General features: G+C 40.9%; 1 protein-coding gene across 1 annotated transcript; it reads right to left on the bottom strand.

The window, feature by feature from the left end:
- Positions 1 to 36,591: 36,591 nt before the first annotated feature.
- Positions 36,592 to 64,347, bottom strand: depdc1b.L (DEP domain containing 1B L homeolog). The gene is made up of 11 exons (XM_018265912.2): positions 64,103 to 64,347; positions 55,264 to 55,529; positions 53,517 to 53,652; positions 49,536 to 49,663; positions 47,005 to 47,135; positions 45,287 to 45,334; positions 44,489 to 44,629; positions 42,857 to 43,023; positions 40,566 to 40,742; positions 40,156 to 40,341; positions 36,592 to 37,812 (listed from the first exon to the last, which is right to left on the bottom strand). The coding sequence occupies exons 1-11, from the start codon at positions 64,148 to 64,150 to the stop codon at positions 37,651 to 37,653; spliced, it is 1,590 nt and encodes a 529-aa protein (XP_018121401.1). The 5' UTR covers positions 64,151 to 64,347; the 3' UTR covers positions 36,592 to 37,650.
- Between the last annotated feature and the right edge of the window lie 7,742 nt (positions 64,348 to 72,089).

The raw sequence follows: 72,089 nt of genomic DNA, 5'->3' as shown, positions 1-72,089 counted from the left end.
TCTTAACAAAAGCTTCATTTTGATATATTTTTTTATAGAATGTATTTCCATTCTATATATATATATATTGTGAGGAATTATCACTATTGCATGGTATACCTTGGACTTATATCCAAAATAAAAACTTAAATCTCATACAATTGGTTGCCATCCTGTATATATTTTTTGTGATGTATCCACTATTGCATGGTATAGGTTGGACTTTTTTTTATGCACGAAACGTGTAAGGCTTTCTGTCCTAATAAAACCTTAATTTTTATATAATTGGTGTGTGTGTGTATATATATATATATATATATATATATATATATATATATATATATATATATATATATATATATATATATATATAATGATCTATCTTCAGTATCCGCACTCCAATCAAGCGATTTCAGGGGTGCACGGCCAATTCCAATTCATATATTCACAATTTGGAATAAAATATTCCCAGGCCAGCACTTCCCTTGTGAAATAAGTGTCTTTTTTATTATTATACACACATTTCAGTGCTCCAATGTTTCGGTCCCCTTGAAAAAGGTCCCGAGAGAGACCGAAACGTTGGAGCACTGTAATGTGTGTATAATAATAATAAAAAAGACACTTATTTCACAAGGGAAGTGCTGGCCTAGGAATATTTTATTCCAAATTGTTAGTATATATATATATATATATATATATATATATATATATATATATATATATATATATATATATATATATATATATATATATATATATATATATATATAGTCCATCAAATAGAAACCGCACTCACAGGTCTTAAGTATTTTTTTAAGAAATTTAATTTATTATTACATTGGCGGCTGACGTTTCGGCCTAGTCCTAGGCTTTTCTCAAAGAGAAAGACCTAGGACTAGGCCGAAACGTCAGCCTCTAATGCGATGATAATAAATTACATTTATTAAAAAAATACTTAAGACCTGTGAGTGTGGTTTCTATTCGATGGACTATTACCGGTACTTTGATTTTTGATACTGCACCCAGGCAAGTTATTTCTATTTTTCGAGAGTGCCGACTTTGGATGGATTATATATATATATATTTTTTTTTTTGTATCACCACATAAAGCTTTTTTATGTCCTAATAAAACCTTAAGTTTTATATAATTGGTGATCCTGTGCAGTATAACGACTATAGCATGGTATATGTTGGACTTGTTATTATGCACAAAATGTGTAAGGCTTTTTCATGTCCCAATAAAACCTTAATTTTTAAATAATCAGTTGACGTTTTGGAAATATTTTTATGACCTGCCTTTTGGCAGGAAACGCATAAGGTTTTTTTTATATAATTGCTTGCCAACCTTTATATATTTGTGTGAGGTATCACCATTATTTTATGTACAGGTTGGACAAAAGCATAAAGCTGTTTATGTCCTAATAAAAGCTTTTTTCCTGTATATACTTTTTGTGCGATATCACCTTTTTTTCATCGTTGTCCAATGATTGAGGGCTTTAGGAGATGATATACTTACATACCCTGAGAGTATATCACCTGATCATTGTCGATTTTAGTTCAACTTTACCTTAACTTTCAGGATGTGATATAATGCTCACTCTGATGCTATAATTTTGTTTATACCTTTTATTACTTAGCTTTCTATTTATGTCTCTGATTCAAATCCTCTACCTGGTTCCTAGAATAAATAAGACCCTAGCAACCAAAGTCACATGACTTTTCTCATGTCTTACCTAAAGAGGGCAACATCAGAACAGTTCTTTTTCTTTCTTCTTTGTTGCCTTGAACAGTTTACAGCCAGAAAACTGTTCAGCAGTTGTCACAAAATGCATTAAATTCTTGAAAATGAAAAAGAATAGCATTCTAATTAATTTTTCAGTTATTTAGAGGTTTACATTTTCTTTAAGTCCATGAAGCTATTCTCAATAGCAGCTCTGTGCAGAGGTAACATATGGTATTCTGTTGACAGCACTTATTTTGGTCCAAGACTGTCTACTGTACATTATTTCACCTTCTGGGGATTAATCAGATTTGCAGCTAATTGCAATGTCGCTGCATTGACAATGTAATGGCACGTGGGGGGGTTTATGTGGGATTCAGAGCGTTGGTAAATCATTAATAAGGATTTTACAAGTGAACAGATGGCCCGTTAAGATTAGATGTTCATATGACAACTTCCCAAACCTTAATGACTACATGTACATTCTGTGTTCACAACTGAAACTACTGAAAGCAGTATTTTTTTTCTGTTACACTGCACTGCCCGTTCTGACTCTTGAAACAACATAACAGAAGTCAGCTGGTTTAAAAACTTGTGAAGGAGCATGGAGGGTGTTACAGTCTTGGCTTGAGGAGTGCTAGCTTTAGAGCCACCGGAGCAGAAAGGGGCAGATATTGTTTTCAGTTACGCTTAAAAATAACTTTGCATTTTAAAGGAAAACGAAACCCTAAAAATGAATATGACCAAAATTGCCATGTTTTATTTACTGAACATATTGCATTAGCCTAAAGTTTGAGCTTGTCAATAGCAGCAATGATCCAGGACTTGTCACAGGGGGTCACCATCTTGGAAAGTGTCTGTGACACTCACATGCTCAGTGGGCTCTGAGCAGCTGTTGAGAAGCTAAGCTTAGGGGTCGTCACTAATTATCAAGCAGAAAATGAGGTTTGTCTGTAATATAAGCTGATGCTACAGGACTGATTATTAAATTCTGATGCTAATTGCACTGGTTTCTGTTCTGCCATGTAGTAATTATCTGTATTAATTACTAATCAGCCTTATATTGTGACATTTCTATTCTATATGTACTGTATATTGTGAGTGGGTCCCTAAGCTCAGTAAGTGACAGCAGCACAGAGCATGTGCAGTGAATCAGCAGAAAAGAAGTTGGGGAGCTACAGGGGCATCTTTGGAGACACAGATCTTTCTGCTAAAGGGCTGTGGTTGCTTTGGACTGGTACAGAAGCCCAAAACATAATGTACAACATTTATAGACTACTTCTTTATTTAAGCTTTAGTTCTCTTTTAAATGAATGTATATTGGAAAGTTGTTTAGAATTATTTTTTTGTTTTGTCAAAACAATTTGGGGTGGAATTCTACTTATTCAAGTGTTTGTATATTTAAATGTGCTAGTAATATACAGACAGCTGTCTGTGGTGATTCCCCTTTCATGCGCTCACCCCCAAAGCTATTGACTTGTGTGTGCTACATGGAGCAAATATTGTAGCGGGAACACAAAAGTATGCATTTTTGCCCTGTATAGTGGTGTGGGATTATGGGAAGTGTAGTTAACAGGGTAAAGGAGGGAGGAGAAACAGAGGATATAAGAAGGTTGGGCCAAAAAGAAGGGGCAGCTTCCCCCCCCTCCCAGTCTGGGGTCATGGGCAAAAAGGGGAGGGAAGGAATACCGATGGTTGTGTTGTTGAGCACAACAGGGGGTGTGGTGGGCTGCACTATGGGCAACCGAAAAGGGAAAAGAAAATGGAAGGGAGTAGTTCAAGCAGGAGAGGGGGGCTAGGTCTGGTTTTGTGCCACAGTAAGTGGATGTGTTGGGAACTGGCCTCAGGTTTGGTAATTGTCAGGTTGTTACATCATATGTGGTTATATACAGCAATTATTTATGTATTTGTTTATGTATTGGTTTATGGATATCATTATGGGTGGTTAATCATTTGTATGCTGAGGGGTTATTTACTGTAACGTGTATAATAAATTAAGCTGCGGTCTTTCCACCCAGATATTGGTGTCAGTTATTGGGGAAGAGGAAGGGCTGGGTATTGAGGATCCACAAGTCATGGTCTGAAAGGCTAAAGAACGCAATTCTAGCAGAACAAGGTTTTCCATTGAACAGATGCACATTTAAAATAAAAATATAAAGGGTGTGGCCTACCCCTTAACTACACCTGGACAGGCTGGCATGGGAACTGTAAGTCAGTGTCTCTCTGCCCATTACTCAGGAGAAGAATAGGTCATGAACAAAAGGTAATTGGGCCCTTTATTGAATGGTTACCAAACTGATGGTTTCTATGGGGAAGGAATGATCATTAAATAAATACTTATATTTATCATTCCCGTGTGCCTGAGGAGGGAAACAACATTCAGGGTCCGAAAGAGTTAACAGATTAACATATTCTCATACAAAGAAAGGTTCCAATTGTCATTTAATTTAGATTATAGAAAATATGGCTTAATGGGAACACTTTCCTTATTTATAAGAACTTGACAGTCTCACACAACTGAATGTGCCCAAATTAAGCGGCCAGTTTTCTACCCAAGTAAAATTGTATTTCTCTAATTCTACTGAGAATGTTGTGTGAACCTACCTGCTACATAGAACAATATTAAATGATTTATAGATTGATACCTATCTCTTAAAAGAAGTTAAAGGTGAACTAAAACTTTAAAGGGGTTGTTCCCTTTTGAGTTAACTTTTAGTATGACGTAGAGAGTGATATTCTGAGACAATTTGCAATTGGTTTTCATTTTTTATTTGTGGTTTTTGAGTTATTTAGCTTTTTATTCAGAAGCTCCCCCATGTGCTCCTCATTCAGCAATCTAGTTGCTTTGGTTCAAATTACCCTAGCAACCATGCACTTAATTCAATAAGAGACTGAAATGTGAATAGGAGAGGATGTAAATAGAAAGACAGTAATAAAAAGTAGCTGTAACAATAAATTTGTAGCCTTACAGAGCATTTGTTTTCAGTAGTTCGTGGTCAGGATTCAGGCTAGGGTCAACGATCAGGAATTCAATCAGTAAACACACAGGAACTCTAAGTAGTAGAACCTATAATCGGGCACTGAATGGATCTTCTCGCATCCTTAAATAGGCAGAACTTCGCGCCAAAAACATGCCCGATGATGTCATGCAAATAGACACACCAGCATCATCACACTGCGCGGAACGTCATACTGGCGTCTGACGACCGCATGGCCTCCTCTGGGCACCGCCATCTTGGATGCAACGCCGACCCCCCAGAGGGTAAGGGCAGATAGTGTTCCTTACAGTACCCCCTCCTCCACGGGGCTCCTCCGGACCACCATGACTGGGTTTAAGAGGGAATCTTCTGTGAAACCTCCGAAGCAGAAGTGGAGTGTGGATGTCCAAATGTTTAACCCAGGAACATTCTTCAGGGCCAAACCCTCTCCAATCCACTAAATACTGTAGAGAACCCCTGGACACCAGAGAATCCAAAATCTTCTCTACTTTGAACTCTTGATGGCCGTCAATAGATACAGGAGCAGGAAGAGAAGAAGTATGACCAACCACAGTCGGTTTAAGAAGGGATAAGTGAAAAACATTTGGGATCTTCATCTCTGGGGATAACTGAAGATGAACGGCTACAGGATTAATGAGTTCAATTATGGGAAAAGGCCCAATAAATTTGTGGCCAAACTTAGCAGATGGAACCTTGAGGTGAATGTTTTTAGTAGAGAGCCATACTTTATCACCAAGAGCATACTAAGGAGGAAGCGAACGCTTCTTGTCAGCATAGAACTTCTGACCAGAGGAACTCTTCTCCAGATTGACCTTCGTGGCTTGTCAAATGGTGGACATTTGATCGTTGGCAGCTGGTACATTGGAGAGGAGCAAATCCTAAGGAAATGCCAAAGGGTGTTGCCCATAAACACCAAAAAAAGGAGATCTGTCAGAAGAAGCATGAAGAGAATTATTGTGAGCAAATTCGGCCCGAGGAAGTAAATCAGCCTAATCATCCTGGCACAGAGAAACATGGCATCTTAGGAACTGTTCAAGAGCTTGATTGACATGTTCCGAGGCTCCATTGGACTGAGGATGATAGGCAGAGGAAACATTTAATGAAATATTGAGTGATTTACATAAAGATCTCCAAAACTTGGAAATAAACTGTGAACCTCTGTCTGACACAATTTCCAGAGGAAAACCATGAAGACGAAAAATGTGTTGAATGAATAACTTAGAAAGTTCCATAGCAGAGGGTAATTTACGGAGATTTACTACCCAGATGACCGTAAAATCACGGGAAGAAGGAAGTTCAACGATAAAGTCCATGGCTAAATGTGTCCAAGGCTGAGAGGGAATGGGTAGTGGTAATAGTAATCCCTTGGGGGAGGTGTGACAGGATTTAGAGGCGGCACAAATGGAGCAAGAAGAAACAAAGTCTTTAACATCCTTCCGAAGGGAGGGCCACCAAACTCAATTGTCTTCCCAGGATGACCAGCCTGCTTGGAACTGTGTGACTGATGAAGAATAGACAGACGAAGATCCGGGGGTACAAAGGTCACTCCAAGAGGTGTATCAGCAGGTGTAGAAGCTTGAGCCGACAAGGAGGAAACAAAGCAGCAACAATCTTTGTGGACGGGACAATCGGTTCATCATCCTTCAAAGACGAATCCACTGGAGTGAAACTTCTGGATAAGGCATCCGCCTTCTTGTTTCTGGAGCCAGGTCGGAAGGTGATGACAAAGTTAAAACGAGAAAAGAACAAGGACCAGCGAGCCTGTCTGGGGTTCAGACGTTTTCGATTTTGAATATATTCCAAGTTCTTTTGGTCAGTAAAAATGGTCACAGGAACTGTAGAGCCTTCAAGGAGATGCCTCCATTCTTCTAACGCCAACTTGCCTGCCAAAAGTTCACAATAATTTTGTTTTGGCGGTTAAAATTTCTGACAGAAGAAGGCACATGGATGAAGTTTCCCATCATTGAGTTGCCTTTGGGAAAGCACTGCTCCTGCACCCACATCGGAGGCATCAACTTCTATGAAGAAAGGGAGAAGAGGGTCTGGATGTTTTAGGACAGAGGCTGAAGAAAATGACTTTTTCAACGATTCAAAGGCTTCTTTGGCTTGTGAAGTCCATTCATCAGGCCTTCCACATTTACAAATGAGAGCCAAAATTGGAGAGATTCTAGACGAAAATCCTTTGATGAATTGCCTATAGTAATGAACCTCTGTATAGCCTTGGTACTAGTAGGCAAAGGCCACTCCTGAATGGTGGAAACCTTGGCTGGATCCATCTCAAAGCCCTGAGAGGAAATAATATAACCCAAAAACGGAATCTTAGGAGTCTCAAAAGAGCATTTTTCCAGCTTGGTAAAGAGAGCATTCTTCCTTAAGCGAGAAAGAGCCTCCCGAACATGGGCTCTGTGTTCATCTAGATGTTTCGAGAAAATGAGTATATTGTCTAGATAAACGACCACACACAGTCTCAGTAGATCTCTAAATATATTGTTGATGAACTCCTGGAAGACTGTGGGCACGTTGCAGAGCCCAAAAGCCATGAGAAGGTACTCGTAATGACCATCCCGATTGTTGAACGCAGTCTTCCACTCATCACTCGGATCAAGTTGTATGCCCCTCTGAGATCCAATTTGGTGAAAATGCAAGCCCCTTTGAGTTGATCAAAAAGTTTAGATATAAGGGGTAAAGGGTAACGATTTTTGGCAGTAATTTTATTAAGGCCCTGGTAGTCGATACAAGGTCTAAGGCTGCCATCCTTTTTCTTCACAAAGAAAAAACCAGCCCCAGCAGGAGAAGGAGGACGGATGAAGCCACCCTGGAGATTCTCTTGTATGTAGTCCTTTATAGCCTTAGTTTCAGAAGGAGATAGAGGGTATGTCCAAACACGAGGCGGCATGGTACCGGGGAGCAAATCTGGCTTCCAGACCAATCGATGATGAGATTGTGGAGTTGGAGCCAGGGCAACCCCAGGACTACAGGAGTGGAAGGGCAATTAATAATAAGAAAAGAAAGTCTCTCCACATGCAGTGCCCATTCTGGTGTCAATCTTAATGGCCAGAGCAATCAGTGTCGGACTGGGGCACTGGGGGCCCACCAGAGAAACTGATCTGAAGGGCCCCCCAATTAACTCACGAAAGCCGACAAGGTAAAATAAACAAAATGCATAACAAAGTGAACATTTTTTTATTTGTATACTATTAAATAACATTAAATTGCCACTATTAATAACCTTATTAATAAGTATAATTTTTAATCACCTATAAAAAAAACACACAAACCAGTATACCTGCATAATAAACCAGCGACGTAAGCTCGGGATAGACAGAAAAACGATAATATATAGTATAGTATTTCTTACTTAATTAATTGTTACACCTGTAGTGATATTGGGGTTAATTATCATTAGGCAAAGTGTCTATTTCCCTTCCCCTGTGGGATTAGCTTGCCCTTTAACCAAAATAACACCTAAATGGCACCATCTGTGTTTCCAGATTTTGTACTTGCAGACGTTTAAAGGTATTGCTTGCGTAGTAAATAGTTGTTGCCCCTTGTTTTTAAGCACTGTTAGCATCCATCGGTTTCTAAAAAGATGTGCTCAACATCATGTAAAAAACCTTTAATAAATAAATTTAAAAGAGAAAATTGCACTCACATAAATATGCTTGGAATTAGCGGATAAAAGTCAGTCCATGGGTATTTCCAGCTCCAATATGTTTGCTCCGCTGGCGGAGGACTGATGGGAATGTAATAGGGACCTTAGATTGTAAACTCACTTGTCAAGGACTGATGGGATTGTGATAGGGATCTTATATTGTAAAATCACTAGGACAGGAACTGATATAATTGTGATAGGGACCTTATAGTGTAAGCTCACTGGGCAAGAACTGATGGAAATGTGAAATATATATATAAAAATAGAGAGAGGGGTACACAGTTTATTCACATCAGTACACCATCAGCTTTATGAATCACATTTCATCAACTTGTAATTGATTAAAAATTAATGTTACACTCAATCAATAAAAAAAGTAAAAATTCAGTGCATATTTAATTTTTAAATCAATTTTTAATTCATTGTAAGCACTTGAGTCCCACCCCAGTCCCAGTAAAAATGGATTATGGAAATGGATAATAACAGAAAGTGGGTAAGCAAACTTAAAGGGGCAAACAAATGGTTAAATGTAAAATGAAATTAAAGGGGTGGTTAGCCTTTAATTTAACTTTTAGTATGTTATAGAATGGCTCATTCTAAGCAACATTTCAATTGGCCTTCATTATTTGTTTTCTATAGTTTTTAATAATTTGCCTTCTTCTGACTTTTTCCAGATTACAAATGGGGGTCACTGACCCAATCTAAAAAACAAATGCTCTGTAAGGCTACACATGTATTGTTTTTGCTACTTTTTTTATTACTCATCTTTCTATTCAGGCCTCTCCTATTCCAGTCTCTTATTCAAATGAGTGCATGGTTGCTAGGGGAATTTGGACCCTAGCAACCAAGTGGCTGAAATTGCAAACTGGAGAGCTGCTGAATAAAATGCTAAATAACACAAAAAAAAATAATAAAAAATGAAAACCAATTGCAAATTGTCTCAGAATATCACTCTACATCACACCAACAATTAACTCAAACATGACTATAGGGGTACTTAAGCCCTACATTCACTGGCAGCTTGGTTCCTCCTCGACACCCCAGACAGGCAAATTCCATCACTGACTCTGCTGCCCCATCCTCCCCCATATTCTCTCTCCCCCCCCAGATTGTTTGCTCACCAGAAAAGTACTGTATTCAAGCTGGTCTCTAGCTAGAGGAGAAGCCAAGAACGTAGCAATAGGCTGCAGAGAACAAACGATGCCATGAGGGCACAGGTAGCAGGTCAATCGCAACCCAGGAACCACACCAGTACGCCCTCCCTGACGCGCTCTTTCTCTCTGATTCCCCCACCACGTGAGGGCGCAGACACAGGCAAGTGACGTCATCAGGGCTCAAATCGGAAAATAGGCGCACAGCTGAAGCGCAGCCACCAGGTGGAGAAGAGGCAGGAGGCGGGCCATAGCTGCATGATACAAGCTCACGAGCTGAGCACCAGCAGCAATATAGATTTTATAGTAGTGAGCGCTGTCGTCTAGTGGCCACAGGGGCCCACAAGGACTGGGGCCCATCGGGATTTTTCCCGGTGTCCCGGTGGGCCAGTCCGACGCTGAGAGCAATGAGATCTGCCAATTGCTCCGGGAGCTCACGGGATACCAGATCGTCTTTAAGGCGAGTGAAAAGCCCCTGATAGGCTTCGTTATTCCAGTTCGTCTCAGCCGCTAACGTACGGAAGTCTATGGCATACTCGCTGACACTGCGACTCCCTTGGCGAATTTGCAGCAGACGAGAGGCAGCAGTGGTGAAGCGGCCAGGAGCATCAAAGACATTGCGGAAGGACTGGAGAAACAAATAAATGTCATGGGTAAGGGGAGAATTCTTCTCCCACAAGGGGGACGCCCACTCCAAAGCTTTCCCTTGAAGACGAGTTAGTTTTTTTTTTTTTGCAAACATACGTGCATAATACCCTATAAATGAGTACAACCTACTCCTCACAATCATTTACTGCAATGAAATATAACATTATTCAGATTTAGTTCCAATTTAATAGATTTGTCTTCTGGGTCTGAGCCTGCTCATGGTACTTCTTATGAAACTACTCATTCCTACCCACACTCTTTACAGAGAGAAACAGCTGAAATCATTCTGCACTTTGCAAGTAATGAGCCAAGAATGGGCAGTTTGAGACAATAATTCCCTTGGCACAAGAGGGCACATAATAAAGAAAAAAATATTTAAAAAAAATTTGTTTGTACCCAACGAAAAAAAAACACCAAGATACATTTAAGTTTAAATTCGCAAAGTCTTTATTAAGAAATAACTTACCGATATTCCGCTTCCACTCCTCTTCAGAAAAGGCGACATGGCGACGATCCATTGTGCGGTGCTTGATTTCTCCTACCTGCCTTCTATAGGAGATAGCCAGAGCGGAGAAATCGAGCGTTGCACAATGAAGAAGAGGAGCGGAAGCAGAGTAACGGTAAGTTATTTCTTAATAAAGACTTTGTGAATTTAAACTTTAAACTTGTTACTGGTCCGATAAGGTACAATTGAGACATTTGGATTAGTGATGGGTGAATTGTCGTTCGCGTCTAAAATTGTACGCACGACTATTTGGTCCAAATGCATTTAAGTCAATGGGCATCTGAATAATTTTGACGCAGCGGATTTTGCACTCCGAATTGGCGCAGATGTTTCGCTAATTAATTCGCTTGCAGCGAAACGCAGAAATTTGCCCACAGATTCGTGTCTGCCGATTTTATTCGCCCATCACTAATTAGGATTTTAGAAACAATTTTGTGATTAATGTTACAGCAATGATTGATTAATTAAGGTACATTGAATAAGCTTCTTTAAACAGGTGGGTCTTTAAGGAGCGTTTGAAAGTTTGGAAAGAAGAAGAGAGTCTGGGCAGATGTGATAAGAGAGAGAGAAGCGAGGCGAAGGTCAGAAGCAGAGCGAAGGTTGCGTGAAGGAGAGTATTTGGAGATCAAAGATGAAATATAGGGAGGGACTTCATTGTTTGAAGATGGATATCTTTTTCATGCTGATTAAAACAAATGGTGAATTTTCTCTCTTCTGCTGCTGTAGAATTCCAGACCAAACATGTTTTTGGTTCAGAACCAGTGTGGAATACTTACATCTGTAGCACATAAAGCAACTATTCTGCGAATTATTAATTTAATTTCTGGGTTGGCATTTCCCTCTTGCCATTACGAACACAGCTTTGATTTTATTGTTTGTATTATCATCCCTTTTGTATTTCCTCTCAAACAATAAAATCCAATCCGGGTTTTTTCTCGGTGTCCCGTCAGGCCAGTCCGAACCTGATGGCAGGTGTCGAGCAATTCGGGCGCCTTTTCCCAACCCGGCTTTTTCAATTTATTTTATTGATAAATAATGTAAAATCGTGGATAGGAATTTGGTTGAGCTTGATTTCATAAAAATAAGAGATAATTCAGAGTTTTAAAATTTAAATAATCCTCTTAAATTAAGTGGACAAGAACATCAAGTTCTTAAGGAAACATGAATGGTTGGAGTATGTGATATACCAAAGGGGGGGGGGTAAACTTAATATTGAAATATACAAGAAACCCACTCTTACTGATCAGTATTTGTTGTTTGATTCCCACCACCCTCTGCAACAAAAACTGGGGGTTATCAGAACTCTACACTGCCAGGCTGAAACTGTGACACTCAATGCTGAGCTTAAGGACAGGGAATATAAGAATATCCAGGGCCGGATTTACATAGTGGGCACCCCTAGGCTCAATGGCATTCGTCGCCCCTGTCCCCTCCCCTTAATACATGCAAATTTTCATCATCGAGACTGGAGCAATGGGGATCCCCAGTGTTTTTGACCAAATGTGGGTGTGGTTGGGCAGGATGCCGCGCCTAAAATTGCCACCCTAGGCCCGGGCCTTGGTGGCCTTTCCACAAATCCGGGCCTGAGAATATCTGGGCCTTTGTCAAGACCACATCAAGGTCAAGTAGAAACACCAATAAAAGAAGAGAGAGTGAGACCTGCAGAAACTCTTCTATCTGCAGGGCAGGGCTGAAAAATTATGGTGGCTTGTGCCTTTGTTCTTGGCCAGATAAGAGAGGCTGTTTCTCTATAATCTTATTAATCTTGAATAAAATCCAAAAAAACAACAGCAAGTGCACTCTTTGCACCTGCAAATCCCTTTGCACCTTTGCATAATGGGAAAGCAAAGCCCATTGTTGGCAAAGAAACATGGCAATCTGCTCCAGAATTTTAAATGATATTAAATGAGCCCTATGTAACAAATAACATTAATTCTAACAAACACAAATAAAAAAAATAATGCCCCCACCGCATTATAAAACGTGTTCCTTCCCCTGTAGTTTCCCACTTGACTGATCGGGATTTAGGGGCAATTTGAAACTTGTGTTAAGCATTTGATAAACAATTGTGCTTTCTTTGAGATCAGTTCAAACAAGAAAATAGCCTGAGTAAGCAGCAGGCTGTTTAAGCAGCGAGAGAGAGAAAAAAAGCCTTAATCTTCTTCTGCTTGCTGTAAGTAACAAATAATCCCCAAAAAATGCAGGCTAATGCAGATATAATTAAGTTGATCTGTTTGGGCACACGCTGCCATTTCTGGCTTCGTCAAAGAAGCAGAACAGGCCAGTATAATTCAATAGTGGAGGAACCATGTGTGTCTTGTTAATCTGTTTTATCTGGAGTAGAGGGTGGTCCTCTCCCCTCTGGACAAAGATTAAAATGATCCATAGAAGTACGCAGGCAAAGACTATGCTCTTTATTAAATATCTTTAATAAATAATGCCTACAACTAGGGTCGAATGAAAAGAACAGGCGCATCATTACATTGTAATTAGTAAATCTGCACTACATGAATGTCTATACATGGCACGAGTTCTGCTACATCTCAAAATGAGCATAATCAAATCACCAAATGTATTATGTAAACGAACGGGAACTTGTTAACCCTAGCATGCGTCCTTCAATCAATATCTAGCACACTCTATCCCCATTCCTCATGCTCTCCGGGCATTTAATATAGGTTTTTCAATCAGGCCAACTCTCTTCCAGTGAAGCACAATTACCAGAGAGAGGATGCCATGTATGCATGGTCATTAGGCATTTTCATACGTAAATAGGTAAAACTGTCAGAAGTGAATGAGGTGGAATTAGATTTAAATTTGCTGCTGCTGCTGCAGAACCTCTTGGGATGTCGAGTGGCTAATTTCTAACTGGGTTGTGTCATTGATTCTATCTGCATATATTGATGTATTCCAAGATTGATGTATTTGGCCGTCAGTAAGGTATGGATCTTTGCTATTTGTTCTAGAAGTTTCTTTAATTAACTCTATTTCATCATGTTGCAGGACTTAGCTCCATTTAAAGCAATCAAAGCTGAAATACAAATTTCACAGAGCAATACCCTCAGCAAACATGTATACATATATGTCAGTAGCCAGCAACAGACACCTCCTCCTGATGGATCTCCAGGCATTTCTGCAAGATATATTGGGTCACTCCTCCTCCCACCCAGCTGGTAACATCTCTAACTGAAGGTGACTATGGTGCTAATTTACTAACATGAGAGAGTGCAAAAACGAACAGTTTGCCATTTTTTTTTAACATACTATGCAACTTCATCTCCCAGAACGTAAGCATACCTGAACTACTTTCTTCATTATAGAAAGATTTAGTGTATTTGTACATTTAAATATTTATTGTAAATATTGATGGAAGTGCTTCTCTATTCTCCTGTTCCTGTAGCACATCTGGCCATTAGAAAAAACCAAATCAAGCCCTGAAGCTCCACAATCTAATGTTAAACATGTTTTGATAGAGGTTAGATGAGGTAGTGGGCAAAGGAGGGGAAAATGGGGAGGAGATTTGGGTGTGAGTACCGTTAAGGATAGGGAGGACCACCAGGGCTGGATTTCCATATAGGGCGGCCCTAGGCCAGGCGCCTCCTGCGCCCCGACCCCAAGCTACCACCAATGAACGTGCCCCTGACCCTAAGTTCACATTCAGGGGCATGTTTACTAACATTGGAGATAAATATCTGGAGAGATTTCTGGAGATGTTGCCCATAGCAACCAATCAGATCTTTGCTTTTGTTTTCTAACTTGGCTGTGGCTGTTTAAATCTAATTGCTGATTGGTTGCCATGGGCAACATCGCCAGAAATCTCTCCAGATATTTATCTCCAATGTTAGTAAACATGCCCCTCAAACTCAACTCGCTGCTCACACTATACAGGAAATTCTGCTCCGGGTTTCCTGTAGGAACCGGAAATATGGATGCAGCTGGGCGACATGTCACCCCTACAAATGTCCTGCCATACACCCAGGCCTTTGTGGCTTTGCCACAAATCCGGGCCAGAGGGCCACATGTTATATGTTCATTATGGTACCAGTATTAAATGTATGTTTGCAAATGCAAAGAGTCTGACTGATAAAATGGGAGAGCTGGAGGTCCTGGTGCTGGAGGGAAAATATGATGTGATTGGTGTGGCTGAAACATGGCTGAGTAAGTCACATTTAATATCAGTGGCTATACTTTGTTTCGGAGGGACAGAGGCAATAGAAAAGGAGGAGGGGTGTGTCTGTTAGGCAGGATTTAAAAGCTTATATAAAGGAGGAGGTGATGTGAAAAAATGAGGGGATGGAAGCAGGGCAGCCATCAGAACTCACGAGCCCCATACAACAAAATTTTCCAGGCCCCCAGGCTCTGCCAACCACGATGCCCATCCCCATTCCCAACCCCACACCACAGTAAAAAGGCCACTAAACATTAACGCCATGAGTGGGCCAGGCCTCCCCACAAGTTTATAATTCACCGGGTCTGGCACGATTGTCCCCCCCTGGATGGAAGTCGTATGGGTTTAGCGATTGCAAAGAGTCCAGCAAATGTATTGTAGGTTTATGCTATAGACCCCCTAATGTAAGTGAGGAGGAGGAGGAGGCTAAGCTCCTGATGAAAATAGAAAAGGCTGCTAGTTTTGGGAAAGTAATGATAATGGGGGATTTTAATTACCCAAATATTGACTGGAGCAACAGTACTCCCAGATCAGTTAATGGGAACACGTTTATAAACTTGTTGCATGACAATTTTATGGCACAGGTTGTTGAGGAGCCTACCAGAAAAATTTTTTTATTCTGGATCTAATGATCTCTAATGACCCAGAACTTATAGCAATTGTACAAGTAATTAAACCCCTGGGTAATAGTGACCATAATGTGATCTCATTTAATGTCTGGTGCAAAAAACAAATATACACTGGGGGAACAAAAACAATGAATTTGAGAAAAGCTAATTTTAGTGCCTTGAGGGCTGCCCTTCAGAGCATAGATTGGGCATTATGTGTTCTGCTAAAAACACAGAACAAAAATAGTTGTTATTTAAAATGATATTAAATCATTACTGTTCTCAATTTATTCCCTTAATGAGTAAATGTAGAAGCACTGAGGATCACGCTATGTTGCTTAATATACAGTAGAAGTAAAGAAGTTAATAGAAAAGAAGAGAAAGCATTCAAAAACTATTGGGACAGAAGCTGCATTTAATTAATATAAACACTATAATAAATGTTGTAAAACAGCAATCTGGAAGACAAAGAGAGGAAATAAGGAGTACATTGTGGCTGAGGCTTAGATAAACCCCAAAAAGTTTTTTAAGTATATTATTAGTAAAAAGATGCGGGTTGAGAGTGTTGCTCCTTTAAATAATGGTACCAGTATGGTGGTAACAGATACAAAAAAAGGCAAATGTGCTAAATCAGTTCATTTCCTCAATGTATACAATAGAGGAGTCTGAGTTCCCAGGCTCACTTCATAGCTGCACTGATAGCTCAGCTCAAACTAGTCAGTGGCTGACTCAGGATCTGATTCATAAAGCTTTAATAAAAATTTATGTAAACAAGATAACAGGGTAAAATGGAATACACCCCCGGGTTCTAAGAGAACTTAGTTCAGTTTTAGACCGCCCCCTATTTCTGATTTTCTCAGATTCGCTTTCATCTGGTATGGTATGTATGGATTGGAGAAAAGCTGATGTCATTCCAATATTTAAAAAGGGATTACGATCTCAGCCTGGCAATTATTGGCCAGTAAGTTTGACATCTGTGGTGGGCAAATTATTTGAAGGCTTGTTAAGGGATCACTTTCAAAATGTTCTCCTAGTGAAAGGCACTATGAGCAGCAATCAGCATGGCTTTATGAAGGATAGGTCATGTCAAACAAATTTGATTGCTTTTTACGATGAGGTAAGTAAGATGCTGGACAGTGAGGGAGCAGTAGATGAGATCTATTTGGATTTTTCCAAAGCACTTGATACTGTTTCCCACAAACGACTGCTTTCTAAACAAAGGTATGTTGGGCTTAATGAAGTTGTTTGCACATGGAAACTGGCTACAAGATTGGGTACAGAGGGTGGTTGTCAATGGGACATTCTCTACTTGGAGTAAGGTTCTTAGTGGGGTCCCCCCAGGGCTTAGTATTGGGTCCACTTTTATTTAACTTGTTGATTAATGACTTAGGGGAGGGTATTGTAAGTAATGTATCAGTTTTTGCAGATGACACAAAACTATCCAGCCCAATTCATTCCATCCGGGATGTGGCATCCTTGCAACAGGATCTTGACAAACTGGCAATCTGGGCAGCTAAGTGGCAAATGAGATTCAATGTTGATAAACGTAAAGTCATGCACCTGGGATATAACAATATCCACATATACCCTTAATGGGACTGCACTAGGCAAATCCATAATGGAAAAGGACATTGGAGTCCATGTAGATGATAAACTTGGCTGTAGAAAGCAATGCCAGTCAGCAGCATCAAGGGCAAGTAAAGTTTTGAGCTGTATTAAAAGGGGCATTGATTAACAGCAGGAAGGGGTCATTGTTCCACTGTATAGAGCACTGATAAGGCCTCATATAGAATATGCTGTACAGTTTTGGTCTCCAGTGCTTGTATGAGACAGGGGCGATCCTGCCAGGCCCGGACTGGCAATCTGTGGGTTCTGGCAAATGCCAGAGGGGCTGCTATAAGGTCCCATTGAAAGTCAGTATTTAGTGGGCTGGTGGGGGCTGTTTGGGCCTCTGTGTAGGCTGAGTGGGCCTCTGTGTACCTGAAATGCCAGGGCCTAATTTAATTCTCAGTCCGGACCTGGATCCTGCCCAATTTGCCGCCCGGTGCGGCCTTCATTTTTGCCGTACCCCGCCTCCCCACGGCACTCACCTACAGCGCTGGACGGGGGTCGGGGGGGGGTCCACTTCACTAGTGCAGAGAGTGCAATTGTGCTCTCTGCACTAAAAGAGCTGAATTTCCGAAATTCAGCTTTTAGTTACCAGGAGCGCCATTTTTGCCACCCCTGGCAACCAGGGGGGCGCTGCCGCCTGAGGCGAGTGCCTCAACTCGCCTCATTGGTGGAGAGCCCCTGATTAGAGAGGGTGCAGAGAAGGGCAACTAAGCTGGTAAAAGGTATGTAAAATCTTAGCTATGAGCAACGACTGGGCAAATTGGGGTTGTCCATGCTAAAAAAAATGGTGCTTAAAGTGATACTGACACTAAAAAAACACTTTTTAAAATATGAATGTGCATTAAAAGTTACCTATAGGTCATGTTGATGTTTTTTTGCTGAGATGTTTTTTTAAGCAATTGTTAGTTGAAGTTCCTAAACTTGACTGTCCCATCTCAGCCTTTCAGTTAAAGTTTCTAATGCTAACGGACTCCTGCTGCACAAATATGGCAGCTCCCTCATACAGGAACATGCGGCATCAGGGAGGTAATGTCAAAGCATTGTACAAATACTTTGTGGCAAAGTAGCTTTCAAAGGCAATATTATGATTGATGTAAAAATGTTTAATTTCTGGTGTCAGTATCTCTTTAAGGGGTGATATGATAACTATGTATAAATATATAAGGGGGTCATATAATAATCTCTCTAATGTTTTATTTACCAGTAGGTCTTTCCAGCTGACACAAGGTCACCCATTGCGATTAGAAGAAAAGAGGTTCCAATTAAATATTGGGAAGGGGTTTTTACAGTGAGAGCTGTGAAGATGTGGAATTCTCTCCCTGAATCAGTGGTACAGGCTGATACATTAGATGGCTTTAAGAAGGGGGTTGGATAACTGAGGGAATACAGGGTTATGGGAGATAACTCATTGTACAAGTTGATCCAGGGACAGGTACGATTGCCATTTTGGAGTCAGGAAGGAATTTTTTCCCCTCTGAGGCAAATTGAAGAGGCTTCAAATTGAGGTGTTTTTTTTGCCTTCCTCTGGATCAACTGGCAGTTAGGCAGGTTGAAATAGAGTTAACAGCTTGAACTTGATGGATGTGAGTCTTTTTTCTACCTAACTTACTATGTTATAAACAGTGTCTTGTGTTTTAAAGTAATGAAAATACCATGTACTGTTGCCCTGCACTGGCTGCAGATAGCTGAATATAAACAAGTTGCTGTGCAGCAATGGAGGAAATTGAAAAAAGTCTATATGGTACAGGTTAACAAGTGGATAACAGATAACACCATTATGTTCTACAGTGCTTATCTGCTATCTGCTGTGTAACCTGAGCCTTTTCTTAGGGTTACCACCTGTACCTGGTTTTTTTGAAACCACCTCTGACAGTCCAGCCTCCATGCCATCATGGGCCCCCCCTGCAACTTCATTGCCCCGCCCCCACTGTCTCATGGCCATGCCTCCCCTGGAGTTCATCTTTTCTCCTTTGAATGCCCCCATTGCTACACAGCAGCTTATTTATATAAACTATAGTAGTGTTTCTGAAGCAAACACATCGGTTTTACTAGTGCAGGGCAACACTGCTTTATAATTTTTATTACTTTAAAACACTTTTTGATGTTACTGTTCCTTTAAGTGTGACCTGCAAAGTGCAATGCTCCATGTTACCCAGATAAATACCATGTTTATAATCAACAATTCAGAGTAATAGTGCCCACAAAATAGGGTGCACGACAACTTGCTTTGGATTTGTAAATCAGGATCCAATGTTAGCGTGGGAGCCAGATGAGGTTGCCCATAGTAGTTAGCAAAGGAACTTTGGTATGACAACATTTCAACACATTAATTTTGATTAAACTCAGTTTCAATTGTATTCAGCTAAGAGACCCTGAGGGTTAGACACTTCTCAGGCAGTTTCCCCTTCTGTATTTTGTACGCCTAAAGTGGTCCTTTAAATTCACCCAGGCAGCTATGTCTCCCTTCCTGAAAGCAGGTAATTTGGTTTAGTGTGGTTTGCCCACTAGGTAGCAGCGTTTAAAAGTATAAATGGGTATAGTCCCATGTGCTCATGGTCTTTCCTGGGACCTCATCTCTCGGAGAGGTTGTTACAGGCCCAGGGTCACCGTGGCGGTCAAGATTTAGAAAAGTTTATTTAGAGATAGTAATGTAGGGACCCGTAGGGTTAATTCCCCTATGGTCTGAACCACATGGTGTGGAAATCACTTGATGTGAGCTACAGGGTCTCGGGAGGGGCTGAGCCTTGTTTGTGTGCCTGCCACATGGGAGCCAATATCTTGTCCAGTCGGAAAGGTATTTGGGGCAGGTAGCACTACCTGGGGACAAATGTGCTCTTTGGGGAAAAGGGACTGAGACTCTTTGTCTGCCAAAGGAGTTGGGGGACTTTGCCTAGTAAGGAGGGCCAGGAATGGACAGCCACAGGTTCCCAGGGGAGTGGGTCATTTATGTATGATATAAATGCAGATTTACTTTCCCTTTAAATTTTTATAAAGTTAAATTTGTTACACAATAAAGTGTGTGTTGAATGTTTTCATAATGGGGCCACCCACATGTAAATTCCCAGATCCCATTAGGTGGAGGCACTGCCAGGAGAAGAATTTCCCAGTACCCTTTCACCTTGCAAATAGGAATCAGGATCTGCACTGGTGTTTGGTAACCATGTACAACCTTGGCACCAGGGGGGTCGCCAAGAGGGTGTGACAGTAAGTCATAGTTGCTCTAGGAGCAAGAGGAAGGCTCAGGGAAGATAGTGAGCAGCTTACGCTCCAACAAGGAGGAATAGTGGGGTTAGGACCCTGTAGTATGTGAACCACTAGTGCAGGGATTTCAGTGGGTGAGTTGAGGACCAGGTAGGGTGCCAAGATACAAGACCCCAGGCTTAGGACCCCTGAGCACAGTGCTCTACTCTCTGGGAGGAGTTGTCTCAGGAGTAACCTATATATTGCTTATTTCACCTCTGGCAGGGTTTCTGCTATTATATTGAATTACATCAAAGTGCCTAAAAATCCTTTCATTTGAACTGTTCACTGTTAATAAACCTGTTATTGCTGCAAAGAAACCTCTCTGAGATTTGAATCTTTTGATGCAAATCGGAGTCTACAAAGTACTGGGAGTTGTTCAGGTAAAAGAGGGTCAGAGGCACAATACACATAGAAATAGTCCTGGTCACACACTATAATTAACACAGCTAAAGTGCACTCAAGGGTGTGCTTCATGAGTTTAATATTTCCTGACTGATACATTAAAGGGAACCTGTCACCTACACATAAAAAGCTGAGTGATAAAAGCCATTTGCAAATTAAACATGGAACCCAAATTCTTTTTTTCATTACAGCATCCATACCTGTTATAAAGGTGTTTAAATATCTTAGCTGTCAATTAAATATTACCTGCCCCGCCTCTATGCCTGAGGCATAGAGGCGGGGCAGTTAATTTCTTTCACTTTCCATTCAGCACTTCCTAGATGTCACTGCTCTCCACACATTCCCCCTACCGCCTAACACTTTTTAATTGTGTTGGGCGCTGTGTATGGGCATTAAGTCACCCATTCTGGTGTATACACAAGATTTTGAGGTGATACACAACTTGTCTTAATAACAGTGTCCACAAAATGGCTCCTGCCTGTGTACTGTGATTGTGTAATTCCAAGGCTGAAGATGAAAATGTAAATAATAAATGTAATGTAAGTAAATTTTATTTGGCTCAACTAAGATGATAGAAACTGATTTGGAACTATTTCTCAGAGTGACAGGTCCCTTTTAACATTAGATCTTAGTCCTAGTTCCTTCTCGTTCATCCAGTGAAAGAAGTATTGTGTCATAACGCACTGGTGTCTCAAGGTATGTCTATAGAGATGTGAAGTTCAGCACAATAGCTAAACACCAGGAATCCCTAGTTAGCCATAGACGTAGAGATCCGCTAGTTTTGGTGATGTCGCCAAACGAGTGGATCTCTGCCCAATATGCCCACATTGAAGTAGCTGATATCGGCTGATCCGATCATGGGCGGATCACGGGGCCGCATACATGCAGAGATGTGGCTGCAATTTTTAACCCGCCAGATTGAGAAAGTAGGACAGATATCGATAAGGAAAGCCCGTCGGGAGGCTCATCACACGGGCCGATAAGATGCCGACTCGGTCTATCGGCACGTGTATGGGGGCCATTAGACTCTCTATAGAGATTACCACTGATCCCAAGGTATTTGTGTCCACTATGACCATATGAGTCTATCCCTGCTCAGTGTGTACAGAGAAGCTCCCAGCAAGGACATTTAGTTACTATATGCGTGTGTTCAGGCCTGGCCCTGTGTCTTTGTGCAACATAATGTAAATCATCAGCAATAAAGCACAGCTCTGAGGAATACACTCTGTACTCTGTCTTAATTACATAGGCATTGATTTGCTTGTGTGTGATCTGCTCATATTGATAGGGAGAAACACTGGTGGAAGATAAATTCAATACGGCAAAAGCTCTAGCGAGAATGATTAGCTACAGTACATACACTGCCTGCTCTTACTGACAAGATAGATTTGCTTTCATTTGAAGCTTTCGCGACCTCAGTACTGGAAGCACATGGTCTATTTCAAAGTCTTAAAAGATATAAAGTTACTTTTAAAGGACAAGGAAAGTTAAACATACAGAGGATCTGGACTGTATTTATAGGGATGCACCAAAGCCACTATTTTGGATTCGGCCGAACCCCTGAATCTTTCACAAAAGATTCGGCTGAATCCCGAACCGAATCATGGATTCAGTGCATCCCTAATATATATATATATATATATATATATAAAACATAGCTTTTATTAGCTTGTTAAAATTTATCAAAAAATGGCATTCTTCACAACATAGTAGCAGCGTCATTTGTATCAAGACACTTATCTGTTAAAAGTCCAGCATAAACGCTATATTCATCCACACTCACGCGACGTTTCGGGACACATCCGTTCCCTTTCTCAAGCGTATGTATCGTGTAGTAGCGTGTAGGACTCCATTGCACACACTTTCTGCTTCCTCGTTAGGCGGGGCATACGTGGTAAGGCGGGGCATACGTGGTAAGTTACTTACCACGTATGCCCCGCCTAACGAGGAAGCAGAAAGTGTGTGCAATGGAGTCCTACACGCTACTACACGATACATACGCTTGAGAAAGGGAACGGATGTGTCCCGAAACGTCGCGTGAGTGTGGATGAATATAGCGTTTATGCTGGACTTTTAACAGATAAGTGTCTTGATACAAATGACGCTGCTACTATGTTGTGAAGAATGCCATTTTTTGATAAATTTTAACAAGCTAATAAAAGCTATGTTTTAAATATGGAGTGCGATCTGGTTGGACCAATATAACTAAGAAGCGGAATTACTCACTGCTATTGGGATCAGCACCCTTGACTCTGATATACATTGGGATTAGTGCATCATAAACGTTGGAATTGTGTATATATATATATATATATATATATATATATATATATATATATATATATATATATATATATATATATATATACCGTATAGGCACCCGATGGTCTGTTCCTAGACAGCAGCTATAGGGGGAGTGGCTGTCGGGTGCCTATATAGTAGAATATTACTATAAAAACTATCCCCAGGGTTGGGGGGGTATCATGCACATTGTAGTGTGGAGCAGAGGAAGTGACATCACATATAACTGGAAGTTACATCACTTCTGCAACTTGGGGTGCACTTAGGTGCCATTGGGTAGCACCAGACATAAATGCAACACTAGTGAGGAGTGTAAATCTGTTAAAGGAACAGTAACACCAAAAAAATTAAATGTTTTAAGTAATTAAAATATAATGCACTTTTGCTCTACACTGGTAAAACTGATGTGTTTGATTCAGAAACACTATTATAGTTTATATAAACAAGCTGCTGTGTAGCCATGGGGGAAGCCATTCAAAGCTGGAAAAGGAGAAAAGGCACAGGATAAAGAGCCAATAACGGATAAACTCATTAGTATACAATGGGATTCTTTAGAACTCATCTGTTATCTACTGTGTATCATGTGCTTGAATAGCTGCCCCCATGGCTACACAGCAACTTGTGTTATAAACTATAGTGGTCTTTCTGAAGCAAACACACCAGATTTACCAGTGCAGGGCATTTATTTTAAAAACTTAAATTTTTTGGTGTTACTGTTCCTTTAAAGGACATGTAAACCCCCCCCCTACAAATATGTAATCAGTGAACAGCCTCTTTGAAATCTTTAGTTACCTGCCACTAGGGATGCACTGAATCCAGGATTCGGTTCGGGATTTGGCCTTTTTCAGCAGGATTCGGAATCGGCCGAATCTTTCTGCCCGGCCGAACCGAAATTCTAATTTGCATATGCAAATTAGGGGCGGGAGGGAAATTGCGTGACTTTTTGTTACAAAACAAGGAAGTAAAAAAGTTTTCCCCTTCCCACCCCTAATTTGCATATAAAAATTCGGTATTCGCCCGAATCTCTCGCGAAGGATTCGGGGGTTCGGCCGATTCCAAAATAGTCGATTCGGTGCATCCCTACCTGCCACTGTGGTTATTAAAAGGTTAACAGTAAGGCTGCAGCATCCCCTTAATCACTCCTTCTCCTAAACTAACCCACTCTGCCCCTCCCTCAGGAATTTCCTCTGGCAGCTGACTTATGAGCATGCTCAGTTCTTCTCAGCTCAGATTACTAACAGCCAATGAATGGTTGGTCTAACAGCCAATGAAGAGATAGCATTGCTGGTTCCCATAGAAACTCTAGCTGTCTGATCCTATTTTTTTCTCCTAACCACCTCTACTGAGCTCAGCTTAACCATTACAGTGCTCAACCCCAGCAGAACTTTTTATCAAAATACGCTGTGCCTATCTAAACCTGCATTGCATGAACTTTACAGTATACATGTCCTGTTTGCAGATGTCAATGTTACTGATGATGTGTTGCGAGTGAAAATGGCCGCCAGGTGAATGCTGCTATTTGTTACAGGAAAATGTGATGGTGCGGTCAAATGGAGGGGGTATATGTAGTACAAATGATGTGGCTTGGGTGACTTAAAGGGGCTGTTCACCTTTGAGTTAACTTTTAGTTATAGTTTTTTGTATTATATTTCTTCTGACTCTTTCCAGCTTTCAAATGGGGGTCACTAACCCAATCTAAAAACATTTAAGGCTAAACATTTATAGTTATTGCTACTTTTTCTTACTCGCCTTTCTTTTCAGCCCCCTCTCCTATTCATATTCCGGTCTCTTATTCAAATCAGTGCATAGTTACTAGGGTCATTTGGACCCTAGCAACCATATACAGTAGCTGAAATGGTAAACTGGAGAGCTGCTGAATAAAAAGCTAAATAACTCAAAAACCACAAATAATAAAAAATGTAAACCAATTTCTAATTGTCTCAGAATATCCCTTTCTACATCATACTAAAAGTTAACTCAACCCCTTTTATACTAGTAATAATAATATATAATAGGGGAAACAATTCTAACACTTGTATTGATTTTGATTGGCAGCCAACTAATAGGACCCTCCAATGACGGACCCTTCTGTACCCACCTAGAGCCTAAGTAACAGACCAATGGCAAACTGTCAGAATACCATGCTTACATCCTATTAGAAGTTCAGGCAGCTGGGAAGATTCCCATTATCACCTTACACCCAATATCAAGCTGATTGTGTAAAATATATTCCCCATATCCCATGCTATGATAAGCCCATATTGGCAAATTCCCTGATTTATACTTTGCTATATAATTAAGTTAGAGTTAATGAATTATTTTTAATTGTCATCCAGGTTTTTGAGCTGTAATGATCTCCTGCCAAATGAATACTCGTTTACAAGTTAACGAAAGCAAAAATCTGAATGGGTGCTGTGCCCCTGTGGGTAATTCATATTTGATTGTGCGTCCAGCTCATTTATCAAACCCTGTTATTTCCTCTTACTACAGTATCTCACACTGAAAATTCTGTTGCCAGAAATAAAATAAAAAAAAGACTAAAAATAGTAATAGGGATCTATCTATCCCCCCACTCAATGCAAGTCTGGCAATTACCATTCATCCGCACAGTTATTGAAGCAGAGAGATTCCCTGTGTCAGAATAAGAACTACAGAACTATAAACAGTCGCTCAGCCAGTCAAAGGGATAATGAAACACATGTATTTTGTGATGAATATTGCCAGCCCGTGGCACAAGGGATAACACATTTAGTTTCGCTAATAACTTGCTCATTTCATCTGTCATTCCCAAGAGATTTCCTGCCCAGCTTTATATACCAACTGTACAACAGTGAATAAGCTGCCTGAAGCAGGGGCGTAACTACAGAGAAGACAGACCCTTGCTGGGAGGCCCAGGAGATATAGGGGGGCCCATGAGGCCCTAATAAATAAGCATTTTCAATATTTATTGGTAAAACAGGACAACTTCTGGATATGTTGGGGGCCCTAAAATGAATTTGCTGTGGGGCCCAGCAACATCTAGTTATGCCACTGGCCTGAAGTCATAGCAGAGACCCCCCAACTGAAACCCACCTGGTCAGAGCTGGGCAACCAGAGTTCCAAACCAAAACATTCCTGTCACATACGGCTCCCTAAATTCAGAACAAGTGCTAGGCTCCATGGTCTCGGCTCAATCTTATGCCTTTGCAGCCGCCTTTGGCTTTTGGTGGAGCCCTCAGCTACTCAGATGCCACCAGGCAAAGGGGACCATGTGTTAACAAGGTTGGACGGAAGGCAACAACAGCTCAAGGAGTAAACGAGAAGCATAGTCAGTCAGCCAGGGTCGGTACAGGTGGAGTTCAGCAAGGTAAGACATGCCGGGGTCGGTACGGGCGACGTTCAAGTAAGGTCAGACAGGCCGGGGTCGGTACAGGCGGAGTTTAAGCAAGGTCAGACAGGCCGGGGTCGGTACAGGCAGAGTTCAAGCAGGGTCAGACAGGTCGGGGTTGGTACAGGCAGTGTTCAAGAATGATCAGGCAGACAAGGGTCAATATCGGCAGAGTTCAGAGTAGTCAGGCAGGCAAAAGGTCCGAATTGGCAGAGTTCAGAATAGTCAGAAAGGTAGGGATCAAGACCAGGATATTCACAGACAAAAATGCACCCAGGAAACGAATTAGATTAGACCGAACAATAGGCAATGATTTCTAAACAGAAGCCCCTTTAAAAACTTTTGAATTTGGCGCCACATCGTGATGATGTCACGCCTGCCGGCATAAACCTGGAATCGAGTGGCCGTGCACCATAGGCGCAGCATCACTTAGAGGGACCGGATCGGCCCGGCGGGCGTCCCCCCTAGACAACCAGGTAACGTTACAATTCCATTCCAATAAATACTGGTTAAACACAGGGTGAACTATGAAACCATGCATAATGCCTTCTGGGGATCGCTATACTGATACCCTCAGCTTTCTTAAAATAGAACTATTTAGTATGATATCCAAAAGTTGGGGTGACATTTGGGGTGATTATGTATCTGCTGTCCTAGATACTTTTGGAACTATGGCTGAATGACTGATACAGGTATGGGACCTGTTATCCAGAATTCTCTGGAGCTGGGTTTTTCAGACAATTGATGTTTCTGTATTTTGGACCTTCATAACTTAAGCCTACTAGAAAATAATGTAAACATTAAATAAACCAAATAGGCTGGGTTTCCTTCCAATAAGGATTAATTATATCTAAGTTTGGATCAAGTACAAGAAACTGTTTTATTATTACAAGGAAAAAGGAATAAAATTAAGTCTATGTGCCATAATTCGGAGCTTGGATAACAGGTTTCAGGATAACGGATCCCATACTTGTACCCAGGTCCGGACTGAGAATTAAAATAGGCCCTGGCATTTCAGGTACACAGAGGCCCAATCAGCCCACACAGAGGCCCAAACAGCCCAAACCAGCAGATTGCCAGTCCGGGCCTGCCTATACCTGTACTGTATATTTTTCTGTAACATTTGTTGAGCTAAACTGGGTCCTGGCTAAAGACTGGACTCTCAAGTGACCTGAAAAAAAGACAACCACCATCTCAGTGTGTTGCATCTACACACACACACAACTACAGTCACTTACAAGTTAATACAAAAAAATACACTGCATTAAAATAGTTAATTTAATTTGGGTTGAAGGAAGAAAATACATCATCAAGTTCAACACTTATTTCTTGCACTCGCTTTGTAAAATGAGCCCTTGTATCTTGCATTAAAGAGAAAAGCTGCATTCATTTGTGGGTTATAAATCTATTGATATTATGTCACACTCTTCTGAAATGTAAGAATATTCCCCCTGTCTTCTGCCAAGGGAATCATAACAATAACAAAAAAAGGTCATGCTCAGCACTAATTTTGAAACCATGAGGTGGGGGTGCAATGAGGCTGTGACCACAACATTCATACAGACAAATACAAGAGTTCCTCTGCACTCAACCCATTTCCAATATATTAAAGGGAAACTAAAGTCTAAACTAGAATAATGCTAGAAATGCTGCATTTTGTTTACTAAATATAAACATGAACTTACTGCACCAGAAGCCTAATTAAACAAATAATTTATGTTTTCAAAGTTGGCGGCAGGGGGCTGTCATCTTGTAACTTTGTTATACATCTCTGCAAGACCAAGACCAATGCACATGCTCAGTGTGGTCTGGGCTTCAGTTGGGAGGTTAAGCTCAAGTCAAATAATATCTGACATAGAAGCCAATACAGCAAGATTGATTAATAATCAGAATATGCAGACTGCACTGGGTCTGCGGATACAAACCTCTACACAGTTGCCGGCTGCTTTACAGGGAAACAAACAAAGCTGCTCGAGTTCTGGGAAGTAAGGTGAGGAGCTCCCCCTGCTGTTTGAAAGTATGATCAGTTTCCCTGCAGAGCAGTTAGGGACCGTCTGAAGTTTCCTATCTGCAGCTGTCAGAGCAAGTAAAATGAAGGGGGATATTCACGCAATACAATCAGGTTTATTATTTTCTTTTGCCTTTACATCCCCTTTAAGGACACAAACTTTTTGTGCCTTAAGCTACTAAAAATGCCTTCCCCTTTAAACAAAACAGGGATGGTTTGTCCATATATTGCAATATATTTAAGCTGGCCAACTACATTAACATCATCCAGTCTTGCTGTCCTTAATACATTGATAAAGGGTTGAGTGCATGGGAATCATAACAAAATAAGAGGCCTGTGGAAAAAACGGAAGGAACTTCTCATACACGGAGCCTTTTCTCTCTAGAACAGTCAAAAAGCACCAGAAACTAACTACGTTGATGCTCTCTTTCTTCTTGGTAATAACACAATAAAATTTCCTATCCCCAACCTAATATTTTTTATAGCGATACAAAAAGGGATTTAGGTATTTAAACCCCTTTGCTCCATAGATTGAACAATGTCCGAGTCAGCATTCCCTGTTTACAGGGTCAGACAAGCCTACCCCAATCTGTGAAAATTAACATTAGCCCTTTCTTATTTCCACCCTATTTCCATATTGAACAATCCATATAGTACTATCTTCATCTAATCTTAGGTGAGAGTGGACCCTGGAAATCCCATTCTATGGGGGGCCAGAATGCTCTGGACCTTGGGTTAACAGATCTGTCTGTAACTTGGATCTTCATACCTTAAAGGGATCCTGTCATCAGAAAACATGTTTTTTTTTTAAAACACATCAGTTAATAGTGTTACTCCAGCAGTCTTCTGCACTGAAATCCATTTCAGTGCAAACAGATTTTTTTATATTCAATTTTGAAATCTGATATGGGGCTAGACATTTTGTAAATTTCCCAGCTGCCCCATGTCATGTGACTTGTGCCTACACGTTAGGAGAGAAATACTTTCTGGCAGGCTGCTGTTTTTCCGTCTCAGTGTAACTGAATGTGTCTCAGTGGGACATGGGTTTTTACTATTGAGTGTTGTTCTTAGATCTACCAGGCAGCTGTTATGTTGTGTTAGGGAGCTGTTATCTGGTTACCTTCCCATTGTTCTTTTGTTTGGCTGCTGGTGGGGGAAAGGGAGGGGGGTGATATCACTCCAATTTGCACTACAGCAGTAAAGAGTGATTGAAGTTTATCAGAGCACAAGTCACATGACTTGAGGCAGCTGGGAAATTGACAATATGTCTAGCCCCATGTCAGATTTCAAAATTGAATATAAAAAAATCTGTTTGCTCTTTTGAGAAATGCATTTCAGTGCAGAATTTTGCTGCAGCAGCACTATTAACTGATTCATTTCGAAAAAAAGTTTTTTCCCATGACAGTATCCCTTTAAGTCTACTAGAAAATCGTCTCAACATGGAATATAACCGTTAGGCTGGTTTTCCTTCGAAAAAGGATTAATTATATCTTAGTTTGGATCAAGTTCAAGCTACTGTTTTATTATTACAGAGAAAAAGAAAATCATTTTTAAAAATTTGGATTATTTGGATAAAATGGAGTCTATGGGAGATGGCCTTTCCATAAATCTGAGCTTTCTGGATAAGGAGTTTCCGGATAATGGATCCCATACCTGTATAAATACACCATGCTGAATAACAATATGCTCCATCAGGGTGTATTATTGTGTGAAGCCCAGGAGGGGTTATTAAGAAAGAAATTGCAGTCGTTACCCATTAAAGTTACCGCAGAGTTTAATGTTCTTGTGATTTATTTATAACCTGACGCCATTTTGCCGGCATCTTGGGGAAATAAAGCACATAAAGATTTGTGAAAGCATGAATGTAATTGCTTTGGAACAACATGATGGACTGCTCCCTGGAGCTTTCAGTATTTACAGGATATTGAGATGATTCGAGCAACGGTTTCCGCTCTAGCATGCACATAGTCTTCATTAGTAAAAGTGAAATGATGGGTCCAATATTGGTAAGATTAGGGAAAAGTGCCCCAGTGGAGGGGCATGTCTGCATCATAGTGGGAGGGTGGTTTGCTTCTAGGCAAGGACATAAATCTCATGATTTGCCTGATAAGAAAAAAAAAGTTAGATAATCTGGAAACCTGAGAACTTTTGGCATTTTTCAAAAAATCTATTTTATACAAGGAACTATATACCACAATTCCCCAAAAATATCTGCCACATCCCACAGTGCAGCCAAACAGCAGCAATCAGATTGGGGGAGATCTTCCCTTTTTCCCTCTTTAAAATACTGGAAGGTTTCATGAAAGATCAATCACTTCCCCTTAGATCAGTGCTTCCCAAACTTTGGCACGAGGCCCCCCTAGGGGAGCTTGGGACAGTGGTAGGGGGCCAGTTTTTGGGGAGAGGGTCTATTTGCTGCAGTTGATACTCCTGAAAGTCAAACTTGATTGTATTGTAATATTTTGGGTTTTTGAAGTCATAGAGAGTCTTTGAACTATTTAGAACTATTATTTGTAACTCCAAATGGGCTTGAACTGTAAAAATCTGCCATTCGTTTCTGTAGATGGAGTATTAAAGGGGAACTAGAGTGAAAATGAAAATTTAATATAAGCTTTATCATATTGAAAAAAAAGAAGCTTTGTAAATACAAATTAAATACTCTGCATCATTTCTGAAATAATCAAGTTTATGTTCACTATCCCTCTCTCAGCATCTGTTTCTCTCTATTCTCTTTTCATGCAGCAGTTGGGTGTCAGATAGTCATTGACAGATCCAATATATCTTATAGGGAGGCTTCCTTTCCTAGCAGATGTATTAGAGCTCACTCAAATAACTGATTCCAGTACAAACAAAATAACTGCCTTTTGAACAAATTCTGCATGTAGAGAGACATGATGTCTGGTGATTTTAATAGAGTGATCTCTAATACATCTTCTAGGCAAAAGGAGACCCCTATAAGATATATTGGATCTGTCAATTAATCTACTTAAAATATATCTTTCATATACTACATGCCTTGTTAGTGTTTACCTTATTATTAAAATGACAAATATGAAGATTTAGAAATACATTTCAGCACTAAGCAGGTGAACTGGGAGAAAAATAAGAAGTTCTGCCCAACCTGCAGAGACAATTAGTCCCTCCCCCACCCTACATTAAAGGGGACCTGTCATCCAGACATAAACAACTGTCTAATAAAAGTCCTTTTTAAATTAAACATGAAATACAAATTCTTTTTTTTATTTTTATTAAAGCATTCATAGTTGTTGTAAACTTGTTTAAAAATGTCAGCTGTCAATCAAATATTGCATGCCCCACCTCTATTACTTTCACGTTCCATTCAGCACTTATTAGATGCCACTGATCTCTAAACATTCCCCCAGTTCTCTTCACCATTTAATTGTGTAACCAGGGCATGGGGATGGACATCAGATCCCCCATTCTGGTGCACAAATAAGATTCTGAGATGATGCAAGTCTTGTCTTAATAACAGTGCCCACAATATGGCTCCTGCTTGCTAGAATTATGAATTCCCACAACGAAGAAAACGAATTTGAATAATTTATACAGTGTAATTAAAGTTTATTTTGCTTGACATGCTATGTTTGTATATCTCTCTCTTTACTGAGAGGGTGCTGTGTGTATCTATGATGTTTGTATCTATAATGTTTGCTCTCATTTGGAGTAAATGCTTGGAGGCAGCGCCTGCTATTCATGCTAATCCGACTGGAAGAGCGTCCTTTACGCGTGTGTATTTTCTCTGGTTGCAGAGCTAATGCATGTGTGAGCCTGTGACCTGGTCTGGATATTTCTATATAGTCACCCTACCCTGAGGCACCAGTAATGCCCCATAGAAATGCCCTGGCTTTGCATGGACAGTTGCGTAGACCAGAATTGTTCTGGATTTACATGTCAAAATCCAGTATTGCCATTTCTTTCTGTTCCCCCATGCCTAGGATTGCCACCTTTTCTGGAAAAAAATACCCTATATATTTATCTTTTTCCCCTATTAATAAAATTGCGATCAACCAGCCGTGGCAACCCTATCCATGCCTGTACATAACAAACCCCACATTCCATAGCTACAAGGCTGTGATTCCTAAAGTGGGAGGCTTGGTGAAGTAGTGGTGGGGTCTCAGCCTGAATGGCAATTAGTAGAGTAAGTTTGGGAAGGACACGTTTGATGTTCTAGACAGTCTGACTGCCCAGCTTGATGGTCATTTCGAACGAGATATGGAACAAAAATGTATTTTATATTCTAGTGATTCTAAGAACTGGGGCTAAATGACTGATACAGCATGGATTTCCTATATCTGATACCTATCAAAGTAAGGACCTCCCAAGGGGGCTTGAACTGAATAAATCTGACTGGGTTTTAGCCTGATGTTTGTTAGAGGTGTTGCTCCTTCCTTACCCCATCTCCATATGTTATCAGCTGGATAATAAATGTAATTTGACTACAGAGAAGAAATAAGAATTACATTTACATTAAGGACAGGATCAGACATGCAGGAGTCCATTGGTGGCCCAGTTTTCCCAGTATTCATTATACCCAACCTTCGAGGAATTGCAGTCAGCCCTTGAGCACTACTGGGAGCTGTATGGTGGGAGTCAGTAGCAATATGGGGCCTGCAGGATAGGGCTTGGCTAATGCACAACAGTGACTAAAGGAGAATACTCACCATTTTGTGATACTGACACATTCCAGAGCGAGTGCACACAAGTCACATGTTAAGCTGTTCATATAAAATTAGTGTTTGGATCCTTTTCCTTCATATTTTTCCCCCAAATGGAGCCATTGACACTAAGGATGCACCAAACCCAATATTTTGGATTCGCCCGAACCCCTGAATCCTTCGTGAAACATCTGCCTGAATTACGAACCAAATCCTAGTTTGCATGTGCAAAATAGGGGTGGGAAGGAAAAACATTTTTTACTTTCTTGTTTTGTGACAAAAAGTCACGCGTTTTCCCTCCCAGCCCATAATTTGCATATGCAAATTAGGATTCAAATTTGGTTCGCCCGGGCAGAGGGATTCAGCCAAATCCTGCTCAAAAAGCCCAAATCCCGAGCTGAATCCTGGATTTCATGGTGCATCACTAATTGACACCAGTAAGATCTATTTTCGGAAAATAAATACAGGTATGGGATTCGTTATCCCAAAACCTGTTATCCAGAAAGCTCAGAATTACGGAAATGCTGTCTCCCATAGACTCAATTTTATCCAAATAATTACAAATTTTTAAAATTTCCCTTTTCTCTGTAATACTAAAACAGTAGCTTGTACTTGATTCCAACTAAGATATTAGTAATCCTTTTTGGAAGGAAAACCAGCCTATTGGGTTTAACTGTTTTTTTCATTTTCTAGTAGACTTAAGGTATCAATATCCAAATTACGCTTATGATCCATTATCCAAGAAAATCCTAGGTCCCGATCATTCTGGATAACAGATCCCATACCTGTATCTAAAAGTTTCTTCACTCTGTTAATAAAATTATCCTACTTTAAATCAGCGCTGCACAATATGTTGGTGCTCTAAAAATACATGATAATAATCTACTTGTGTTGACTGGAAAACGAATAGGATAGTCCCTGCCAGGTAATAAGATGAGCAATGCTGCCCCCTGCTGGACAATCAGCAAACAATGCAAAGATAACACTGCATTCAAAAATGACTTTTGCATTAGGGGGACTTCTACAACTCATGGGCAACAAGCAGTGAAAGAGTGTTTTGTACCCATTTTGAGGTTAACCCTTTGCACACAGGATGTGTTCCCTTGCAGCTACAAGCACATTAGTGCTATGTAAAGGTGGCCATACACGGGCCTATAAAAGCTGCCAGGCTTCCCCGATCGAGATCTAGATCGGATGGGACAAAAAATCCCGTCGGATCGCAGCCGCATCTGTTCGTTCGTGCGGTCCCGCGATTCGACCGCCCGTTCCCATTCATTATGATCCAATCGATGGGCCCTAGGGCCTACGATCGGATCAGCCGATATTGCCCTTAAGATGGGAGCCCAGGCCATGCTTTATTGTCAGAGGCCTCCTCCCCTGGCCCCAGCCAAATAGATTTCCATTTGGAATCCACTGGCAACGATGAATATTGATTGGATATGCTGGTAAATTAATCTGGCCAGTGATTGGGGCACTTACCAAATGGTGAAGCCCTGTGGGAGGCCTGGCAATGAGACAAAGGCTACTTGAGAAAAGCGAGGGGCCCTCACATATGCATCTGCTGTGTTTGCTTCAGAAACACTACTATTGTTTATATAAATAAGCTGCTGTGTAGCAATGGGGGCAGCCATTCAAAGGAGAAAAGGCTCAGGGTAAACCGCAGATAAACTCTGTAGAACATAATGGTGTTATCTGTTATCCACTATTTAACCTGTGCCATATAGACTCTTTTTAATTTCCCTCATTGCTACACAGCAGCGTGTTTATATGAACTATAGTAGTGTTTCTGAAGCAAACATCAGTTTTACCAGTGCAGGGCAACACTACATTATATTTTCATTACTTTAAAACACTTGTTTTTTGGTGTTACTGTTCCTTTAAAGAGAAGTTTGATGTAGTAATGTAAGGAGAGATATGCAGTCATGTGTCATTGGTCTTTCTTTTTTTATTTAGAAAATCATACTATTTATTCTAACATATACCAGCAACAGTGGGATCTCTGGCAGTAATTAGCATGATGGTACAGTGGTATTAGCAGATTAATAAATGAGAAAGAGGAGCCACAGGTTTCTACATTATCAGACAATACAAATGATTGGTTTAAAGGAGAAGTACATAATAAAAGTAATGAATTTGTTTCCACTTACCTAAATATTCCCTGTGCCGAATTATGCAAGCCGCGTGTGCAGAATAGTAAACCTGCCAAAAGTGCTACACCACACACGTGCCTATACAGCTGGTGCAGGGGCTACTTAAATAACAATTAATAAGATGGAGGCACGGGCTTTAGTGGCTCATTTTATTTTTCTTGGAGATTAACAATAACCCAGGGTGCAAGACTGGTGATTTCATTTACTGAGGGATGCCCAGCATATTGGTCGCCCGCCAGAAATTTTACATGTACTTCTCCTTAAATAAGTGCATTTAGTCAAAAACTCTACCTAAAGAAATATAAAGATATTAAAGGAGAACTTTCACGAAAATTTAAATTTAATATAAGCTTCCTCATACTAAAACTTTCTAACAATCAATCAATTAAATATTCTGTATCGTTTCTAAAATAATCAAATATATCTTCACTATTCCTCTCTCAGCATCTGTTTGTCTTCATTCTCTCTTCATGCAGCAGTTGGGTGTCAGATATTCATTGACAGTTAGATCCAATATATATCTTATAGGAGGGCTTCTTTCCTAACAGATATATTAGAGCTCACACAAATAACTGATTCCAGTACAAACAAAATCTAACAAATTAACTGTCTTTTGCAAAATTCTGCATGTATAGAGACATGATGTTTGCTGATTTTAATAGAGTGATCTCTAATACATCTTCTAGGCAAAAGGAGCCCCCCTATAAGATATATTGGATCTAACTGTCAATGAATATCTGACACCCAACTGCTGCATGAAGACAGAATGAAGAGAAACAGATGCTGAGAGAGGAATAGTGAAGATAAACTTGATTATTTCAGAAACAGAATTTTTAGAAAGTTTCTCATTCCAGTGTGCTGACGCATATATTAAATTTAATTTTCGCAATAGTTCCCCTTTAAGGGTCAGGGCACACGCTCAGATTCGGGGAGATAAGTCGCCCGGCGACAAAAATTCTCTTCGTCGGGGCGACTTATCTCCCCGAACTGCCTCCCGCCGGCTAGAATGTAAATCGCCGGTGGGATGGCACTCGGAGCACTTTGTTTTACAAAGTCGCCCAAGTTTCCTCATGAGGCAACCTCAGGCGACTTCAGAAAACAAAGTGCTCTGAGTGCCATCCCGCCGGTGATTTACATCCTAGCCGGTGGGAGGCAGTTGGGGGCGATTAGTGCCCCGAAGAAGAGATTTGTCGCCGGGTGACTAATCTCCCGAATCTGAGCGTGTGCCCTGACCCTAAGAGTGCCCACATTCTTACACAGGCAAAGCACAGCAGTGTGTAATATAAATATACATATTTATGCACACAGGCAATGCAAAAGTGTGAGAATATAAAGGGGCAACATACAGGAGGGAGATTAGATCTGAATATGAATGGCCAAAGTACAACACACAGGAATGTCAATGTTGCAGGTAAAAGACAGGAATATCAATGGACCAATAAAAGGAAAAACACAGGAATGTCAATACACAACACACAGAGGTGCATGTGTACATACAGAACAATTAGAACAGCCCCTTATTCCGTATGAATTTTTTTTTTTTTCATAATAAATCAGAAACTATGTTAAAGTGCAAGCTCATAAGAATATGTACAGCCTCTTGGGGACAGTGAGTACACACAGCTGGACAAATGGCTGTACCAGTGAAAATCGGGACTAATACCTACTCATTAAACACAAGGAAATTGAGCTGCCACTTATCTCAATGTAAACAACAATATTTTTGGGGCGAAATTACGTTAAAGAAAAAATTTTTTTATCAATATATATATATATATATATATATATATATATATATATATATATATATATATATATATATATATATATATATATATATATATATATATATAAAAGCAGTGACCAGCCTGCAGCCCTCCAGTGATCAGAACTCCCAGAATCCTATCTATAAGGTGAAACAAGACTTACTAAATCAGAAGATATTTCTTAAGACAAACAGCCTATAAAAAAGGCTTATTACATATCCTTATTTGTCAATAAGCCAGCGTCACTTTAGGCAATTACACTCTACTCATTAAAAAAACATGAATTTCCATTAAAAAAAAAAAAAAAAGTTGCCAGTAAAATATATAAAATTAACCGCATGTTCATTTTTGAAACAGGATAGTAAAACGCTACAAACATAGAATTTTCAGTGTTTCGACGTAATTCAAGTATGTACATGATTTAAAACACACGTGTAAGATCTGAAATGTTCCGAATACAAACTCACATTTTTTGTGCACATGTGAACTCCACAGCACAGGCATCCAGTCAGCTCCACACATACATCACCGAACATAACTGACCTATTACACTCTTATGTGCACAATACTGATAAAGGTTTGGGGTAAAATCCAGTGTCTCGGGTTCAGGAAGTTGTAAGCGGCCGTCCGCTAAAGACAATCACTATCATCCTGTCAAAGTGACAGTTGAGCCTCAACAAGGGCAAATAACTGCAGTTACATCCGAAAGCTGCGGGTCCTTTGAAATGACTGGAAAGGTCGTTTCAGAGTGAAAAATGAGAGTTGCGACTTTAAGCTTGGTCTCTCGGGCAAAAGTGCTGCTTCGCTGTCAGGGGTTGGAAAGCGTTGTTTGTATACTTCTGGGTGGGATCTCTGGAACTAAAGAAGAAAAAGCTTAGTGAAACAGAGAACATAAGTTAAGGTGACCATACATTACAAGATCTACACGGCAAGGTCACTAGACAAGTAGATCTTTCACCCAACACGCCCCACTAAGGTCAAACGATCAGATTACAACAACCGGAACAGGGGCTGTTGGGTTGAGGACCCATCAACGAGCCAATACGGTCTTCTATCTGACTTCGATCAACTTTTGGACAGATATCAGTTGGGTAGCTACATCGAAGGGCCCCATACTCTGGTGGATAAGCTGCTGACTCGGTCTAAAAGACTTGAATCAGCAGCTTCAATCTATCCATGTATGGCCACCTTTAAAGGAGAACTAAAGCCTAAAAATTAATGTGGCTAAAATGCCATATTTTATATACTGCTCTTATTGCCTAAAGTTTCAGCTTCCAAATAGCAGCAAGGATCCAGGACTTCAAACTTGTCACAAGGGGTCACCATCTTGGAAAGTGTCTGTGACATTCACATGCTCAGTGGGCTCTGAGAGGCTGTTGAGAAGCTAAGCTTAGGGCTCGTCACTAATTATCCAGCAGAAAATTAGGTTGGCCTGTAATAGAAGCTGATGCTACAGGGCTGATTATTAAATTCTGATGCTAATTTCACTGGTTTCTGTGCTGTCATTTAGCAATTATCTGTATTAATTACTAATCAGCCTTATATTGTGACATTTCTATTCTATGTGTACTGTATATTGTGAGTGGGTCCCTAAGCTCAGTAAGTGACAGCAGCACAGAGCATGTGCAGTGAATCAGCAGAAAAGAAGATGGGGAGCTACTGGGGCATCTTTGGAGACACAGATCTTTACTGTTAAAGGCCTGTGGTTGCCTTGGGCTGGTACAGAAGCACAAAACATAATGTATAACATTTCTAGCCTAATTCTTTAGTTAGGCTTTAGTTCTCCTTTAAATGGGTGGTTAACCTTTAAGTTAACTTTTAGTATATTTTAAATTATAGAATTCTAAGCAGCTTTTCAATTGGCCTAGATTTTTTATAGTTCCTGAATGATTTGCCTTCTTTGGACTCTTTCCAACTTTCAAATGATCAGTTTGGTTTTCTTTTGATTACTCATCTTTCTATTCAGGCCCTCTCCTATTCATATTGCAGTCTCTTATTCATATTAATGAATGGTTGCTAGGGTAATTTGGAACCTAGCAACCAGATTGCTAAAATTACTAACTAGAGAGCTGCTAAATAAAAAGCTAAATAACTCAAAGGGTAGCACTGTTCACCAACTACAGTACCAAAATCCCTTTATTTAAAAAGCCCACATACATACGTGTGCCCGTAAGTCTCATAGATGCCTCCCATTTTAATGCCCCAGCGAAACCATTGGGAGATAATGATCTTTCAGAAGAAGACCCAGAGCTGTTTTTAAGTTAAACCAGAGATTATATTAACCTTGAAAGCCTAGCATCTGTGTATACCCATACACGGGCCAATAACAGATGTTAATTTGGCACCTCCAGACCAGTTTGGCAGCATATTGGCTCATGTATTGGACCTTTGTATTGGACAAAAACTCGGAAATCCCACCAGACAAGGATCCCACCAGTACACTGATTCGGGCCTCTCCGGTGGGGGTTTCACTAGGTGTCCATTGTAATTTCGTCATTGGATTGGGGACAAAAAAAAAAAGAAATCATCACATCATCCTGATTTGGACCAGTGCATTGATGGCTGAATTAGATAAAAATCTGCCGATTGTTGACCTTGCCTAATGAGTCAGAGTATAACCAGCTTTGGGGGAAAGTCCATATTTCTATAGCTACCTCCAAGCATCTTAATGACAGCCAAAGGGGAAGGCTATAGATGTATTTAAACTAGGGATGCACCGAATCCAGGATTCGGTTCGGGATTCGGCCAGGATTCTGCCTTTTTCAGCAGGATTCGGCAGAATCCTTCTGCCAGGCCGAACCGAATCCTAATTTAAATATGCAAATTAGGGGCGGGGAGAGAAATTGTGTGACTTTTTGTCAGAAGGAAGTAAAAAATGATTTCCCCTTCCCACCCTTAATTTGCATATGCAATTGCATATGCAAATTAGGGTTCGGATTCGGTTCGGTATTCGGCCGAATCTTTCGCAAAGGATTCGGGGGTTCGGCCGAATCCAAAATAGTGGATTCGGTGCATCCCTAATTTAAACTACATCTGAAGTATTTATTTGGACTCATGACTATGCAGGATTATTTCAAACCACATCTTTTCCAACTTCAGCCATAAACAGACCTGTAGTATTTTACAATATGGACACTATATGAGGCCAAAACCCAATTCCTGCTTGTATTTTAGCAACGGCATTTGATTAATGAAAGAAACCTGTTTAAGTCGCTTCTTCTTTTCCTTTACAGAGATTTGCTTATTGGATATAATTTCCTCCAGAAGAACCTTCAGTGGATCTTGAGGTCGGCTTAACTTCTGGTATTCATACTCTTGGGCTGGGGTCTGCGGCTGGACAAAGGTGGGGTTAAGGGTGGTCTCCATGTCAGATCCTGGGTACTTGATCTGAAAGGAAAAGAAAGGACCCATTAGAAAGCAGGCATAATACAATATGCACCATATCTAGAGATAACCATATGCTCAATTAAACAATCAGACTGTGTGCAGTTTGGATATAAATGTAGTTGTAATGTTCCCATGGCATGAAGAGTGCATGGTCCAAGGAGGGTTGAGGCAAGTAGCTGGCCAATCAGATTTTATACTCTCAGCAACGGGTTTCTTATATTTACCTGAACTCTTCGCTGATGGGCAACATAATCTTCCACTGTGTTCTTTAATGTTATGGGTACAGTGAGAATATCAGGAGCATTATCCATCATGAAAGTCACCAGTTTGGTGGAGAGAAGTTCACCTAAGTCCACTTCATCCTTGGAACGAAGGATACAGCGAGAAAATGTCTGTACCATCTGTAACAAAAAAAGTGGCTGTGGATAAGACAGAACTCCTTAAAGGGATTTGGTCATGATTTTTAAGATGTCGTTTTTTATTTCTAAATTACACTGTTTACACTGCAAATAATTCACTCTACAATATAAAATTTCATTCCTGAAACAGCAAGTGTATTTTTTTTAGTTGTAATATTGGTGTGTAGGTGCATCTCAGGTCATTTTGCCTGGTCATGTGCTTTCAGAAAGAGCCAGCACTTTAGGATGGAACTGCTTTCTGACAGGCTGTTGTTTCTCCTACTCAATGTAACTGAATGTGTTGCAGTGGGACCTGGATTTTACTATTGAGTGATGTTCTTAGATCTACCAGGCAGCTATTATTTTGTTTTATGGAGTTGCTATCTGGCTACCTTCCCATTGTTCTGTTGATAGGCTGCTGGGGGGAGGGAGGAAGGGGGTGATATCACTCCAACTTGCAGTACAGCAGTAAATAGTGACTGAAGTTTATCAGGGCATAAGTCACATGACCAGGGGAAGCTGGGACTATGCATATGTCTAGCCCCATGTCAGATTTCAAAATTAAATTTAAAAAATCGGTTTGCTCTTTTGAGAAACTGATTTTAGTCCAGAGTTCTACGTTTTGAAAAAACATTGTTCCCATGACAGTATTACTTTAAAGATACACATTAAGGAGGTTAGTTTCTGTTGTAAACGAAAGATGACTGGTTACTCGGCTTCATGAACCTGTGCCTTTTATCAGCTTCAGCTACTATGTTATTGGATCTCAATGATTCAAGAGGAAAATAAGGAAATTCTTGTATGAGAAGCTATTGTAAGTAGCATTCTAGACACTTATACACGTGCTATATACTTAGACACCAAGATTCCAAGTCAGGGCTGTCCAACAGGAGGTTGGTGGTCTAAATGCAGTCTCTGTTACTGACCCCAGTCTTTTCAAGGGCTTCATCACAGACTACTTGCATTACATTCATTCATATTAATTTTAATATAACTCAGCCTTGGAGTATGTAATATCACAAATTACCAACCTACTAGATGCAGAATGTTGCACAGCCCTGTTTTTGTGTGCATTTGTATTTTTTTATATCATTTACCTGCGTCTCTTCACTTTTTAACATGGGGGTCACTCACCCAGACAGCCAAAAAAAAAAACGATTGCTCCGTGAGGCTACAATTTTATTTTTACTTTTTATTATATATATTTCTATTCAGGCCTCTCCTGTTCATCTTCCAGTCTCTCACTGACACCACTGCCTGGTTGCTAGGGTAAACTGGGCTCTGGCAAACAGATAGATGCTGCAATTCCTAACTGAAAAGCTACTGAAAAAATGAGATGTGACTCATGGGGGCGCTGTTTCATTGGACACTGTGAAGGATATTTCCTCTTTTCACAGCAACTGGTACAACAGCTACACTTGCATATCAAATTTGTTGATGTATATGAAAAATCTATGTCCACATATAAACCTCACTTTAAAAATTGTTTTAAAACAGCCAGAACTGTAGATAAAGAGAAAATGTGCAGAAGTTTAAAGGAATTGGTCAGTGTAAAAATAAAAACTGGGTAAATAGATAGGCTGTGCATAATAAAAAATGTTTCTGATATAGTTAGTTAGCCAAAAATGTAATGTATAAAGGCTGGAGTGACTGCATGTCTAACATAATAGCCAGAACACTACTTACTGCTTTTCAGATCTCTTGGTTTTCACTGATTGACCAATCAGTGACTTGAGGGGGGGGGTCATAACTGTTACTTCTGAATCTGAGCTGAATTCTAAGGATCAATTCCAAACTCACTGACCCCCCCCCCCTTCAAGTTTCTGACTAACTCAGAGTTAGAGAGCTGAAAAGCTATTATGTTAGACATCCAGTCACTCCAGCCTTTATACATTACTTTTTTGGCTAACTAACTATATAGGAAACATTTTTTATTTTGCACGGCCTATTACCAGTTTTTATTTTTACTCTGAACTGTTCCTTTAAAACAGAAGCCACTATGTAATGATGATGTTTTGTTGCACAGATAATGCTGCCATTTCCAAGAGGGACACCCGTAGGGAAAGTCGCAGCAGTTGGGGAATGTTCAATTATCTGGAGAGAGTTTAATAACATACCAGCGCCCGGTTGCCAGTGGAATCACACAGAGGTGGCATTTCTCTGTTCAGGCTTATTTTTGCCATCATCCTCATTAGGAGCTGCAGCTTTCTTCGATTTTCTGGAGGCAGGAGCAGGCAGCAGATCTGAAGTGCTTCAATTGCAATGCGCTTTTTCTGCAGAAGGCCTGCGGCGGCATTACAATGAATTATAGATTGCAAGGGAATAAAGTATCAGTTCCGAAATAAAAGGTCATTTAACAGATCACAGAAAATATACACTTTCAAATAAAGTGATTGAATTCTGAGAGATTCAAGGCCAGCATAATTGCTTGTTACTAGGTAACAATGAAACAGTGGTGCCCAACTGTTACTATGCAGTGTAATCTATGCCACGCCTAAAGGAGAAGGAAAGGCGAAAATTAAGTAAGCTTTATCAGAAAGGTCTATATAAATAAAGTAAACCTTCAAAGCAATGCTGCGGAGTCCTCTGTCAAAAGGAACACAACATTTCTTTCCTTCTATTGTGTACTCATGGGCTTCTGTATCAGACTTCCTGTTTTTAGCATAATCCTCCAGGGCTAGGGCTTGAGCATGCTCAGTTTGCTCCTCTCTCCCTTTCCCCCACTCCCTTGTCCCCCTTCCTCCTCCCCTCCCTGCTGTAATCTGAGCCCAGAGCTATAAGTGAGCAGGGAGAGACTCAGGCAGGAAGTGATGTCACATCAAGCTAATAAGGCTGCTGTATCCTAAACAAACAGGGAGAGCTTCTAGAGCTGTTTACTCAGGTACAGTAAAGCATTCTGCAGAATGTGTTATAGCTTGCACTATTGTGGCTAATCTATTGGCAATAAACTGCTTCAGTAGCTTTCCTTCTCCTTTAAAGGAGAAACAAACCCTAAATAAAAAAAATTCTGTCCAGCGGAATTCACGGCAGTCATCTTCTACTCTTCGGTAATCTTCAGAATGAGACCAGCGGAGCGGCTCATGCGCAGTTGGAGCAATTTTCTGTTTCACGACAACAACGCATGTGCCGAAACTCACGGAAATTGCCGAAGCGCCAGTCTCATTCCGAGGCGGCTGAAGATGGCACCCATGAACTCCGCTGGACACAATCTGCACGGAGGGGTAAGTAAAGAGTTAAGAGAATTTGCCTGGGGTAGCAGCTTGGCTGAGGGGGGGGTCTATGTAGGGTCGGGTTTTTTTTTTTAAGGATTTGTTTCTCCTTTAAAGAACAAATTGCAGTGGTGTAACTAAAGAGGAAGCAGACCCCGGTCTGTTTCCTCTACAGTGTTCAAATCCCTCTCCCCAATGCTTTCTATTTCTTTTAATTGAAGCACTCGCATCTAAGTGACCATGCAGCGGAGGAGGGGGGTTGCAGAAAGGCACAAGCAGAAGCGCCTATGCAAGCCAGGCCCTCAAAAAAATTTTCTGCCCAGATAATAGTTAACCAGGCCACTAAACTGCCAACTCAATCTGGAGGGCCATGTCTGAGGCTAATGTTGATCTGTGCATGGTCAGCTATACACTATACTCTCAAGACTCTTTGCAGCCTCTCAGTTTTTGCATTGAAATCCAATTACTGGAATATTCTGCATACTTGTGGGCCATATTCCATAAACATATAGCCCGAATGCATTTTAGTCATTGCCTTACCCAGAGCATTGACAAAAACATCAAAGAGATGGAAAGTGAGAAGCGGCTCCTTCAGGAAACTGAGATAATCCACAATTGTTCTGAAGACATCTCTCTCGAATCCCAAATACATTGGTTGGTTCCAGTCCGAACAGTTTGGCCCTATAATCATTAAGAGAATTTGCATGGTGGGACAGACAATAAATCCTCACAGAAGGCTCAATATAATATTTTGCTGCATCACCCTGGAGGTACAGGAGTTAAAGTTTCTTCTAGGGGAAAATTGAATTTGACTGCTCAAAGCAGGAAACACTTTTGTTAAATGTGTCAGTTCCTTAAACACATTGATAGCAGTAAGAAAAGTGTCAATTGCTGTGACTCCCTCAAGAATATCCAGCATCAAGCATCTCCAGTTAGATTTTCAGTAAATTTTCCCCTTAGTGTCAAGCACAATTGTCTTAAACAATGTTTGTGGCTCAGTCAATTTGGTATTTTTGTATTAGGAGATGAATAAGAATCATAAACAAACCTATAAACTAGATACATCTGGACATTACAGCTGAAGTCAGTTTCAGCCAACACCTCACTGAAGTTCAATGGAATCATTGTGATTGGATGTCTGTTACTTTACTACCCTCAAAGGTTTAAATGTAGGAGAATTCCCTACCACTTCAGTTGAACTGAAGAAGCCACTTAGATGAGCAAGATATACTCTAAATGTCCAGTTGCCTTTGACTTAATTCTACTAGATACTGTATATCATGACCTGGATAAATGAGAATCTTTATAGACATATGTAGAGATCATTTTAATACTTACAGTTTGCCAAGCATTTCATGGCGGAGAGCAGCCAGTGAGGGAGCTCTTCTATGGAGAGAGAGAGAAACATGATTATAATGCCAATTTAGTACATCTTTAAGGTATAGAAACCAGTATTTATAACCAGCTTCTTTTTATTTCAACGATAGATTCCTGCATAAATGTTTCTATTAAAATAAAACATTAAGCATATATGTGGTTATCTAGGGACAACAGAACAGAAAAAGCCTGTTAACCAATATACATGCTGCAAATATATAAGAACCTTGCTTTCTTTTTCTAGTAAAGACCTTAGATCTTTTAGGCTAAGGTCACACTGGGAGATTCGGAGAGATTTAGTCGCCCAGCAACTAATCGCATCTTCTTTGGGGCGACTAATCTCCCCAAACTGCTTCCTCCAGTCATCCACCTGCTAGAATGAAAAATCGCAGCGCTTCGTTTTCTGAAGTTCTGAAGTTTTAGTTAAAGTTAGGCTTTTCAATCCACTGTGCATACACAGTGGATTGAAGATCCGTCGTGCTCATTGGTATAACCCCCGGGCCAGTGCAGTTTTCTTTTGATAGGAGCACTGGCCCGGGTTTTCAGGTAAGTCGATTCAATTACTTGGGGGTGCCTAACATCTGGCACCCCCAAGTGCTGCAAGCCTTTCCTTCTCCTTTAAGCAGTGTTTGTCTTCCAACACAGTGCCCCCTCCATAAATTTACATAGTAAGTTTCAGTGTTGGTACCATTGTTAGGGCGATCGCCATGTATGAAGGTGCACTTTAGTAATGTGCGGGCCGGCTTGATACCCGCGGGTCGGGTGGGTTTGGGCCGACCCCGCACTCTTCTTCACGGGTGGCGGGCGGGTGCAGCTCTTTTCCTGCTCTCCCCGCCCGACACCGTCAACTGCCGGCTTCTGACTTCCGGGTTCGTCTTTTAGATTTGCTGCGCCTGCTCGTCCCGCCCCTTTTGTGACATCATCGGCGGCGCAGGTCTATAAAAGCAACCCGGAAGTCAGATGCGGGCTGGTGCAGACCAAGGTAGGGCAGGTTAGGGTCGGGAAAATCCCGACCTGCATATCACTAGTACAGTTGTAAGCGGTTTGCCACCCACCACATCAGACAAAGGCATAGTTAATACTAGAAGGCAAATTGGGGAAGCTTCAGATGGGGTTTTTTGCTTCCTCTGTATCAACTAGCAGTTAGGCAGGTTATATGTAGACATAAAAAGGTTGAACTTGATGGATGAGTGTCTTTTTTTTAACTTAATTTACTATGTTAGAAACTGGCTTCTAGTAGGCATAGGCAGAGATCATTTCTACTTTGCATGCATGTGTTTATTAAATATGGTTGTGAGAGGCCATGATGCCTACCCCAGTAATTTAATTAATTTTTGATGGTGAAATCATCAGAGTTGAAAATGATAAAGAATGCCTTTGGCAAAAGAGCTAATACAACAACTTCTACTCAGGTAAAAATCCAAAAACTTAAATAATTCCGTGTGCACACTAGTTGTGCTCACATATTCTCTAAAAAGGGAAAAATAATATATAAGCTATTTGATATCTTCCCTTTAATTTGGCGGTGAACACAAATGATACGGTAAGGTTCTGATCAACCAGTCGGGTCAGCTGTCAGGGTCCCTTTAATGCCACTGTGGATGCTAAAAAGATGAAGTAAAGTAATTCCACCAAGTTATAGAGGAAAGGTAAACGAGTAGTGTTCCTTTTGAACTTACTTGATCTGTCGTCCAACACCACAATCCCCTGCTTATTAGTGTTGTAGATGTTGTGCAATATATGCTTTGCCTCCACCCTTTTTGTGTCCATTACGTCGTTCAGGGAATCAAGTCCTAGGATTTTCTTTAGACTGTGAGGACAATAAAAACATAAGTAAATATAAACAGCTCATTGGACAATACCACATTTTGCACTACACCACAACACTGTAGATGTATGAGAGAGTAAAGTTGGGCATATAAGGGCAGATTGAATCATTTCATAACTGGGCAGATCTTTGCCCAATTTGACCACCTATGCCTTGGACCAAACCATCTGCCTAATTTTGACAGGAAAAGGCCCCATACATGAATAATTAGCTGTTGACCAGGCAATTTTTATCAGGCTCTGTATGGCCACCTTTACAGTCAAATCAGTAAAGGTGCCACACTTACACTGAATTGCCTTTTGAAGCTGAGCTTGATAAAGGGCTGGAATAGCCCGAAACGTCGCTCTGCTAATGGCATGAATAAATAATTGATTCACATATCGGAGTGCTGCTGGATTTATTGCTTTACTGTATGGCCACCTTTACTTACGCCATGGATAGCGAACTATATTCCAAAGTACAAACTTAGTAGATTGGCCATTACACCTGATATGTAAATCAAACTGCCCCAGCAGCATGCACACTTAATGCCAGGACCAGACTGGTTTCCAGTGGGCCATTATCACTTCGAGTCCAGTTCCTTTCTGACTTCCCCCATGCTGTCTCAATCCATCTTCTGATGACAGAAACCGATTGGCACTCTTATCTATATCCAACATAGAGTTTAAAAAGAAAAACTCACATGCACATGAAGTGCCAGAAAGAGGCATGAAACGCGTCAGGTGACCTAACATGTCATAGGGTAGGAGTACATCTGTAATGGATGCGTGTTTGTTGTTTTAATCACCCCAAAAAAGCTGGATTTTTGATTTTACTCCATAGGTGTGGAATGGTTTTCTCAACCACTAAATCCCCCACTCGTATCTACAGTATATACTCACAGTGGGCCAGGCTGAAACTGGATTAGGGTTGAAGATTTTTCAACCCACGTCTCACTAGTTTTTGTAGTCTATAGAAACATTCCTTGAGATCTGAATTGTGTGTTATAAATCTATATCTCCTGAGAAAGAGTGAAGTCCCCATGTGATAAAGGAATTTAGATACCACGGGAACTGTGCAGGATTGCCTGTACAACACTCATCACTTTGAATGTTGTATTCACCGACACAAGGGCTATATTACTTACATTAAATTGTGTTTCACTATTTTGGCATAATTTCTCATTAAATGAATAGCTGCTTGTGAGTTTATTCCACAAGAGCAAGGGAGACTACTGGATTTCTTGCTTTTTGCACTGAATTGGTTTATTTATAGGCAAAGTAACCAAAATGGAATTGACACTACCACCATATATTACTGCACGAGAAATATTTTTTGTCCTTTCCTTCAGTAATCAAACTATTTTTCTAGTGCATAGGTTCCTGCCCGGAAGGCAGGCAGGGAATATGCAAGATGATAAACATTATATTAAACTGCATTGCCTTGCATGCTTGTTCACAAACTAGTTACAGCTATCTTTTCCTGGTCTCAAATGCCAGAACCACCAGTGCAGAGTATAAAAAAGGAACAGGCCAGATCCTAGTTTCAGTAACCATTATATTTACATATAAATGTAAAACCAATAAAAATATCTAATTAATATATTCAACAACAATATTAAGGGGGGTGTATTTACTATAACGCAAATTTATCAATTTTTTTATTAAAAACAAAGTCGACCTAACTCCCGTCCACGAATTTAACTCATTTATCAAGGAATCAGCTTGTAAAAGTCGGTGCAGGAAAAGTCTCGACAAAATGGTGTGACAATTCGAATTGTATAAATTAACACCCGAATTGCACCATTTTTTCAAGTTGATTCTCAAAAAACTACTTTTTTGGATTATCGTACGAAAACCAGTGCAGACACAATGTCAAGAAATATCTTCAGGGACATCTGCCATTGACATTTACATGACTGACAGGTTTTAGCTGGAGTATTTTTTAATTTGGATTTTTAGCAGCTGTAGGGTATAATAAACCTCTAAAATACAAGGTTTTTTTCTCCTCTAAAAATTTGAGTTTTCCCCATTAAATTCTTGACCAGAAAACAATTAAGGTTTAATAAATAGGCCCTGAAATAATAGACTTGCACAGTAACGGCAAGTGACCCATGATTTTCCTGAAAAACTGATGAATGCAGTGCAGTTACAATGATATTTCAGACATGCCAGCTAATATGGGCCTGTACTTATAGGCATTCAGGTATGCGTCCATAATCATCTCAGCATTCATTGGCTACACTTGTGTTTTGCTTTTCCAGCAAGGAAAGCTTCATAAACTCAGCATGTAGACTGTAACTTTCAAATAATGAGCCACTTTGGGCCCCCCAACAAACCCAAATATAAACGTGTCTCTTTAGCCAGTGGCCAAGGCCCTGGGGGCCCTTACTGAAATACTTACTGGAGCAGAGTTCTTGATTTCCAAATTTCCTCAATATGAGCTGCTGTTAATTCCCTCCTCTTAACTAAACGACACATGGGCACCTCCCCGATTGCTATGCTGTGGCGCTTGTACCATGCTTCAGAGTTCTGTAATAGGAGGAAAATACAACATGAAGGACCTGCACAGGGATGATCAAACTGCTGTGTGCTGTGCCAGTAAATATGTAGGGCAGCAGAGGTCAAGGAGAAATTTGGAAATGTTAAAGCGATTCTGTCATTATTTTTATGGTTTACATTTTATTTCTAAATTACACGGTTTACATCACAAATAATTAATTTATTCTTTAACCAACAAATGTATTTTTTTAACTGTAATATTGTTGTGGAGGCAGCCATCTCATTGCTTTGTCCCTGATCCTGGAGACAGTTAGGGGCACATTTACTAAGGGTCGAATATCGAGGGTTTATTAACCCTCGATATTCGACCGTCGAAGTAAAATCCTTCGACTTCGAATATCGAAGTTGAAGGATTTACCGCAAATGCTTCGATAGAAAGTTCAAAGGAAAAATCGTTCGATCGAACGATTAAATCGTTCCAATCGAACGATTTGAAGGATTTTAATCCATTGATCGAAGGATTTTACTTTGATCAAAAAAAGCTTACAACCCTTATGGGGAAGGTCCCCATAGGCTAACATTGATGATCGGTAGGTTTAAAGTGGCGAAGTAGGTAGTCGAAGTTTTTTTTAAAGAGACAGTACTATCGAATGGTCGAATAGTCTAACGATTTTTAGTTCGAATCATTCGATTCGAAGTCGTAGTTGAAGGTCGAAGTACCCAAAAAAAGACTTCGAAATTCAAAGTTTTTTTCATTCTAATCCTTCACTCGAGCTTAGTAAATGTGCCCCTTATTGTTTCTCCCCTTCTCATTGTATTTTCATAACTCTTTATTTATTTGAAGTTTTAACAAAGCATTGCATATCATCACATTGCAGACTCATTTACTCACATCAGATTAGGAATGGATATGAGCCTAGCATCGTGGACTAGGGCAGTAAACAAAAATTAAGAAAGGAACACAAAAAAAAATAAAAATAAAAAAAAATATATAATCAAACCGTCTTCTCATTGTATTTTACCAGGACTCTAGGTCTGCTTTGGTGCTATTCTCATGTCTACCAATAGGTGGGGCACTTATAGCAATGCAATAGTGATGTGCGGGAGAGCACGCAAACCCATTTGCAGGTGTCGGGCGGGTACGGGTCGAGCTCTTCTTCCTGCTCTCCCTTACACTGCCGGCTTCCGGGTTCTGTTTTTATAGCAAGCGCACCTGCTCGTCCCGCCACCTTTTGTGACATTATCGGCAAGTCAGGCTCGCGCGGGTGAAGGGAGGGCTGATATCGGTCGGGTGCAGGTCGGGAAAACCCAACCCACATATCACTACAATGCAAACAAATCCTTCAGCAGAGGTGTCAGATGGCTGCTATCTGGTTAGCTGCCCATTATTCTGTTGCTGATGGACTGCTGGGGAGGGAAGGGGGTGATATCTCTTCAACTTGCAACGTAGCAGTAAAGAGTGACTGAAGTTTCTCAGAGCACAAATCACATGGCCTGGGCCCTGAGGGCTCCTGGGAAACTGACAATATGTCTAGCCACATGCCAAATGTCAAAATTAAATATAAACGCTCTTTTAAAAAATGGATTTCAGTGCAGAATTCTGCTGTAGCAGCACTATTAACCGATGTGTGTTGTAGAAAAACAGAGAGAGAGAGAGAGAGAGAGAGAGAGAGAGATTTTTTTTTACAGGTTATTCAAAGCTTGTGTGGATTACAGTGTGGCCAATCCTGTCTCTCTTTGTGTGGTTTAACATATAAATTTTATTATTATACCATAAATAGCAATAATGTACCCCCTAGTGTAAAATATATGTCACCTTGGAGTTTCATGGCCACCAGGGGGTGCATTATTTATTATAATACACGTTTTAGTCATGTGACAGACTTACATACCTAAGTCCTAAGCATCCCTAACTGATGACACCACTATAGACAGTTTATAAAGTGGATAGTGTACCCCTCTACTGTAATTTATAAAGATATTATAAAGTCACTGCGGAGTTATGTGACAAAAGCACAAGGCCACAGGCGGAGGAGTTACATAACCATATAAAAGCACAAGGCCACAGGTCACGCAACTCCAAGGTGACTTTTAGGGGCAGATTTATCAAGGGTCGAATTGAAAATTAGAATTCAAAATTAGAACTTTCAAGTTTTTTTATGGTCAAAACTGTCAAATTCGACTATGGAGTTATTCAAATTAGATTCGAGTTTTTCAAAAGAATTTGAATTCGATCTTCGAGATTTATCAAGCTCTGACCCTTTCAGAGCTCAAATTCGATTATTCACCACAAAAAACCTGCCGAATTGCTGTTTAAGTCAATGGAAGACGTGCAGGAATCAATTTGGAGTTGTTTGCAGCCTTTTTCAAATTCGAGTTTCTTATAGAGAAAAAAAAACTCGAATCAGGTTTTTAAAATTCTAATCGAATTCAATTTGAGTTTTCAGGGTCGATCCTATTCACCAGAGTTTAAAAAAATTAGATTTTTATAAGAAATTTCGATTGGTCGAATTTCTAGTTCATGGGAGTTTATAGGAGTTTAAAAAAAAAAAAAAAAAACTCACATGAATTCGAAATTCGACCCTTGATAAATGTGCCTCCCCATGTCTTTATACATTTTAGCAGGTGGTACATCATTCATTATAATCTACAGTTAGATGTATATAGGTTTGTCAAAATGAGGCTGAAGGCAGATTATTTTTATACAGGTCATGGAACTCTGAGGTGACTTCTAATATCCTTATATTTTACAACAGGGAGTACTTTATTTATTATAATACACACGTTTCAGTAAGTCATGTGACAGAAATGACATCACTAAGCTCAGATAAAGATTAATATAGTGAATAAAGTACCCCCTCTTGTAAAATATAAGGATATTATAAGTTACCGAGGAGTTTCATGACCATATAAAAACACGAGGCCGAAGGCCGAGTGTTTTTATACAGGTCATGGAACTCCGAGGTAAGTTCTAATATCCTCATATTTTACAACTGGGGGTACTTTATTTATTATAATACACAAGTTTCAGTGAGTCATGTGACAGAAATGACATCAGAACTCACCGTTTATAACTGATGACATCAGAACTCACCGTTTATAAGGATATAATTTACAAGATATTCATGGCTTTTGTGTATTATAAAGATATTATGTCCCTGAAGAGTTACAGTATGTGACCATACAGGTCACATAACTCCGAGGTGACTTCTAATATCTTTATAGATTTCAGTAGGGGGTACATTGTGCATTATAATCTACATTTTGTGTGAAATGTTGGGAGGGGGGTCGGAGTCCAATTCTGGTCGCTGGTGTCCAAATCGGGTACGCCGGCGTCCAATTCGGGCTCATCAGCTTTCAATTTGAACGCGGCGGCGTCAAATTTCGACGCACTGCGTCAAATTCGGCGGCCGGGGACCCCTGTTTTAAACGGCGAGTTCTGACATCAGAACGTGCCGTTTATAAGGATATAATTTACAGTCTGGTCCCATAGGGAAATGACCAGACTGTAGATTATATAGTGAATAAAGTACCCCCTCTTGTAAAATATAAGGATATTATAAGTTACCGAGGAGTTTCATGACCATATAAAAACACGAGGCCGAAGGCCGAGTGTTTTTATACAGGTCATGGAACTCCGAGGTAACTTCTAATATCCTCATATTTTACAACTGGGGGTACTTTATTATAATACACAAATTTCAGTGAGTCATGTGACAGAAATGACATCAGAACTCACCGTTTATAACTGATGACATCAGAACTCACCGTTTATAAGGATATAATTTACAGGATATTCATGGCTTTTGTGTATTATAAGGATATACTTTACAGAATAACTAGGACTCTTGTATGTTTTATAATAACAACTGTTATGGCTTACCAGATCGATAGATTTCCCATGTATTTGCATCTGAGATGTCAGCGACCCCTGATCATTCCACTGTGGAAAAGGAATGGGATCAGTTCTGCAGGGGGGTCTTTTTGGGTAGGGTTTCAGCGGGGACGTTGGCGGAAATCTGCACAAAATCATAATAAATATAAGGGTAACTTCAAGTAACAACAAATTCATATATGCCAACAATAATATGGAATTAAAGGGCAACACAAACTGCTAGGCCTGTATTTTAGTTTAAATCACCAAAGGTGATACAACAATACATAAATCATTGCTATATTAATTATGTTAGTTTGGCGACTGTCAACCAACATCCTTCCTGCTGAAATACAAGTACAAAGGCTCTCAGAATTGTGGCCTGGGGATTGTGCTTCCAGATTGGGAGTCTATGTCAATTATGTATTTTAATGCACATAGCTGCTGCGGTAAGGTCCTCGAGTCCATTTCCCCAATGAGGTGACACAATCAGAACACCTGGGTGCTGCTCAGCACATTAGAGGTTGAACCACAAAACAATTGTATCTCACAACAATACACCATTTAGTTTTTAATGATCTGCAGCAGCTTGAATTATGAATGGAAACCCATCTGCTTAGGTGTGATGGGATTCAGCACCAACATTACCCTAATTGCAACATAAACCTGTCACCAAGACAACCAAGCAAATTAAGATGTAGCAGAACTACAAAGTTAAGTATTAATAAACAATGTTTTCCCTGCATGTGTCATGTCATGTACCATGTACATACAGCTTGATATGCAGAGCAATTAAAGGAGACATACACTCTACAAAACACTCTACAAAGAACTTACTATAAAAATGTTGATCCAATAATTTTTGCTATTTTCACCAATTTGTTTCAGATTTCATGATATAAGCGATTTTTAAACTGCTAATATTATATATTTGCATGCCAATACAAGGCCTTCTTTTTTACGGTACATTACATGGAGCTTAGGGATCCCTTTTGGATCAAGAGTTAAGGTGTGTCCTACCTTTATATATTATTTTAATACAGAGGAACCCCTATTTTAAGTTTTTCAGGGGTCTAGAAAACAATGGTGTAAAATTAGGGAAATGTATTATGCATCGTATGCTGGTGTGATCATAGAAATACAGTGGTATGTCTAAAATTGAGGAAATTCAGTATAATTGAGTTTTCACTGTATGTAAGAATTAGCCCAGATACAGTATGTGTTGCTTCTCAGTTATAGCACCTTACTTACTCTAGCCTAATATGTGGCTCGAATGAAAGGGAGAATTTACAAAAAAATATATTCTGTATAAAGGCTAAATTTTAGTATGTTATAGAATGGCTAATTTTAAGCATCTTTTCAATTGGTTTTCATTATTTATTTTTATAGTTTTATAATTATTTGCCTTTTTCTTGACTCTTTCTAGCATTCAAATGGGGGTCGCTGACCCCAGCTAAAAAACAAATGCTCTGTAATGCTACAAAATGTATTGTTATTGTTACTTTTTATCTTTCTAGTAAGGTTCCCTCCTATTCATATTCCAGTCCCTTTTTCAAATCGATGAATGGTTGATAGGGTCATTTGGACCCTCGCTACCATATTGATAAAAATGCAAATTGAAGCACTTCTGAATGATAACTCAAAAACCTTAAATAATAAAAAATAACAACCAATTGCAAATTGTCTCAGAATATCACTCTCTACATCATACTAAAAGTTAACTGAAAGGTGAACAACCCTTTTAAGCAAACTCCACCTGTATAGGCAGCCATTATCTTCAAAGTCTTCCTTGCCCCATCTCCCTTTCACATCCTCAATAACGTGGTTTTTCTGGAACTTTTTCAGCAGCTGGACGGTTTGGGTGCGGGTGACATCTGGGCCAAAGTTCTGGTTGCACTGCAGCAGATCATGCAAGAAGTTGACGGCCTCTGTTGCAGTAAAGCACCTCTCGTAGATTTTGAAGTGAACCCGGTGCCTTTTTTGTGGCATTCCAGCACGAAACAGCTCAATCGTTTCATTCCACTAATGAGAAAATATAGAAGAGCAGATGAGAAGAGATAAAGGAGTGCCATATTTATATAATATATTCCTTGATATATAGATCAAAAGACCAGCCTTCAATTTCACTTTCATCCACTGCTGTTACTAAAACCCTGGGATAATGCACCACTATACTAGGTTTACATGGAAGCTTTTATAACAATGTTAAAGGAGAATTCAACACGTAACATAAAAAAACCCTACCCTACGTAGACCCTCCTCTCCCCAGCCTACCTGGTACCCGGGGCAAATGCCCCTTACTTTTTACTTACCCCTCCGTGCAGATTCTGTCCTGGGGAGTTCACGGCTGCCATCTTCTTTTCTTCGTTAAACTTTGGAAGCAGAACATTGTTTTCGGCGCATGCGCAGTAGGAGTAATATTCCGGTCCCGAACAACTGCACATGCACCGAAAGTCAAGAAAATTTCCGAAAGTCTCAAAAAATGTCATGGAAATTTTTTACAAAATTTTCATGACTTTCGCTGCATGCGCAGTTGTTCGGGATCGGAACATTACTCCAACTGCGCATGCAGCGAAAACTACAGTCTGCTTCCGAAGTTTAACAAAGAAAAGAAGATGGCTGCTGTGAACTGCCGAGGACAGAATCTGCACGAAGGGGTAAGTAAAAAGTTAGGGGCATTTGCCCCAGGTACCAGGTGGGCTGGGGGGGAGGAGGGAGGGGGGGGGACTACGTAGGGTAGGGGGGTAGAGTTTTTTTTTATGTTACGGGTTGAATTCTCCTTTAAGCCTTTGACCAGTCCAGGTAAGAGTTGGCGGTTGCTCATTTCCCTTCTAACTGCCCATATGGCATTCTTATTGCTGCCATTCCAAAACTCTTAAAAAGATACCGAAACCAGAAATAAAACCTTTTTTTTACACCTAGCATAACATTGTGTTTGCATGCTGTTTATAATTTTGCCCAAAAAAAGTTTACCTGATGCTTTTACATTACCTGACCCCCATGTTTTCCCCTAAGAGGGGGCTAGCATATTTGTTCTACGGGCTGTGATGTTCTACGGGCTGTGAAGGGACATTCAGGTTAACAAAACAGTCAGGTTTAGGAACTTCAAGTAACAATTACTTACAAAAGCAGCCCTATCAGCAAAATACAATCAAAGTAACCTATAGGTAACTTTTAATGTACGTTCATATTTTAAAGAACAGTCTGAATTTATGAACTTATGAATGGAAATGCCAAAAAAGGTACATGAATCAATCCTGTTGCGGTTTGCATGAAAACACCGTTTGGAACTGCTTTGCAAAACAACATGGCAAGTACAAGGCATTTGATTTGCAACAGAGTCTCAGAATAGCTGCCTTGTGAAATATTGAGGGCCAGGATTTGTTTTCCTTTTCTCTTCTGGTTCTAATTGTGGAAATAATTTATCAGAAGTCAGTCCTCCTACAGGTCGGTTGAACAGCTGGCTTTTGCTATATTGTTTCAGGAATAAAGGTGGCCATACACGGGCAGATTAAAGCTGCCAATATCAGTCTTTTAGACAAATTTGGCATCTTATCTGCCCATATAAGGAGCGTTTCAACAGGTCTCCCCTATCTAGATCAGGCCAAAAATTGGACAGATATCGATAGGGCGTGTTTGATGCGATCCATGTCCCGTTGGTGCCCATTTCCATCGGATTAACCCAATATTGACCTGCCTTTGGTGAGCATATCAGGTTAAGATCCGTTTGTTTGGTGACCTTAACAAATGAACGGATCTGATCGTGTATGGCCACCTTTAGGAGTGCAGAGAATAAAAACTCTAAGACAAATATTAATTACATTTACAAATACTTGAAAACTTTTGAACATTTTCATTGTAATAATGTGTGATGGATTGAAGGGCTTTAAAAGTTAAAGGAGAGGGAAAGGCTTAAAATAAGTAAGCTTGATCAGAAAGGTCTAAATAAATACACCAGTAAACTCCTTTAGCTTTACTAAGCTTTAACCGTTATGCAGAGATTGGGAAATATCTTACTCCACATCCCCTTTCAAATGTGTTTGCTGACCAAAACTAAAAGAGGAAGAATCACAGCAGGAAATCACAAGCAGCTGAATAGAGCACTTGCCCTTTAACACTCTTGTGACACCCGTGAGCGCCTGTTGGATTGTTAGGTAGCAAGCTGTGCAGTGAAACTCAAGCCTGTGGTTACTGCTCCTCAGAGTAATTGTATGACAATTAAGACTTACACAGCACATGTAGTAGTGTGAAACCAGCACTTCACTAAGTATAACAAGTAATGGCAAGGAAAAATATCAGTGCAGGACCCAACATCATACATGCAGATTATTATGACCTTACAGACTACACGTGGCCATAGACGTTAAGATTTTTCTCTCCCTAAAGGCCAATATTAGCGCAACACAACAAATTTGTCAAATTATCGTGAGATTTTTTCATCTGACATCAGTCAGGTCATCAATCAATCAGGTTAGAACATTTTCATCATTAACAGTGGAATTTTACCATTGTCCAATTGTTTACACAGCCAAGCAGGCAGAGACCCACAGTTTACCTAATTTGAAATCACTTGAAATGGTTGTTTTAGTTGATGGATAATTGAATTGAACAAATGATTGTTTAAGGATAAGCTTGGTCTTTGGATAACGCAAACATCTTTACAAAATCTTAATGTCTATGGCCACCTTAACTTCATAGGTGATACAGTCCACTGAGAAGAGAATATATATATTATTTTTTGGAACTTCTCTACTACACACACCCAACTAATGACCCCCTTGTTTGTAAGGTGCTACATGTACATCGGGTGCCTGAACATTGGCCTGTGTTTATTGCTAAATGGTCTCAGGAAAGATCATAATTGTTACATCCATGGACACCTTTAGGGAACGTTAAATATGAATACTTTATACAAAGCCCACTTTTCAATTGATCTTTGTTCTTTTTTTAAATTCTCCGACTTCCTTTTCTGCTTTCAGTTTCATAGCATTGACCCTGAAGCAGGTCCTGCAGGTTACGGTATATACTCCAGTGGTCACGCAGACCAAAATGCATGTTTATGCACCCTGAAGGCACAATATGCTCTATGAAAAAGGTGCTAGCCATATACATAGGAATTGGATTTATTATAGTATAGCATCAAGTACAAGCTATTATTACAGAGAATTAGAACATTAGAATTATTTGCTTGAATTGGAGTCTATGAGAGATGGCCTCCCTGTTATTCAGAGCTTTCTGATTAACGGATCCTATACCTCCTATATATTTTATCAGGAAGCAGCTAATTCAACAGCTGTTGTTTTTTTATTGCATAAAGCATGTAGTAGCATGTTTCATATTATATTACACTATGCCCCAGAGTCCATACAATAAAACATCAACTAGCTGTTCTGCTTCTCCCTCGCTCTGCTTATTTGTTAGATACAACCAAGGTATTTTCTTTGGCACAGTAACATATACAGGTATAGGACCTTTTATCCAGAATGTTCTGGACCTGGTGTTGTCAGTAATTTGCCTCTCCATACCTTAACAAATCATATTAACATTAAATAACCCAAAAGGGATTGTTTAGTCACCAATAAGGATAAATTGTATCTTAAAGGGTTGTACACCTTAAGGGTAAGGACACACTGGACGATTTGTCGCCAACGTTTTTAAAAAGCAAATCGCGGCGACATATCGCTCGTTTTGTCTCTGAACAAAACCAAATGAAAGACGCCAGCTCCTGTGCCCACAGCGCGTTTGTGAATTGCCTGTAGCTCCAAAACGCACCGAGACATTTTCCGAGCGATTTATCAGAAATAGCATGTACTTAGAAAAGCACTGAAATCTCCTAGACACGCACACACATATGGATAAGTAGCAGCAATTGTATTCAAATTACAATGCGAACGCAATGACGCAAGAATGTAAAGACGCCAGGTTACAGCGGGAAGCACAAACCGTTTCCGGTTCGGGTGGAGCACGTACCGCACAGAGTAATGGGATACAAATCGCTCTGTGCCAATAGTCGCTGTGAATCGTCTGTTCAAAAAAGACGATCGTCTTGTCGCCGCGATTTACTTTTTTAAAACGTTGGCGACAAATCGTCCAGTGTGTCCCTACCCTTAATCACTTTTTTTGTAGTTCAGTTGTTTTCAGATAGTTCACCAGAAATAAAGACTTTTATCAGTTTCTACTACTTACATCTATTTTCTATTTGTGATTGTTAATCTAATATTGTTCTAAATTAACACTTTAATAGACATTTCTTATTTTTGGTCCTGTTGAGCACATTTCCTGAGTTTCAGTGGTTGTTCTCCTTTAAACACTTTTTTCAGTTCAGTTGGTTTCAGATAGTTCACCAGAAATACAGACTTTTTCCAATTACTTTCTATTTTCTATGCATGACCATTTTTTTAACATTGAAGTGTTAAATTTCATTATTCACCTTCTTTTGTCTTTGTGACGCAGCTGGGGGGGGTCACCAATTCTGAAACTGTTTTGAATTGATACATTTAGTTTATACATTTCTTATATTTGTCCCTGCTGAGCAGAATCCACGAGTTTCATTTACAGGCAAATGTTAGAATTGATACAATTGTTGCTAATACTCCACAGATGAGAAATGTATCAACTAAAGGAGGAAATTGTAATAGTTTAGAATCTGCACCTGAATCACTGAGCTGCCAGAAACACCAGAGACAGGAACGTTAATCAGTAATATTGTGTAAAAATAGTCAAAAATAAAATATGGAAAGCAATTATTTATTTCTGGTGCACAATCTGAACACAACTGAACTGAAAATAAGTGTTCAGAAGATAAACAACCTCTTTAACTGGGATCAAGTACAAGGTACAGTTTCATTATTTCAGAGAAAAAGAAAATACATTTTAAACATGTGAATTATTTGATTAAAATGGAGATGGCTTCTTGTAATTCAGAGCTTTCAGGATAGCGGGTTTCCAGATAAAGGATCCCTACCTTTATAATAATATAAGCCTCAAAGCATGACAGGTAGAGACTGCATCATTTATATTAGTAGCAGTATAGACTAAATCCAGTTCTTGTGGCAGATGAAGTAGTGTGGCCTGAATACTAATGCTCCCCCCAGCTCAGAATCAGTATGAAACATGTGCCGGCAGTCCATGAATCCCCCCATTACTAGTGTACAGTATAGTCACTGTGCCAGCAACGTATGGGATGCTGAATAATCCAGGCTGGTAGCTGACTGAATACATTCACTTCTAAGGTGTCTGTAACCTGCTGAAAGTTACATGGAATATGGGGGCAGTTACCTATATGAGACTAAAATTGACTAAACCAGTCTGCATTGAGCACCAATGAAGCTCCAGCCCTAGTCAAGAAAGGTCCCAAGAGGGACCGGAACGTTGGAGCACTGTGATGTGTGTAAAATGAAATGAAAAGACACTTGTTTTACTAAGGGAAGTGCTGGCCCAAGAATACTTTATTCCAAATTTTGATTATATGATTGAGAATTGGCCGTGCACCCCTGAGATTGCTTCATTGGAGTGCAATATTCCAAAAGTACCTGCACCCGTAAGCTGGTCAATGGTGGGTGCACGGTCAAAGTATAATATCCGCAGTTCAAAATGGACCAGCACTCCAGTAGTTTAATCAAACTGTTTAATCAAACTGTTTTATTAACACATCACTTGTGTATGTGATGTGTTAATAAAACTACTGGAGTGCTGGTCCATTTTGAACTGTGTGTGTGTGTATGTATATGTGTGTATGTATATGTGTGTATATAATATATATATATATATATATATATATATATATATATATATATATATATATATATATATGCCTAAGGGCATGTTCTGACTGGGCTTTCTGCTTCACTTAAGCGCTGGTATGTAGGAACATGCGTCTGGCATGCAGCAGGAGTGGCACTACATACACTGTAGCTGCAGGGGCCACAAATACCTGTGTCAGTTCAGTTGATGCTGTTGCCACCTTAAAGAAGACATATAGGATAAGTGAAAAAACCCTAATTTTGTAGGCAATTATGAGTAAAATATGGTGCTGCTATTACATGGTGCTAAAAAGCAATATTATCTTTAAAAATAGCCAGTGGCGTAACGACCGAGGGAGCAGGGGGTGCGACTGGGCCAGGGCCCGCACCCCCTCAGGGCCCACCGGCAGCTCGCGCGCCACTGTGTTCTTAGGTAAATTCGGCAGTTTCCGGGAGTACGGAGGGGGACGGGGCCAGGCTGCATGTCTCGCACCAGAGCCCACCCCCTCTAGTTACGTTTCTGAAAATAGCCCCTTTATTGGAGCTCCCTGTTTCAAATGAGGGGTGGGCGTGTCCTATCAGTCCCTGCCAAAAGCACTGTAGGAGGGGGACAGCCAATCACAGCCCTTGCAGTCACACAAGCACCGAAAGGCTTCAGCTCCCTGTCAGGTCCTGCTAGCTGCTGATTGGTTCCTGTCCTATAGTGCAGTGAGCTAAGAGCCGCCGGCTCCCCTGCACAGCCTGGGAATTCAGGGATCAGGAAGTGGAAGGGAAGGGTGGGATTATTAGGGTTTTTGCAGAAATATTTAATAAATCAGCACAATTCTCCTATATCTAAATGAGTATAATGCACTGGTACATTCTTGGTTTTTTTTACACAAAATGTCTCTTTTAAAGACTATGCTATAAACACAGGAGCAAACAATGCAGATCAGGAAACAAGAAGTGGGGTTCTCCTGGTGAATCTAATCTCCAAAATCCCACAAACACAGAGGTAGCATGATCAGCTCCTGTCCAGAAACACTGGACCCCCAAGGGTCCTTTGTAACAGTGAGGGTCAGGGTTTTTTTTTAACTTAGTTGCCAGCTTTTGGCAACTCATTGTAGAGGTGTATGGGCTGCTTTAGTCAACTGGTTCACATCAGATTGGATGGCCAAAGCTAGCACAGCCAGGTTAAGAAGCAACAGCTGGTCAGTTCAACCAAAACCAGCCAGATATTGTGCTAGCCATCTCACCAGCATTCAGTTGTTTTGTCATGCATATTTGGCGCTTTCCTGTGATACAACAAGATCAGGTCAGGACTGGGAACAAATTTACATTAAAGGGCTTTTTCACCTTTAAATTGACTTTTAGTATGCTGTAGAAGATGATATTCTGAGACAATTTGCAGTTGGTTTTTATTTTTTATTATTTGTGTTTTTTAAGTTATTTAGCTTTTTATTCAGCAGCTCTCCAGTTTGCAATTTCAGCCATCTGGCTGCTACGGTCCAAATTACCCTAGCAACCATGAATTGATTTGAATAGGAGACTGGAATATGAATAGGAGAGGGAATGAATTGAAAGCGGAGTTATAAAAAGCAGCAACAACAATACGTTTGTAGCCTTACAGAGCATTTGTTTTTTAGACAGGTCCGTGACCCTCATTTGAAAGCTGGAAGTCAGAATACTAGTTGTGGCCATACACAGGGGGAATACTAGTTGTGGCCATACATAGGGGGAATACTAGTTGTGGCCATACACAGGGGGAAGGCTAGTTGCGGCCATACACAGGGGGAAGACTAGTTGTGGCCATACATAGGGGGAATACTAGTTGTGGCCATACACAGGGGGAAGGCTAGTTGCGGCCATACACAGGGGGAAGGCTAGTTGTGGCCATACACAGGGGGAAGGCTAGTTGCGGCCATACACAGGGGGAAGACTAGTTGTGGCCATACACAGGGGGAAGGCTAGTTGCGGCCATACACAGGGGGAAGGCTAGTTGTGGCCATACACAGGGGGAAGGCTAGTTGCGGCCATACACAGGGGGAAGACTAGTTGCGGCCATACACAGGGGGTGGGCCATACACAGGGGAAGACTAGTTGCGGCCATACACAGGGGGGAAGACTAGTTGCGGCCATTACACAGGGGGAAGACTAGTTGCGGCCATACACAGGGGGAAGACTAGTTGCGGCCATACACAGGGGGAAGACTAGTTGCGGCCATACACAGGGGGAAGACTAGTTGCGGCCATACACAGGGGAAGACTAGTTGCGGCCATACACAGGGGGAAGACTAGTTGCGGCCATACACAGGGGGAAGACTAGTTGCGGCCATACACAGGGGGAAGACTAGTTGTGGCCATACACAGGGGGAAGACTAGTTGTGGCCATACACAGGGGGAAGACTAGTTGTGGCCACTGGTTGGCAGGATATTTATCATGGAGTTGTCAGGCCACTTATATCTGAGGTGATAAATAAAGCAAAACTCTGTGTCTGTGGGCTTCCAAAAGCTGCAGTGTATTAACAGCTGGAGGGCAGCAGGGTAAACATTTAAATTAAAAACAATTATAACGCCAGATTTTTACCCCTAGGAATGGGACAAAAGACAAATGCTCTATCTCTCGCTCTCTGTTCTACTCTATAGCCGGGACTACTTTTTAAAAACCTCTCACTCCCAGTGCCCATGCGCAGTTACCCACCCCTCAGGGTCCCTGGTCTCAAGCTTTGCCGAGCAGCCGACTGGCAGTACAGAGACATACGGCTTGAGGGATTCGTAGTTCAGGAAGTTCTGGAGACGAAGTACAAATTCTGATACAGGCACGTGATGTCTATCAAGTCTCAGAGAACCCACATGGATCCTGCTCGCTACTCACCAGTTTAGTGGCTCTGTAAGGTCCCGGTCCGATAATGCGGTGCTCCATGCTGCTGCGGGACTTGCTAGTGAGTTAATGCGCTCGGGGGGTGCCCCGGTCCCCAAGTCGGAATGCGCTGCGGGGCCTCGTAGCCCTGTGTCTCTACCACGTCTCCTGGCTACGACTGCAGTTTGAATCGCGTACCTGTTGCTTGCACACTTCCAATTGGCTGTCGCGCGGGGCACGTGACCGGAGCGGTGAGACAGTGGCTGTGCAGCAATGTAAATAATGACAGACTGGCAGCTCTCTGTAGGGGGAGGGGCGGCATGATGGCACCACACACACATATAGATTCCTATAGAGCTCATAGTGTCTCAGCTTTTCATGTGAAAAATTAGGAGCGCAATGGCATGTGCACTGATTTAATTTACAGGCAAAGATAGTTACACCCTGACTTTCCACATAAATTCACTACACATTTTCCACTCATGGTTTGTAAATAGGGTTGCCACCATTTCTGGAAAAAAATACCGGCCTTCCTATATATTTATCTTTTTTCCCTATTGATAACAATGGCATCAACCATCATTTTTACCGGCCAGGTGGCAACTTTATTTGTAAATATAATTCTGGTTCTGACTCTTGAAACAATGTAGCAAAAGTCCTCCGGGTCAGGGAATCAGCCTGCTTCTGCCAGGTCCTGGCATTTCAAGTACACAGGGGCCCAAACAGTCCCCCAGGCCCAAAAAAAAGTGAGTCTATGGCATCTTACAGCATTTGCCAGAATCCTCAGATTGACAGTCCGGGCCTGGCTTCTCCTGCATTGTTTTTAGAGGACAGAACCAGCAGTGCAGAGAATATAAACAGCCAGACAGATACTGCGTTCAACTGCAGTTAGGGCAAGGCCAGACGTGGCGTTTTTACGTTGCGTTTTTAAAAAAGAACAGCCAGGCGTTGATACGCCACTGAAACCACATGCGACCGTCAACATGCGTTTTTCAGGCATTTTTCAGCACATAGGATTCTTTTCCCAACATGCACTTCTCATTGTTCTCATTGAGAATTTGGACGCCATATTTAAAATATGCTGCGCATTTACACAAAGTGTGGTTTCAAATGTGCAGATCCCATAGAGTCTATTGATTTGGTAGTTTCTCGACGTATTGGCGTTTCTGCTAAAAAACGCTAATACTGGCGTCCTGTGGTGGATTTCAGCTTACAATCGCTCTGTGTGAATTGCCATAGTGCGTTTTCCATTAATTTCAGTGGTAGTGTAGTTTATAAATACGCAACGTAAAAACGCCACGTCTGGCCTTGCCCTTACAACTCTTAAGGTGGCCATAAACGTAGAGATCGCCAAATGAGAGGATCTCTCCACGATATGCCCACATTGCAGTGGGCGATATCGGGCTGATCCGATCGTGGGCCCTAGGCCCCAACAATCGGATCATAATGTATCCGATACGGGCGGTTGGATCATGGGACCGCGTAGACGCACAGATGCGGCCACAATCCAAAGGGATTGTATAACCTGCCCGATCGAGATATAGCGATATCGATCGCGGAAGCCCGTCGGATGGCCCCATGCAAGGGCCAATAAGATGCCGACTCTGTCTGTCAGCAGCTTTTACCGGCCCGTGTATGGGGGCCTTAAGCCATTGAACATGTGCAACAGGAGGGGATCAAATAGGGCCTATGACAGAGGGGGGGGCTGAAAAAATGTTATGGCCTGATTCATGGTCTGCAATGAGGGCAGGTTGGGGACGGTACAGGGCTCAGCAATTGTGCCCATGTTTAGGCTCTCTGTTTGGACTAGCACTGTCTATCTAGGTGCTTACCCTTCAAGGCAATGGTGGAGCAATTCGGATTATTTTGCCAGCCACCCACCAACTAGGGTTGCCACCTGGCCAGTATTTTACTGACCTGGCTGGTAAAAATGATGGTTGATCCCAATGTTATTAATAGGGAAAAAAGATAAATATATAGGAAGGCCGGTATTTTTTTTCCAGAAAAGGTGGCAACCCTACTACGAACCCGGTTGGAAATCACTTGGGTAGTTAAATGCTGTGATTCGCACAGTGCACCATTGCTGTTATTATAGCTTTTAAAGGAGAACCAAACCCTAAAAAATAAATATGGCAAAAAATGCCATATTTTATATACTGAAGTTATTGCACCTGCCTACATTTTCAGCTTGTCAATAGCAGCAATGATCCAGGACTTCAAACTTGTCACAGGGGGTCACCATCTTGGAAAGTGTCTGGGACACTCACATGCTCAGTGTTCTCTGAGCAGCTGTTGAGAAACTAAGCTTAGGGGTTGTCACAAATTATCAGGCAAAAAAATGAGGGTTGTCTGTAATATAAGCTGATGCTACAGCGCTAATTATTAAATTCTGATGCTATTTGCACTGGTTTCTGAGCTGCCATGTAATTATCTGTATTAATTAATTAGCCTTATATTGTGCAGTTTATATTTTATTGTGTACTGTATATATTTTGAGTGAGTCCCTAAGCTCAGTAAGTGACAGCAGCACAGATCATGTGCAGTGAATCGGCAGAAAAGAGATGGGGAGCTACTGGGGCATCTTTGGAGACACAGATCTTTACTGCTAAAGGGCTGTGGTTGCCTTGGGCTGGTACAGAAGCCCAAAACATAATGTACAACATTTCTAGCTACTTCTTTAGTTAAGCTTTAGTTCTCCTTTAAGTGGAAAGGATTGTGACTGGAGGGTGGATTTATCAGGAGGAATTTGATTTGTTTGTAGGCTGTAGGGCAGGAACATGCTCACAATACACACACCGCAGCAGCCTGTTGCACATTTACCCTGCTGCTTGTCTGTGACCAGCCATTCTGAATGGGCAGCAGCTATACCTGTAGTAGTGAAGAGAAGAGAGGTGTATGTACAGAGGAAAGGACTCGTGCTCAGAAGTGAAGGTCTTGTCCATTTAGATCAGTGTATTTTAATGCTCTTTATGCAAACTGGCTCAGTACAAGATGTATACAGCCTGGAACAGGTTTTACAGGTTCAGCTTTTCTGGTTTATACAAACAATGGGCACAATTCCACCATCACCGTAATTTTATTCCCGTGTTTTGCAGCCTTGCACCCAGTGGTGTAAGTACCCAGGGACATGGGTGCAACCTAATGACACCCCCTGTGGTAGTGGCAGCAAGAGGAGACAATTATTGTGTGAGGGGGGGGCATGGTTGCAATGTTTGTCCTTGGGCCCATTGGTATGTAGTTCCATTACTGCACTTTCGTCTCACTTTTTATTTTAAAGATGGCCAAAGAAGTGGGCAAAAAATGCTGTGATTCTCAAGGGAGGTGGGACAAGACCCCACTGAGTGCAACTAGACTGAGTTACTAATAGGGTTGCCACATGGCCGGTAAAAATTATGGTTGATCCCAATGTTATTAATAGGGAAAAAAGATAAATATATAGGAAGGACGATATTTTTTTTCCAGAAAAGGTGGCAACCCTAGTTACTAACAATACAGTATGTATCAGATGGCAGTTGCCAAATGTTTCTCTTCTGGCCCCATACAGTATATACCCAGGGACCCTGACATTACTGACATTATGGAAGGCAGAATAGGGCAGGTAGAATATGGCGCACACACAGGCAGAGTATGGCACACACAGGGAGCATAGTGCAGGCAGTGTATGGCACACACAGGGAGCATAGGGCAGACAGAGTATGGCACACACACAGGGCGCATAGGGCAGGCAGTGCCGGGACAAGTTGGCTAGGCGCCCTATGCACCCCGGCCGACTACATGCAGAAGAGCGCAAGCGACGAGGATGCAAAAGTGTGCATGCGTGGAAGAGCGCAATCATGGTGGAAGCGCAACTGCAAATGCGAGGAAGGATGCAAATGCAGAGGAAGTGCGCATGCGCACGCACACACGTTTGGAAGTTACTACAGTAACAGCTTCTGGGCGCAATGGTCCGAACTAGGGGAACGCATCAGAAGAGGTACGTGCCTGGCGCCCCTTTACCATTGCGTCCTAGGCACGTGCCTCTTCTGCCTACCCCTAGTTCCGGGCCTGAGGGCAGGCAAAGTGCGGCAAACGCAGGGAGTATAGGGTAGACAGAGTATGGCACACATAGGGAAGGCAGAGTATGGCACACACAGGCAGAGTGGCACACACGCAGAGCATAGGACAGGCAGAGTATGGCACACACAGGGAGTATAGGGCAGGCAGAGTATGGCACACACAAGCACAGTATGGCACACACAAGGAGCATAGGGCAGGCAGAGTATGGCACACATATGGAGCATAGGGCAGACAGAGTATGGCACACACAGAGAGCATAGGGCAGGCAGAGTATGGCACACATAGGGGGCATAAGGCAGACAGAGTATGGCACACACAAGGAGAGTATGGCACACACATGAACTACGCTACATGCAGTGACACAATGCCACTGCTATTTCTACAGTTTGTATGAGGTGTGAACAATGTGGGCACTGACAGTGGAAGGTGTGATTAGTGCAAGGTCTTAGAGGTGTGAACAAAACATGGTAATTAATGGTGTGAAAAATGCATGAATCTGAGGTGTAAACAATGCAGGGGCCAATTGATCTCAGTTCTGATACCTTTTAAAATTTACACAAAAGTAAAAAATCTGACAGATTTTAGGGCAGTGGCCTGCCAGGAGATTTGTCGCCCTTGATAAAAACTGTGGACGACAAACCTATGCATCTCCATTGGAAATAACTGAAATCGCCTGCAGTAAAACCAACACATCTCTTAGTTTTTCCGAAGTTGCCTCTGGAGAGAACTAAGAGCGACCTCATGATATGTTGGTTTTACCGCCAGCGATTTCAGTTATTTCCAATAGAGACACATTTTCGAGAGATTTGTTGCCCGCAGTCACGCATAAATAATCGTGGGAGACAAATCTCCCCATTGGCCATTGTCTTGGGCTGCCAGTTTATACAGAATACCTCTAGAACATGCCAATATTCAAGTTGCCAACAGGATGATTGTGCTGCCCCCTGCCCAGCATAACTCACATTTGGAGATATGTCATTTGAAAGTTACCAATTAGATTTTTTTCTGAAATGTGACTGGTTAGTGTTCCTTTACATTTTGGGTACTTTCTGTTCCACTTCAGCCTATTATTAAGTGCCCCTTTCTGGCACGAAACGCGTAAAGCTTTTTTAACGATTATGTTAAGATTAAAATTAAACAAAAACTAGAGTGTTTTTAAACTTAATTCAGCTGGTTTGAATGCTCAGTATCACAAGAGGAGTGCTCAATATGCACTCTTATACTATAGGTCCTAAAATGGATCCCAATGATTTACAGGGTGGGTACCCACAGGGCCGCCATCAAGGGGCACAGGGGGTACTTCTGTACCGGCCTAAAGGGGGCCAGGCTGTGCTGCACTTTTCAATCTCACCGCCCCCCCTTGACAGTGCCAATGCCGTGCTGCCTCTTCCGAAGTCTTGAAAAGTTGAAGTCCCGAACAGCCAAAGTCACGAAAAGAGTCGAACTTAAAGCCACGAAAAGACCCAAATTCATGAAAAGAGCCGAAATTGAAGTCCTTCAGCCGCGAAAAGACCTGAAGTCACGAAAAGAGCCGAACTTCAAGTCCTGAAGCCGCGAAAAGACCCAAAGCCATGAAAGGAGCCAAAGTGCTGAAGCCACAAGTTCAGGTCTACTGAACACCAATGTGTGTTTTTTTATTTTTTTAAACCCCTAGCCACCAATGTATTATTTTAATAAGCAATATACCCCTGCCACCAATGTTTTTTTTTATATTTAAATATTCTCTAGGGCCCCAATGTTTTTTTTTACTTTGTAAGGCTGGCCCTGGCTCCAATGTTTTTTTTTCAAAAAACTTTTATGGGGGCCCTGGTGCCACAGTTTTTTTAACTTATAGGGGAGCCCTGACTATTAGTGGCTTTTTATAACTTGTGTGTTGCGGGGGTTTACCATGTTTAGTGCTTATGTCTGTGTGGTCTTTAACTGTGGTTTGGGGGCTGGTGTGGGTGTGCCCAGGGGGGCCCAAAAATGTTGCTGTGCTGGGGCCCCCTTGATTTCTAATGGCGGCCCTGGGTAGTGTGTAGTGTACTTATCGCTACACTACACAATAATAACAAAACGAGTGCCTCACTTATGCTGAACCAGTCTTTGGGCTGCTAAACTAAGAGACAGATTATATCTGACCAGGGAACAAGGGTCAGAATCACTGTTATAGAGTGAGCAATAGAAATGAAGTAAATTTAAGTAAAAACCCCTTTAAATCGGATGATTTTGCCTCAAAAAACGGTAGCAATACTGACTTGGAGAGCAATAACTTTGCTGAATTCACTGCCCGGTTGGGTTAACTTGCAAGATACATTCAATACCTTTTTTGTTGTTTGTTAGGAGTATGAATGAATAACCTTAAAGGACAAGGAAGGGGAGATTCACTGGGGGGTGCCAATGTGTTTGGCCCTCCATTGAATATCATTCTAACTAGAGTTTCCACCTGCCTGGTATTTGACCGGCCTAGCCAGTGCTGGTACCGGTATTATAAACTCACCAGCAATGTATTTACCAGTAAATTTAAAAATGTCCTATAAATCCATCCCTTTCCGTTACCCTCTCCACATCTCCACATGCATCTCCCCTTTTAACTACAGGCCTGCCCATTTCCCCACCTAGTAACTAGTTAGTTAGGTTGGAAAAAGACACACGTCCATCAAGTTCAACCTTTATACTCTATTTTAACCTGCCTGCTAGTTGATCCAGAGGAAGGCAAAAAACCCTGTTTGAAGCCTCTCCAATTTGCCTCAGAGGGGGAAAATTCCTTCCTGACTCCAAGATGGCAACCGGACCAGTCCCTGGATCAACTTGTACTATGAGTTATCTTCCATAACCCTGTATTCCCTCACTTGCTAAACACCATCCAACACCTTCTAAAAGCTATCTAATGTATCAGCTTGTACCACTGATTCAGGGAGAGAATTCCACATCTTCACAGCTCTCACTGTAAAAAACTATATTAGAGGGAAATAGTGGAAGCACTCAAGGCTAAATCAAAATATATTTAAATATAATGGAAGTGCTACTTACAATGCACTTCCCTGGGCCCCTGTCTCATAAGTAATTCAGTATAAATGCAAGTGCATGTTTACAAAACAGGGGTTTTTAGTTACCAAAGTTATGATCATAAAATTGAAAAGCCACCATACCACGTCAAGGTAAACCCCATATGGCGGTCCCTAACTTACTTATTAAAAATAAATGTTTCTCTGCATAATAGCATTACCTGTGTTCAGTGTATGTTGAGCATTGGTTTCAATTTGAAGGCTGAATCCTCCCCCGCCAGTAAAGGCTTTTAAGAGAGAGTGATTGCCCAAACCAACGCCCACATTTAAAAGCGTAGGACCACCATTAGTTTTAAGGGGTGGGTATGGAGTGCTATTGAAAAACCACATGAAGCTAGGCCACAGCTTCAGGCCAATATACTATATTAGAGGGAAATAGTGGAAGCACTCAAGGCTAAATCAAAATATATTTAAATATAATGGAAGTGCTACTTACAATGCACTTCCCTGGGCCCCTGTCTCATAAGTAATTCAGTATAAATGCAAGTGCATGTTTACAAAACAGGGGTTTTTAGTTACCAAAGTTATGATCATAAAATTGAAAAGCCACCATACCACGTCAAGGTAAACCCCATATGGCGGTCCCTAACTTACTTATTAAAAATAAATGTTTCTCTGCATAATAGCATTACCTGTGTTCAGTGTATGTTGAGCATTGGTTTCAATTTGAAGGCTGAATCCTCCCCCGCCAGTAAAGGCTTTTAAGAGAGAGTGATTGCCCAAACCAACGCCCACATTTAAAAGCGTAGGACCACCATTAGTTTTAAGGGGTGGGTATGGGGTGCTATTGAAAAACCACATGAAGCTAGGCCACAGCTTCAGGCCAATATACTATATTAGAGGGAAATAGTGGAAGCACTCAAGGCTAAATCAAAATATATTTAAATATAATGGAAGTG

The sequence above is a fragment of the Xenopus laevis genome, chromosome 1L (assembly GCF_017654675.1).
Source record: "Xenopus laevis strain J_2021 chromosome 1L, Xenopus_laevis_v10.1, whole genome shotgun sequence".
Classification (NCBI taxonomy): domain Eukaryota; kingdom Metazoa; phylum Chordata; class Amphibia; order Anura; family Pipidae; genus Xenopus; species Xenopus laevis.
The sequence above is the reverse complement of the archived record's forward strand: the minus strand, read 5'-3'. Positions and strand labels throughout refer to the sequence as shown.

Coding starts and splice junctions, on each gene's coding strand:
- depdc1b.L (XM_018265912.2), bottom strand. CDS start 64,150: ATGGAGCACCGCATTATCGGACCGGGACCTTACAGAGCCACTAAACTG. Junction 43,024..44,488: donor TGTTTTTGTCAATGCTCTGG/GTAAGGCAATGA, acceptor ATGCCGCCGCAG/GCCTTCTGCAGAAAAAGCGC. Junction 40,743..42,856: donor CCACTGGCAACCGGGCGCTG/GTATGTTATTAA, acceptor TTTTTGTTACAG/ATGGTACAGACATTTTCTCG.